Below are 72,089 nucleotides of genomic sequence, written 5' to 3'. Positions count from 1 at the left end.
CGTCTCAATCGGTTTAGGCAATGTTCAATCTAAGCTAAATTTTCTTCTTCGCGGGATGAAAAAATAAGCACGCACCAAACGTTACCCCGCGAAATGACAGCTTTTCGCGGCTGTGAATGTATAAATTTGACGCCCTCGCCACGGCGCTTTCCCCGTACGGGAAGGTCCAAGCAGTTTGCAGGGCCGCCTTTGAGCTAAGCAGCCACATCCGAAACGGGCCGCGGCTAGTAAAGTTAGTAAAGGGTAGTAAAGTCGCCCCCCTCCCCCCTTCAACATCCGTGATGGTGATCGAGAGTCGAGTAATGATCGAGTACTGGAGAATGAAATTCATGTGTTGCAGGTGCGGGGCCGAGGGCTACTTCGGCGCTGCTGTACAGCGGAGCGCTGCGGCCTTTTCAGCGCCTACGGCCACCATGCCGCGAGCTGCCGCTCTGCGTGCAAGCGCTGTGGCAGCGAGCACCTGACGGCGTATTGTATTTTGCTGCACTCGTATGCGGCGGCTGCTGCTTCCAAGGCTGTCAAGACGTCCTTTTAGCCCGGTGTGCAATCCGAGCTGGCCGAGACTCCGGAGCTCTCTGGCGGTCTCCAGGAACCCTGCATGGAGACGGAGAGGGACGTCGACGAGACCTCGACGACCACGATGGGGGCCCTCTGTGACGTGGCATCCTCGGAGCTGACCTCCAATGACGAGCCTGCGGCGGAGGTGTCCGCCTCCCAGACGAAACCTGGGTCTTTCTCAGACACACTCGACCCTGAGAACCGAGCCTTCGCTTCACAACCCGTTGCAGATCAGTTCCCGCACGGTGACAAGCAACAGGTGGCGCCCGCCCCAAACGTGAATTCTGCTACCCTCTAGGCCCTGCTGGGCTCCCCGAGCCTTCTCCACCCGGCTGCTGGTGCCACAACCGTCCTCTGGAGAAATGAGGGCGTCCTGTCTGGCGTCGCGGCTGGGAGGCGCCTCGGCGCCGCGAAATCTAGGGCGCCACGATGTCAGCGCCGTCGTTCACATCGAGGCACCCTAGCGAAATTGTAACGTCCGAACGCAAGCCCCGATACGAAAGGGCAGTTAGTGGACGACGCCAAGCGCCAGCTTTCCGCCATAGCAGGCAGCTCATCTTTAGCCCTTCAGCGCCTCACAAGCAGGTGCAGAAGGCGCCAGACGGCACCGAGATGGACTTGATGCCGAGTCGTAGCCGCCATGGCACCGCCTTTAAGGCTCAGCGGCCACAGCAGCTGCACCCTCCTCTTCCTCGTCTGTTTAGCGGTGGCTTCAGCACGGCCCAGCCGGCGTCGACCAGCACCCACCATTTATCTCTACCAGCTGATAGGCGCCTCGGCTTCGTCGGCGCGCCTTTCAAGCGGTGTACTGTGCTGGAGCTGCGGAGTACGTGCTTGCGCTTAGCTGTGTTGTTTGCACAGCCGCGTTCGCCACACGGAAGTGTTCGCGGCCCGCGGCAATCGGTGCTGCATAACCGGCCTGTCGTCGCTGCAGAGCCGTCATCCTGGGGTGTTTCAGCATGGAGCATCACCTTCCCAAGCGTGTCCACAAAGCTCGTGTGTGGTCATGATTGCAGACTTTGCCCGACCAACGTTTCCGTGAGCCCGTCGCACTTTCCATTGGTCATTGTCTAAATTATTTGTTTTGTTCTAGCCTTTTACTGCTTATGATGACATCGTTTCGGTTTGATTGATTTAACGTGACATGTTTTTGGCCACCCCGACAAAGAACTGGTGGTACCTCATCTCGCACGTCTGCATCGTGTAGCTTTTTGATTTCTGGAGGAGTGCAACTTCCGCACCTCTGTTAATGTTCTTTCCTTTCGTTCTCGTTTTAATATAGATGTCTTTTCTAACGAGTGCTACATTGGCCACAGTCTCGCCATTTCGCCGTGCCTGTCTGTGACAAGAAGAAAAAGAAGAAAAAGGAGAAGAGGAAGCAGACAGATAACTAGGTAGTTGGTAGAGGCGAACGACTACAGCGAGTTGCTAGGACAGAAGGTTCGTTGAACGTTGTGACGGTGGTGCGCCCCGGAGCTCGACGTAGAAACGATGTCATGCCACTAGAAGTCTTCTATCCCAGAATGAGAATAGTCAACGACGAGTGGCAAGGAGTGCTCATACGTGAAATTATTCCCCTATGTCATAAAGCTGAAACCATAGAGTAAACTGCTATATATACAAAAGCCATGTCTACTTTCAAGCCGAACCTAAGCGTAGCCGTGCAGATTGCTCTCCGTAACTCCAGGTTTAACCACAAGCTAAACCAAAGCTAAGTTTTAGTTTTCGTTCACGGAGTCACGATTTCGTGACTGTCACAGAATGGGGGGCATTACTAAATTTATCGTTGTTTGAGTGTGTATAAAACTGCACATTCTCGTTTTCGTAAGCATGCCCACGGAGCCTGTATATGTGTTGAACGGCCGGGCATGCCAAACCGCGTACGTGCACGTTGCCTCCGTACAGCAACTCGCCCTTCACCAGATCCGGTGTGAACGTGGTGCTTGTTTTGTCTATTTGTTACTTTTTCTCCCTCAAATTCACCCCTACTGTATCCAAAGTTAATTTTCTTCTCTGGCAAGGGGACCTCCAGCAGAACCGAAGTTGTGGCGTACGTGCGGGTTGTTTTGGTTATGTGTTATTTCAAACTCAACTTGGCGGCCATGCAGTTTCAAAGTGTGGTGCATCTATGTGACCCCTCCCATCTTTCGTGAGTGAAGTGCTTGGTGCGCGTCCTGTGTGGGTGTCGGTGAGCAATTACCGAAGGCTTAAAAAGAGTCGACCAGACCCCAATGTCAGTCCGCCCCTCGGAGGAAAAGCCGAGCTTTTGCGTACTCCTGGGTTCCCCAACCACTGCAGCACCGCATCCGGAAACGCCAGCAGCCTTGAAAGGTTCAACGCCTTTGAGGGCCGCCCCAACTGTGTCGTTCGGTGATGCACTGCCGCCTCACTCCCCGGTCAACTGTATGCGTACTCCTGCTCTGAACTTACTTTCTACTTTTGTAATTGGAATATGGCTTGCATCTTGAAACGCCTGTTTAATTTTTTGTGCAATTTGTGTAACGTAAATCAGAGTGTTTGACTGCGATGTTCTTCACTCGTAGTGTTGTTGTCTTTTAATAAGTAATGATTTCCGCTAAAAGCGGCGTATCCCTCTTTTTGAATAGAGAAATATTGTTGTTGTTACAAGACAACATACCTTCGTCTCATTCGCTACGTTTGCTTACCCGCTATGCCGGACATGGAACGACCCCCCCTCCCCCCTTCTGTCATGTATCGGTGGTGCCCTCTGGTAATTACCGATCGCGTGACAGTGGCATAGGCGTGATGTTGCTCTCGACACCTTATAGGGCTCGTGCTCATTGCACTTATTGCTTTGATGGTCACGTGATTCTTGTAGACACCTTTTAGACGGCCGCAGGACTAGTTTCGTGATGTATGTATGTATATAGTTCGTGACTTGTATAGTTTCAGGACGTATACGCGCCAGTCTCGCGTGGTTTGAGGGACGCGTTCTTCCCTTCTATCGCGCTTCATTCTTTTGACCACGTGCGCCATGTCCGACTTGGGTATTTTAATTGTGTTTTATACACCCAACTCGACATTACGGCCTGGACAGGCTGCTTCCAACTAGCACGCTGAAGAACTTGGGAAGCTCATTCAATCATTACGCTTACAAACGCATTGGTCGCCCTACACTCAGATCACTTCGAAAAAACGCGAGCACGGAGCCAGAGCGCGAGAAGCTAGGCCGGGTTTACATTCCCTCCGCTTTCGCATCTGGCTTGCTGCAGTGTACAGAACTGCCATTTCCATCCGCCCTTAAGCTAAGCGATCCCAGTAGCGGTTACCTTACAGGCAGCCCCTGGCCGCGCGAATAACCCCCTAGTGGCGCATGGATGCAGCCGTGCTACATGATGAGCAATGCGTAGCTAATATACGCGGAGAGTTGTGCTCGTCTGTGGTTGGGTTTAGTGACATAATTCCTGCTGCCTAGGACGCGCTCAAAACACTCTGGCGCGACATTCTTGTGCGTGCGAAGAAGGCAGGGCGTATCCGAGTTATGACTTCGCTGATTGATGTTCTGCGCCTCATGAACATCGTGCGGGATGGCAGTGGGCTCGCGATCGCGATGCGCGAGTAGATGCTTCGCGTGCATTGCCAGCGCATCCGCGAGGAAAACTCGCGCGTGTCACTTTGCACAGAAGCCGCCCGTTTGGCGCTTCAAGATGCCGAGGACCTTGTCACGCTTGGGCTATGAGCCAGCACTGTGATAGGCGAACTCGCCTGAAAACAGTCATGCTAGCGGACGGCACCGCGTCTTCCGATCCCGCTGACGTTCAGCGTTTTTTCAACGAGCACTCCGCCGCCCTTTGTTCGTTGCAGAGCCTCGATCAGGAGGAGTGCTCTCAGGAAGATATCGACTCTTATTGCGGATCCATTTCTAAGCTCCAGATGACGCACGCACGTAGCTTATGGAGCCAGCAACCTTAGAGGAGGTACAGGTTGCTTTGGGTGCCATAAACCTGTTGACCGCGCCAGGTCCAGACGGGCTAGTGGCTGACTTTTACACCAGCTTTTTCGTTTTCCTTGGTCCTCTGTGGCTCGAGCTAGTGAACTGCGTCCTCGAAAGCGGAGCCAAACCACCCTCGTTCAGTGTCGGCCGGATCGTTTTATTTCCAAAGGACACATACGCTGTCGAGCCCATCGTCATGGCGACCGATCACTTTCCTTAACACCGATATACACTCGTGGCTGCAGATTGCTGGTCCAGAGGTTACGAGTCTACCTGCAGGAATTGCTTAGCCGCTAGCAGTCCTCTGCTTTGCACGGACGGTCGGTGTTTGCCTCACCGACACTAAACAGAGATGTGTTTGAGTACGTCATGCGCCAGACTAGTCAGCGGAGCTTTCATTGCCTTAGACTATGCTAAAGCCTTCGACTTTGTCGAACATGGCTACCTGTTTGCCGCGCTCCGCTCTTTTGGCTTCCCAAACAACTTCGTTCATCTCCAGCGCACCCTTAACGCAGGCCTTAGCAACGACCTTGTACTGAATGGCTGCATCGCCGCCTCTTTTCCAGTTACGCGGGGAATGCCTCATTGGTTCCCGCTTTCGCCGGCTTTCGTACTGGCACTCGACCATCTACTCTGCAGGATTGCCATGGGAAGGTGCATTCGAGGATTTCTTCTGACTAGAGAAGAAACACTGGTCCTCTCCGCGTATGCAGAGTACATCTATACTCTTCGTGCGCGACAGCTACAGCTTCATTGCATTTCTGAACATCTTTGCTGAATATAAAGTTTTAGCTTGTGCGCAGCTCAACATAAGCAAAAGCAAAGCGCTTCGCTTCGGTTAGTTCAAGGGCCCCTTTGCTGCTGCCGCGCCATTTGTGGACGCTGTGCGCGTGCTCGGAGTGCTGTTCGAACCAAGCGGGGTTTTCCCTGCGTCTGGGACGAAGGTCTTGCGCGGCAGACGACCCCGCCTAGTTAAGCCTCACGCTCAACGCAAGGAATGATATAGTTAAGACGCGAGAGTGCGCGTTTGCGTTTTACGTGGCGCATGTCGGACAATTCCTCGCCATACGGTGAGCCGACTTGTTTCCCTTGGCACCTTTGGGACGGCGGGACACCGCTAGTTGTGTGCCACTGCCGTACCTTTCTACGAGCAGGGAGGCCTCGGTCTGCCCTGCATCCTGACGGTGGCCCAAGATCTTGCGTTGAGGCGGGTGGAGAGGCTGTTGACAGACGAGTCTTATCCTGGTCGTTTCGTTATTTATTAGTTGAGTGCGGCGCGGCACGTGTTTGCACCCCGGCGTGAACTCATTCCTTTCGAGGATAGGCATCTGTCTTTTTACAGCATTGTAGCCAAGATGAAATCTGCGCTCGATGCCGAACTTTGAAATGTCGACGTACCCCACCTACCAGCCACACGTATCAGCGAGCTAGACTCCTGATCCAGCCTTAGGGCTGACGAACAGCGGGAAACCGCCCTCTCGAAATGGTGAGTGCGGGTAGTACGTCGTGTGTCCAACGAAGTGACTGACTTCGATTGGCTCAGGCGCGGGGGCTTCCTCCCCACGCGACAGCGCCTTGGCAGATGGGGTGTCTTACCCAATGATCAGTGTGCAAAATGTGGCGCCCCCGATAGTCTCTCGCACGTGTTTTTCGAATGTGTCTTCGCGAGAACGATGTGGTAGCTTGTATATAGAATGTTACCGTCCGCGTGAGCTCTGAAACCCGGTTCCACCGCGGGTCCTTAGCACACCTATTGTTTATTGCTCTGTTTATGTGGTGGCGCCGCAGGTGTATCGCTGAGTCGCGCCGCACTTCCGTCTGTGCAATGTACCCAGCATTGCAGAATCTGCGTCTTGTCATATGGAAGTATCTCCCTGACCAGCTGGAAAGAGATGGCGAGGTGCGGTTTCAGCGACGCTGGCACACGCCCTTTTTCAATTGCGCATGGTGGCAGGCTGGAGACGCCAGTTGTGCCCGATTGACATGAACCTCCAAAAGAACATATTTCAATTGTTTCGTACATGGTACAGAGTAAGCGCCCTTTCATTTATGGCATGGTCTGCTGTGTGTGATGTGCAACGTGTTTTCATAATGAGGCACACTGCCCACCACCAGTTACTGTCTAACCATCGCAGAGCTGCTTGCTGCTTATCGAGCTGACCATGCGGCACACTTTTAGTGTGCATAGCCCCTCTTTGTGGATTATTTGCGTTGAAGTGTACGCTTGCAATATGTTGCCATTATGTTTGTTCAATAAATTCTCCTTTCAAAACTATGAATTTCAATGACAAAGTGTTAAAAATGACTGTGATTCAGACGTCATTTGTTTATTTGATGATGTAGGAAAAGGTCCCATCATTTTTCGGCACTACCACGCGCAGCGACGCTATTTCAAGAATGCGCAATGCGTGAAAGCCAACTAACTTGGCTATGAAACGCGTATTTTTGGCGCTCGACATTTGAGCCGCATCTCCAACTGAAATTATCTTAAAAGTGAGTTCAACTTATATTTCCGCTGCCTTCAGTTTCTTTACGTAATATTGCCTCTTGGAAATAAGCATAAAATTTTAAAGGTTGCTTTCTATTATGTGCGTAGTCATTAACCTCTATAACGTATGTAATTACCACCTTGCTGTCTAATCCAGATCAATACCACAACATATCTCATATTTTGTAAAATAAAAAACAATAGACATAAAAATTACTCTGTATAATATCATTACTGATCATTATTTGCGTTCTCTGGTTTATATCACGTAACATTACTACCATGCCATTTCTGGCACCACTGTGTTCGGACCAGACATGGCAGTACGAATTGCTGTAATGGAATTACTGTGATTACTTTGCTCAGTAGTTTGTAATGTCATAAATTATTTCTCTGCTCTGGTAGATGAGTATAAGAAATTACCATAGAGCAGTACTTTTGCAGCACAAGTAATTAATTGCTTTCATAATTCTTTTCCTCGAGATGGATCCCTGCTCCTTGCATTGCAGCGAACCATTCAAATCGCTATTGTTTTTTCTCAGCCGCCGGCATGCGGCCTTATAACAGAGATAGTACCGCACGGATCGATTGTGTACTCATTGTTCGTGCTCGTGTCGAGAGACGCAGCATTGTCAATCCTTTTGTTGCTGAAGATGACCATCTGGAGGAATTACAGCCACGTGTCTGTTTCTACAATTTTTCGGGTTATGCTAGCGGTTTCATATACATGTTTCTTCACTGCCTTTAAACTAAGCGCTGACGAGTGATACGGGCAGCATGCGAGCACGCTTGCTCATATTGCAGCCGCCGAGTTACTTTTCTTTTTGCGGGCGCAAGCCAGCCTAATATACTACACCTGGCTGTTCGTTTGTCGTGTACGGCATAGCAAACACCACGTGACATCTGGTGGAGGTGCTGAATTGCGTCGACGTGAATTCCCTCGTAAGATGCCTCTCGAACAGAAATCACCCCTGGTCTTCGTGCAATCCAGGGAACCCCTCATCTTCCAAGGACTACCCAGTGAAGATGCAGAAGACTGAATGGACCTCTTCGAACGGGTGGCAGGATTCAGTGTGTGGAACTACTCGACGAAGCTAAGGCAAGTTTACTTCATGCTTCAAATACCTTGGCGATTTTGGTTTGAATGCCATGAGGCTTCTTTCAAAGAATGGGACGCATGCATTCAAGCAGGAGCTTTTGAAGACATTCATCAGTGTCTTCAGGGGAGAAAAAGGGCACTCCGTGCTCCAATCAAGAATTAAACTTCCCGATGAACTGGCCTTTGCCTATGTTGAACAAAAAGAAGTGCCTCTTTAGCCGCGCCGACCCTAACAAGACCGAAGCGGAGAAAGGGAAATTTTTTATGCGAGGCGTTAAAGAAACACTTTTTGTCGCACTTGTCAGAATCGGCCAAAAACCTTAGCAGAATCCGAAAGCGAAGCGTTCACCATCGAGAACCCGCCACTACGATCGACCACTTCAACCGGCCTGCGGATGCCATTACAGCAGCGCATCAGAGAGTGGAGACAGCTTTCGGACCTTATCCGTTAGAATGTTCGAGAAGAACTGCTCCGGTTGCTTCCATTGTCGCAGCGGCCCCAAGTAGCGATGCCTACTGATATCGTCCACGAAGACGTTAAACTGGCTCTTGGTGCAACTCCGACACTGACGGCGGCTCACGAACGACCACCGACCATGAGCTAAATAGCTCGCCACCACGAGTTGAGACACCAAACACTCGCCGCTACCATCCTGTTCACGAACTTCTCCCCTTGCCCACTCACAAAGCCTACGCACGACCCTGTGAAGCCTGGAGGACTTGCGACGAATGGTGACGCCTGGAGGACTTCTAACAACCGACCACTCTACTTTCATTGTGGTGAGGCTGGACACATCCTCCGTCACTGCCCGTACAGATTGATTGGCTTCCGTGGTTGCGCCATCGACGTCCCACGGCCCGACCTGGCCACCGACCACAAGAAAGTGACAATATCCTGCGGAAGGGAGAGCATACGTCGCCAAGCCGTTTTGCACGCTCTTCATCTCCGCACACAGCCCGCTTTGCATCGCCGGGCCGCAGCTACGATGCCAGTGTGCGAATAAGGTCCCCCCGCAGGGAAACCTAAAAGCAGAAACCTTCGGAGGTGAGGTTGCTAAACGGCGAACTAATGAAGATCCTCCACCACCGACGAGTGACGACGCTGCAACACTTACAGCACCGCTACACTCGACGACAGCATCGACCATCGAGCGGCCACACGTTAAACACCACCGCCCAGCGAAGTGACCACAGTGCGCCTCGGCCGCAACCCCGGTACACGACGAAGCCAAGACCGGACACCAAAGCCAGCCTGCAATGCGAGGATTTGAGCAAGTGTCCTTAAAGTTGCTATCGACGGTCACACAGTTATTACTTTAGTGGACCCACGAGCCGACTACTCAGTCATTAGTGGACCGTTCGCCACTCAGCTCTTGAAAGTCAAGAGCACTTCGGATGGCCCGCTGATCCACACCGCTGGGACACCCTTATTATGTTATAGGGATGATGCACCGCAAGAGTAACAGTGAATGGACGCACTTATCCTACCAGCTTAGTGGTCCTCTGGCAGTTCGCGCAACATGACTTTAGGCATAAATTTTCTAAACTAACATAGGGTGGTTTCGACAACTTCACGCGTCACATTGCTCTGAAGATCCTCAAATAATTGAGCCGACCGCCCCGATCAAGCGTCGTAATCTCCGGGGGTACCTGAGATACCGAAATCAGCGAAGGCGTCGACGAGGAAAACACGTACCCAATTGTTGCTGGATCAAGGACTGGGTATCCCAAGAGGCATCGCCCATTTTAAAAAATTGAACAATCTCTGGTGTTCGTAATGAACTTTACAGGACAACACCGACATCGCATCAAAGACACGACGATTGGTTCTCTAGACGTGTTATAGCAGACATTCGAGATGCATTCACCCTCCCCGACCAAACGCCAGAAGATAAACCTAATCAAGGTCATCAGCCTATGTTTGGCAGTGTAGCGATCTACATGCGCGCGTCACGCCGATCGTCTCTCTTTCCACATCAGAGAAGGAAAGCCCGCACGAAGAAACAGGAGGGAGCAGCACGGATGTGCCTAGCGGCCAACAGAAAAAATAAAGGTCAGTCTTGGCTTGGGATTCACGACTCTCGGTCACTCAATCCAGACCTGCGCTAGCGTCGCAGCAGTGGTTACCCGGACATGAACACAAACAACGACACTGACGTGACTACTGTGTCGGCAGTCGACCTAAAGCTGCCCCCCCTTTGGCCCGCAGACTCTGATTTTGGGTTCGTCAAAGTGGACGCGCAGTTCTCCACCCGGCCCATCGCAGCTGACCTCATGCGCTACCACCACGTCATGAGCAGTTTGCCACCAACGACAGAGAGTGAGATCTGTGATCTGTTGCTCGCTCCACCTTCGGAGAATGCCTACAAACCTCTGAAGGACACGCTAATTCGGCGTCTGATTCCATCAGAACCCGAACGGCTGCGGCAACTCCTGACCTACACAGACCTTACCGCACACCGACACAACTGCTACTCTGCGTGAAACAACTCGTAGGAAGCGCCATAACAAGCCTGGACAGCACGCCTTTTCGTGAGATATTTCTGCAGCATCTCAAAAACAGAGTCGAAAGACTTCGTCAAGATGTGCGCCATCGCCGACACGATCATGGCGGCTGCATGGAGACCACCTCTACCTCCTCTTAAACCACTTGCTCGCACTCTGCAGAAAGATCATGCATCTCGCCGACCCAGTGGCAGCCTTGCAAACAACCACCTCATGCTCTTCGAAGCAGTGCTCCACAGCGCTGCAGCAACATCGGATTTGCTGGGACTAGTATGACAGGAAGCATGGCGACGCTGCACACAAATGTGAGGCGCCCTTCACTATTGAGGGCGACCAATGCTGCAACATTGACGAAAGTCACCCATCAGTGTTCGTCCTCGCCGATCCTGGTTGTGGCATCCGCTTCCTTCTCGACACAGGCACAAAGGTGAGCGTTAGTCCAGTGTCTTCAACTGACCGCAAGCGTTCGCGCACATCCCCATTGCAAACCGTCGACAATACAATTGCTACTTACGGAGACCGCTTTCTGTCGTTCAACCTAGGCCTCAAAATAACAATCCGTTTCATTTTGATTGTTGCATATGATAAGCTTGAAATTCTTGGGGCTGACTTCCTCCTTCATTTTGGCCTTTTGGTAGACGTGCGCTACCGACGGCGGCAAGATCATGTGTCACAGGAAGCAGTTCAAGAAAAACCCTCGAAACACCCTCCGTTAGGTACTACTTTAGTCCAACCTGCTGGAATATAACGTTTTGTGGCCATACTGAACGACTTTCCTGAACTTACGCATCACCCTCAGGCAATGCGGTCTAGCATCAGGTGCACCATCAAATCAATACAACCAGTCCTCCCGTTCATGCACGACCGCGTTGGTTGTCCCCGAAAAACTCCGTTTGAACACTCAAGCATTCGATCACATCCTTGAGCTTGGTATCGTTCACCCATTGTCAAGCCCTTTTGCATCTCCACTGCACATGATCCAGAAACCAACATCTGGTGACTGGCGCCCATGTGGAGATTACCGGGCGCTTAATAGAGCAACTGTGCCCGACCGCTAGCCTGTGGCGCACATTCACGACATAACGACGAACTTACACGGGGCTACAATATTTTTCAAAGTGGCCCTAGTGAGGGCATACCAACAGATACCAGTGGCACCAGAGGAAGCTGACCCCTACAAAAGATCGCTACAGCCCTTTAGCCGAGAACTACTTGCCATATATGCCGCCGTCCGCCACTTTCGTCATTACCTGGAAGGCATAGAATTCTTTATACTTACGGATTACAAACGTGTGCTGCGTTCCCCAGCATCAAAGAAATGCACATTGCCTGCGACATACGTCAAATGGATTACATATCCCAGTTTACGACAGACATCCGACATATGAGTGGAGGTACCAACGCGGTCGCAGAGACCCGCTCGCGCAGCCCTGTAAATGCCCTTAGCCTTTCAGAGGGAACAGATCTACCTTCGTTGATGGCAGCTCAGCGAGCGGGTCAAGAGCTGACTCACTTGCCGACAGTGCTAACCGCTCCTAAATTGCAATGGCTACCTGTATCCGACTCAGAGGATTGTGTGCTCTGCGATGCGTCAACGAACATTCCTCGTCCTTTGGTTCCCTCCCGCCTCCGTCGTAGCGTCTTCCAGTCGCTTCACAATCTGGCGCAATCAGATATTCGGGCTACTCAGAAGCTAGTGACGGCAAGGTACGCCTGGCCAGGTATCAATCGAGACATCCAGCAATGGACGCGACAATGAATTGCCTGTCAGCGCACCAAAGTCCAGCGCCACACTGTGACACCATTGGCAAGGTTCCCTGCACTGGACTCGCGATTCGAGCACGTGCACTTGGACATTGTAGGACCTCTGTCACCTTCCAATGGTCAGTCGTATTTACTTATGTGTGTCAACCGATTTACGCGTTGGGCTGAAGCCGTGGTTATTGCGTATATCGCAGCTGACACAGTTACCCGCGCTTTTCGGCACCACTGGGTAGCTCGCTTCATCGCGCCTCGCCCTCGCGACTGGCCGAGGCAGGCAATTTGAATCTGCATTTTCACCAGCATGACGCGGCTGATTAGCACCTCTCGCATAAGAATGAATGCCTATAACCCTCAGAGCAATCATATGTTGGAATGTTTTCACCGCCAGCTGAAAGCAGCCCTTACGGCGACCGGAGAACATTGCTGGAGAGAAGCGCCCCCACCCATCCTTCTTATACAGTAACGTTGAAATTTGAAATCGGATGAAACGCTGCTGAGCTAGCCTATGGAACAAGACTGTGACTGCCTGGTGAATTTTTCGCACGACCAACAGATGAAAGAGCCGTTCCTACTGCTGACTACGCTAGCCGGCTACGTGACATCATGGGAACGTCTTCCACGTGCCACGTCTTCTCGGCAGCCAGCTCCGCGACTCGTCAAAGAGCAATCGGAACTAGGGTCTTGCTCCCTTGTTTTTGTGCGACATGATGCCGTGTCACGACCTCTTACACCGCCGTACGACGGTCCATTCACGGAAAATTATTGACACTGAACATTCGAGGTCGACGCGAAGTTGTGTCTGCTCACCACGTGAAGAGGGCCCCATTCGACAACTCCCCAACATCGGCGCACTACACGCATAGTGGGCTGCCAGTTCGCATGGACCTTTTGTTAGACGTCGGCAACGCACTGTGCAGTGATGTAGCGACCTACATGCGCGCGCCGCGCCGATTTTTCTCTTTCCCCGTATGAGAAGGCGAGCGCGCGAGGAACCAGGAGGGCGCAGCACGGCTGCACCTGGCGGCCAACAGGAAAAATAAATATCATTCTTGGCTCGGAATTCACGGCTTTCCATCACTCATTCGTGATCTGCGCTAGCGTCCCAACAACATCAACCTAGCCCTACCCCGAAACAGAAAAGACCAGATAAGCCCGTTTTTGCAAACTACAACGAGTGCTTCCTTCAGCATCGAAGCTGCATCACACTTGGTTGGCCAAGCACACCATTATTACGGACGAACACGTCCGACCTCTTCCTCAAAGGCGCTACCGTTTATCTTCACGAGAACGCCAGGCCATCCGCGATCAAGTTGAGAAAATGCTTCGCGGTGACGTGATCCATTCATCTAACAGCCCCTGGACACTACCAGTCGTCTTGGTGAAGAAGAAAGACAACACACTTCGGTTCTGCATTCATTACAGCCACTTGAAGAACCTCACGAAGACGGGTATCCATATGTCTACTCGTTCACTTGCACTGACGGCACTCTAGGCCATCTCTGCAACGTTAAGTATTTCTAATCCATGGATTTGAAGAGCGGATACCGACAAATTGAGGTCGATGAAAGAGATCACGAGAAGACGGCGTTCATCACACCAGATTGCCTTTTCGAGTTCAAGGTAATGTCATTCGGCATCTGCTCCGCACAAGCCACGTTCCAGCTAGTAATGAATACTGTCCTGGCTGGCTTGAAGTGGCACATTTGTTTGGTATACTTGGATGATATTGATACGTTATTGTCTTCTCGTCAAACTTTGAAGACCACCCGAAATTGCGGCGGACAGTGCTGCATGGCATTAAGTCATTAGGACTGAATTTAAAATCAGAAAAGTGCCACTTCGCCTACGAGGAGCTGTTATTCCTGGGCCATATCGCGAGCAGGGGTGGCGGTCGCCCGAACCCACAAAAAACTGCAGCGATCGCCGCAACCTGTCGGCAAGAAAGTTGTACACAGATTGCTTAGAGAGTGCGCTTACTACCGGCGATTTGTAAGGAACGTTTCGCGCCTAACCGAACTGTTAACAAAACTTTAAAAGGCTGATCTGTCATTTAAATGGGAAGCACCGCCAGGGGAAGCTTCCAAGGAAGTTGACGCCACTTGCAGGCATCTCCTGTCCTCGGACACTTTGACGAAAGCACCGAAATAGAAATATATGTATATGAACGCAAGCAGCGCTGGCTTAGGCGCAGTTCTTGTTCAGAAAACTGAAGGACAAGGAAAAGTTATCGTGTATGCTAGCCATTTTCTGTCGAAAGCTGAAGTCAGTTACTCGATGACCGAGGTAGGGTGCCTTAAATTATCTGGACAACTTCGAAGTTCCCTCTGTATCTATATGACCGATCATTCAAAGTTGTGAACAATCACCACGCGATCTGCTAGCTGGCTGGCAAATTTGAAAGACCGCTCCGGCCGCCTTCCTTGATGGAGCTTACGCCTTCAAGAATTTGACGCTTCTGTGGTCTACAAGTTTAGGAGCAAGCATTCAAACTCAGACTGCTTATCCCGAGCCCCCATCTACGCTCGCCCGAAAGAAAACGACGTCGACGGCTTCTGGGAAATGGTAAGCAATAGCCTTTTCACACAAAAGCAGCGCTCGGACCCTGAATTGCGAAATATGGTTGATTACCTGGAACGAAAGACCGTGTCTCTTCCTTCTCTGTTCCGATGTCAGTTGTCGTCCTCCGTGTTACAAAATGACGTCCTCGTGAAGAACTTTTCATCTAACACAACAGCACACCTCCCTGTTATGCCTGCCAAAATAAGAGAGAAAATGCTACAGGCTTTCCATGATGAGCAAAATGCTGAATATCTCGGCATTTCATGCAGGTTGCGCCGAATCCGGGAGAAATATTGTTGGCCACGGTTAGCTGCCGACATCGCCCTTTACGTCAAAATGTGCCGTTACTGTCAGCGACGCAAGACACCCCCAATAAGACCGGTTGGGCTACGGAACCTGATATATCACCTCCAACTAAACCCTTTCAGCAAATAGGAATGGACCTCCTCGGGCTCTTTGCAACTTCATCAACGGGAAAAAAGTGGGTGATTGTGGCCACCGTTTACATAACCCGCTACGCCCAAGCAAAAGCCCTGTCTTGCAGTTCCGCAGTGGAAGTCGCGAGTTTTTTCGTAGAATTAATTTTCCAGAAGTGCTGCTAGCACCACAGAAGTGCTTATTACGGACAGAGGAACAGCATTTACGGCGACGATGACGCAATCCTTCTTGACTTATAGTCATACAAGCCATCGACGTACAACAACATGCCGTCCCCAGAAAATGGGTCTAAACAAAACGACTGCGGACAGAATTTCCATGTACTTAAATGCCAAACGCAAGATATGGGACTCCATCCTTCCTAAGGTGATTTTCACGTATGACCCCATTGTCCAGGAGACGACCAGGGCGACACCATTCCAGCTCGTGTATGAAAGAGGTCCCAGGAGCACGCTCGACGCAATGCTGCCGCATAACAGACGAGGCGAACTTAGGCGTCTCCGCCTACGTTCACAGTGCAGAGGCAGCTCGATGACTCGCCCGGCTGCTCATTAAAGACCAACAGCGAACCGACACCCGACGATACAACTTCCGACAACGCGACGAAGACTACGAGCCAAAAGACCAAGTCTGGGTACGGACACTGATTCGCCTTCGCGGTATACGCGAAAGTTGTTACGTCAATATTTTGGGTCATACAAAATCCTTCGCCGCGTCGCGCAACTGTACTATGAAGTCATTCCCGACGGTGCGACAGCAGCCCAACGGGGACGCTCGCGCCTACACTAAAAAAAAAGTGTAAAAGGAGGGTAACTTCGGGATTTATGCTATCTGAAACCGCATGGCTTAAATATACCCTGCGCAATCACCTGCACGGAAGACGTTAGTCTCTTTCGCATGACTTTACACCCTTTCGTCCCTGCAGGTCAAGCAAAAAAAAAGTTTGCCACTTGTTTCTTCTTTTTTTTTATGATGGTAACCGGTTTCAAGCTGGGTGCGGCTGTGTTTCTTCTTCCCGTCCGATGTCCTTTCAAGAGCTACCACAAAAGGACCCCCCGTTTTTCCCCGGAGGAGGTGGGGAATCGTCGAAAGTTGGGAGCATCTTATCTTCTTACAAAAAGCGGTGCCTCCCCCCTTCACCTCCCCCCCACACACACAGACACCCCTTCGTCGTCCCGTCTTTTGTCTCCTACGCGAGCTTGACCGTGGAGGGAGCAAGGCCGAACTCAGAACAAGAGCGGACGGACAAGTGTGCACGCTGCAAAACAGGGAGAAAGGGGAGGTGAGGGGGGAGTGGTGGTGAGGCGAGAAGCGAAGCAGTTGCTTTTATTCTCAACACAGCGTCACGTGTTCGTAGTTGCTTGAGCCTGCCTGCGTTCCCTGCGACTCAGCGAGTCCGAGAAGACGACGACGGCGATTGCCGCACGAGTCAGCGTGCAGGAAAGACATTTCTCGTGCTTTTTTTTTGCTGCAGGTTCAAGCCCTTCGTCTCGTCTGCGCAAGAACGTAGACTGTCGTTTCTTCAAAGAATTTGAAACTGGTCACTGCTATCCGTGCTGGTAAGTCCAAAGCATTGTTTCCGTTCAGAAAGGGGCGTTTAAATTGACACGCACACTTTTGTGGCACATATTGCTGATCACTGACATCTGCCTCAATGTATACTGCTTGGGATTCTCGCCGGAGAATATTTATGTCGCTTGCCATGTGTGTGTCTCCTTGCGTGTTGCCATTTTCGCTCATGCCGTGCAATACGGTGCACGCCCAGACAGTGACTTATCAATTGAGTTTCATTGTGTTTGAGGGCGTGTGCGAGTAAATAGTGTTATTTAACTTACTGATCACTTATGTTATGAACTGATAATAAATATTGGACTCGATCAAATCACTTAAAAAGTGCAAAGTCTGGGTTAGCTGGTGATCAAATGTCTTCAGCATTGAAGCAAACCACGTGTCACCCCTTCTCTGCTTTAAGACTGACTTTCTTTTTGTAATTGGTACATAAAAAGACCAGCGCAAAAAAAATAATTAAGGGGACAAAGGAACAAAAAATGACAGGACAGGCGCTGAAATACGTTTTGTGTTCCTTTGTGCCCGTTTTCTTTCTTTTTTTTTCGCTGGTATTTTAGGGTGCTAAGTATGAACCAACTGGCCCAAACAGCTATTTTGATTAAATGTGTTAATTTTTGTTAGCGAGCTAAGGAAAATTTTTATATCACTCATATTTTTCATTTGGGGATTTGCTATAGTTTCTACTCAGCTATTTCCATACTGAACTTCTCAGGCCTCCTGACCAATAACAACATATTCTTTTCCTTCTGTAGTTTCTGTTGTCAGACATTGTGTTATATTCATTACTACAATTCACTGGTACTGAGACATTCCCTCATTGAAGTTAATGTGTATTGTCATTGTGCTAGCAGTTTGTCATAAATCTGCTATTCTAGTTTATTTTAGCAGTAATTTTAACTGTAAAGAGGTGGCAGATATTGTTACAGATATATCTAGGAACAGGAGTTGTAGCTTTTAAGCTCATTGTCAAAATATTTGAGTCATTGTTTTGGCATGTGTGGTGCCATTATTTTTTGTACTGTAGTTATGTATTTACTAGTTACGAGTATCATGCTAATATTATGAATGATACCTTTGCTGCAGCGTGCCTGCCAGTAGGAGGAATACGGTGTAGAAGTGCTGTTACTCCTGCTTCTAAAGATCAACCTGCTTTCTTCAGAGCTGGACGACTACTTACGGCAAGATTTGTGTGGTATGTATTTTTCGACATAGCTGTGGCATTGCGGTCTGTTCATTGTTGCTTTATGTCTATCAAAGAGCATATTTTTTATGCTGAGGAGCAATAGCCCTGGCATTACATTGATTTTGGAACCATTCAGTGCTATTGAGCAAGTTAGCAAGGGAGGAATTTTTGCAGTTTGTAATCGATTTGAACATGGTGACTTCTTTTTATTGAGTTAGCTTTTAATGTATGCCTTTTTTCTTTTTTTCTTCAAAACCTAATATTTAAATTGTTGCGCTTGGTTCTCAGCAGTAAGGTTATGTTCTCTGATGTGTATAATTTTCAACAACTCACATGCTCTTATGTTGCTAGGTATGTCCACAACAGAATGAAACTAAAAATGAAGTACTGCAGGTGATATGTAATGGACGATATTTTAGTACTTTCAGCTTTATTGCTTCTTTTGTGTTGTTTATATTGTTTTGTGCCATTTGTACCCAGCGTATTTTCTTTGTGTTCCACCACTACCATTTAACTAATATATATATATATATATATATATATATATATATATATATATATATATATATATATAATTATATATATATATATATATATATATATATATATAATGTTTGCTTCTCCAAAGACGGAGAGTGAGAATTCCTTCTCCCTCTCCTAACAGTGGCGTAATGTGCAGACTTATTCTCCATACTCAATTCTACCTTGAAGAAGGACGGTCCACCGTCCGAAACTGTTGGAATAAAATAGATAATCGGTAAAGTTGTGTGACCCCCTGTTTGAATTTAACTCTGGCCCATTAGTAACAAGCAATCCTTATATATATATATATATATATATATATATATATATATATATATATATATGAACACTCGCAAGGTTCGTATACAGACAACATAAATGCCCAAGCAAGTAGCAGGAGGGACAGCGGCCGATGTAGCTCAGTTTGAAGAGCACTGGACGCGATATTCGGAGGTCGTGGGTTCGGTTCCCACCATCGGCACGTTGTTTTTTCTTCTACTTTGTGTTTAATTATCTTTCCCCTAAACAGATTACATTACTAATTTCTGTGATTATCCAAGTAAACATAAAAAAATACGCAAAGTACTATCCCCAACACTTTCCTTGGCCTCGCCGACTGTTGGCTTCTTTCCTTCATGTATTATAACGAGCACCCTCATTTCCCCTTAATTGATCTGCTTGTAGCTTACGGGGTTCTCGGTTCTAGCAGTCTTGAAGCCATAGGTAGCGTAAGAGGGTTCTAACACAGCTTTCGCCCTCGCTCTTGATCACGTTCTACGTGACGCTGGCGGTAACAAAGGACGTTCCACGTCCGCCGCTATGTTTGAGGGTGGCGCTGGTGAACACTCTCAAGGTTCGTATACAGACAACATAAATACCCAAGCAAGTAGCAGGAGGGACAGCGGCCGACGTAGCTCAGTTTGAAGAGCACTGGACGCGATATTCGGAGGTCGTGGGTTCGGTTCCCACCATCGGCACGTTGTTTCTTCTTCTACTTTGTGTTTAATTATCTTTCCCCTAAACAGATTACATTACTAATTTCTGTGATTATCCAAGTAAACATAAAAAAATACACAAAGTACTATCCCCAACACTTTCCTTGGCCTCGCCGACTGTTGGCTTCTTTCCTTCATGTATTATAACGAGCACCCTCATTTCCCCTTAATTGATCTGCTTGTAGCTTACGGGGTTCTCGGTTCTAGCAGTCTTGAAGCCATAGGTAGCGTAAGAGGGTTCTAGCACAGCTTTCGCCCTCGCTCTTGATCACGTTCTACGTGACGCTGGCGGTAACAAAGGACGTTCCACGTCCGCCGCTATGTTTGAGGGTGGCGCTGGTGAACACTCTCAAGGTTCGTATACAGACAACATAAATACCCAAGCAAGTAGCAGGAGGGACAGCGGCCGACGTAGCTCAGTTGGAAGAGCACCGGACGCGATATTCGGAGGTCGTGGGTTCGGTTCCCACCATCGGCACGTTGTTTTTTCTTCTACTTTGTGTTTAATTATCTTTCCCCTAAACTAATTACATTACTAATTTCTGTGATTATCCAAGTAAACATAAAAAAATACGCAAAGCACTATCCCCAACACTTTCCTTGGCCTCGCCGACTGTTGGCTTCTTTCCTTCATGTATTATAACGAGCACCCTCATTTCCCCTTAATTGATCTGCTTGTAGCTTAAGGGGGTCTCGGTTCTGGCAGTCTTGAAGCCATAGGTAGCGTAAGAGGGTTCTAGCACAGCTTTCGCCCTCGCTCTTGATCACGTTCTACGTGACGCTGGCGGTAACAAAGGACGTTCCACGTCCGCCGCTATGTTTGAGGGTGGCGCTGGTGAACACTCTCAAGGTTCGTATACAGACAACATAAATACCCAAGCAAGTAGCAGGAAGGACAGCGGCCGATGTAGCTCAGTTGGAAGAGCACCAGACGCGATATTCGGAGGTCGTGGGTTCGGTTCCCACCATCGGCACGTTGTTTTTTCTTCTACTTTGTGTTTAATTATCTTTCCCCTAAACAGATTTCATTACTAATTTCTGTGATTATCCAAGTAAACATAAAAAAATACACAAAGTACTATCCCCAACACTTTCCTTGGCCTCGCCGACTGTTGGCTTCTTTCCTTCATGTATTATAACGAGCACCCTCATTTCCCCTTAATTGATCTGCTTGTAGCTTACGGGGTTCTCGGTTCTAGCAGTCTTGAAGCCATAGGTAGCGTAAGAGGGTTCTAGCACAGCTTTCGCCCTCGCTCTTGATCACGTTCTACGTGACGCTGGCGGTAACAAAGGACGTTCCACGTCCGCCGCTATGTTTGAGGGTGGCGCTGGTGAACACTCTCAAGGTTCGTATACAGACAACATAAATACCCAAGCAAGTAGCAGGAGGGACAGCGGCCGACGTAGCTCAGTTGGAAGAGCACCGGACGCGATATTCGGAGGTCGTGGGTTCGGTTCCCACCATCGGCACGTTGTTTTTTCTTCTACTTTGTGTTTAATTATCTTTCCCCTAAACTAATTACATTACTAATTTCTGTGATTATCCAAGTAAACATAAAAAATTACGCAAAGCACTATCCCCAACACTTTCCTTGGCCTCGCCGACTGTTGGCTTCTTTCCTTCATGTATTATAACGAGCACCCTCATTTCCCCTTAATTGATCTGCTTGTAGCTTAAGGGGGTCTCGGTTCTGGCAGTCTTGAAGCCATAGGTAGCGTAAGAGGGTTCTAGCACAGCTTTCGCCCTCGCTCTTGATCACGTTCTACGTGACGCTGGCGGTAACAAAGGACGTTCCACGTCCGCCGCTATGTTTGAGGGTGGCGCTGGTGAACACTCTCAAGGTTCGTATACAGACAACATAAATACCCAAGCAAGTAGCAGGAAGGATAGCGGCCGATGTAGCTCAGTTGGAAGAGCACCAGACGCGATATTCGGAGGTCGTGGGTTCGGTTCCCACCATCGGCACGTTGTTTTTTCTTCTACTTTGTGTTTAATTATCTTTCCCCTAAACAGATTTCATTACTAATTTCTGTGATTATCCAAGTAAACATAAAAAAAATACACAAAGTACTATCCCTAACACTTTCCTTGGCCTCGCCGGCTTCTTTCCTTCATGTATTATAACGAGCACCCTCATTTCCCCTTAATTGATCTGTATATGTATATATATATATATATATATATATATATATATATATACAGTGTAGTTTTTCCACCGTGTGTCACCTACTTCAAGTTTATGACCTACCGGACCCATTCGAGCTTCAACCCCCTCCCTATATATATATATATATATATATATATTGAGACGGAGAGCAAGCAGAAACACGGCCGCTCCTTGGAACGCCCTGCTTTATTCTATCTTCATCGTCGTCTCCTTTGCTCCTGCACTGTTCACTTCGTCGTCGCCTGCTACATTACACTCGGCCACGACTGCGCTCGTCCCTAAATGGAGCACCACGGCATCGCAGACGTCTAATCTCCTGCACATGGCGTTTTTCTTGGGCGCTGTCCTCCTGTGTAGCCATGATGATATTCGCACCAATAATCTTTGCTTATTGTCTGTTTCACCGATTGGCGCGTTGCTCTCTATGCGGGACTCTTTGGGCAGTTGCCGCTTGGGCCTTCTGCCGAGGCCTTGATGATAGTCATGTTCCTGAACGTTTCTCCAATGCCAGTTATTTGCTGTTGACTTGCCCTCCTTGCGCGGTATTCGATGCTTTTCCCTGATCTGGTACTGCCATCGTGAGGCATCTGCAGTGGTGACAAAAATTGAAGAAGCTTCACTACAATACTTCTTGCTGCTGCCATCGTTTCCACCGGAAGCACCCTGCCAAGCACAGCTTCCCTGAGTACGCCGGTAGGTGTGGTTCCTACCTTCCCGACGAACTTGCGCGGTATTCCCATTTCGCACACTGACATTGGCCGCAGTGAGGCCTTTTTTCCCTGGAATTACTTCACATTCAACTTCCTGCCCTTTCCGGATGCGGCGGAGTTTACGGGAGTGTTGTAACGCGGTGCGGTGGACAAAAATGTCCTCGCCAGTGTCAGTTCGGTTGATGAAGCCATAGCCGCCTACCACGTTAAACCATTTCACAGTCCCACACATGCGCTCTCGGGAAACAGAGGCTTTCTTTGGGTGTTGCACCGCTTCTTGTTGGTGTTGCATGCGGTTAACCTCACTTTTAGGATGCTCGTCCACGGGCAGGCTAGAGGCGGTACGGCACGAGCGGAGCTGCACATTACCGTTTTCAATGGACAGAGCCACGTCCCCGGACATGAGGTAGTCAGCGCCCAAGATGAGGTCAGCAGGCAAGTCCGCAAAAACCGGGACGCCCGCCAGGACCTTGCTGCCAGCCTGAGTCCGGATGCAGATATCGACTGCACCGACGGGAACAGCGCTTCCCCCCAAGCCTTGAAGAGGAGGCGTGATCCATTGACTCATCGGGTCCGGTGCATAACGTCGAAGCAATGCCGTTCGCTGAGCACCGGTGTCAACCAGTGCGGTCAACTCGCCGACGCCGTCAACATGAACCGGCAGGAAGGGAAGAGGGTGGTTCTGGAATTGTATGCGTGGGCGGGCAGCATGAGGACAATCCTTGTACATGTGGCCATGTTGTCCGCACGAAAAGCAACCGCGACGTTGCTGCGGTGCTGCGGCAGATGTCCCGGCGGCAGCAAGGGTCCCGCGACGACTGGCGGTGTCGTGCAAGCAGGCCGCTCGGTAGATAAAGATGGAAAGGCTGTCAGTGTCCAGTGTGGACATAATCGGTGCGTGGGTGGCATCGTGAAGCCCGTCGACGATGTATTGTTTGGCTGCGGACGTGGGCCACTCGATGTTGCAGGCCTGAAGAAGACGGACCTTATCGTAAATGTAAAAGGCAACGTCTTCACCTGGAGCCTGGCGCCGCGCTTTCATCGCCGTGAGTTTGGCGTCGTGCGCACTGGCCAGGGGTGTAAACGCGGCAAGAAGGGCGGAGGTCCAGGCCGTCCAAGTGGTGTAGCGGCGCCCTTCGTACTGGTGCCAGGCGCGGGCGGCACCACGGAGATGGTCCTCCGCGACGGCGAGCGTGGTGGCTGGAGACCAGGCGGAACGTCGGGCAGTAGCGTCGACAAGTTCAACACATGCTTCGGCGTCATCAGAGAAGCCACAAAACTCCGGAAGCGGTAGCGGTGGTACTGGGCACCCGGAGGACATCGAGACGCGGCCAAGTGCTGCGGCGAAAGTGGCGGATACATCCCGGAGGGTGGAGAGCACTTCGGGAAGGAGGGCCGCCAGAGCCGAATCCGCCGAGGAGGCATGGACGCCGTTCTCGAGTGGAATTGGGGTCCCAGGCGCCGAGTGAGCCGGCCGTGTGACTGCCCGGCCGCTTCGAAGGAGGAGCGGCGGGTCGTGGAGGTCCGGGTCGGGCCCGACGTTCGTCGACTGCGCCATTGAGACGGAGAGCAAGCAGAAACACGGCCGCTCCTTGGAACGCCCTGCTTTATTCTATCTTTAACGTCGTCTCCTTTGCTCCTGCACTGTTCACTTCGTCGTCGCCTAGAACATTACAATATATATATATGTATGTATGTATATATGCCCCCACCCCTTATGTCATGTCTATGGGCCTATAAAGGGAGAATAAATGTAATGAAATTTGCAGTACAATTAGAACTGGATTGTGCAGCACAGTGGACATGTCTGTGGTAGAGGATAATGGTTGAATGGTTGAATGGCTAATCAACCAAAATTAACTTAACTTTTGCATTTTAATTTCAGAGGACAGTATTATATATCAGAACTCAGGGTCCCCAATATTATAGGTGAGCCCAGTTCTTAAATTTTTTTAAAGAGCAATGTAGTTCAGAATATTGAACAAGGAATGGCATATTTGAAAACTATTGTAGTCTTGCCTTCCCACATTGCATGTAAAAAATGTTGCTGCACTTGGTATTGTTGCCAGAATCATGTTAGCTTCTTCTACATTATCAAAAACGCAAAATATGTCTATATTCTCTGAATAAGAAATGTCAACAACACCCTTTTTTAGTTATGTAATGTGGAAAAACCAACTTACAAAGCTTTGAAAGGAATATTTTTGATGCTCATTATGTTAGACCACATAGATGATTAGGAGGGTTGTAGACCTAGGCTCACTCATTAATAGCCTGCAATTTTGCAGTTTTCATATTGCCTCTTATAAACAAAAAAAGAAAACAGATACTTAAGTCTAATCCTGAAGCTGTACCAGGTACCCAAAGTCCACATTGCTGCACAACCCACCGGCAGAGACTGCACGGGTGTCTCTTCATAGTTTATGATTTGCAATCTGTAAAGGTAAAGAACATAATCTTAGAGAAATTTGTTGTAAATACTTTTTAATAATCATCCTTGTGTAATATTGGCCAGCTTTTACAATTTCATTAGTTAGGCATCTAAAAAGATAAGCAGTGGACAGTTCTGGCAAATTGCGGTTTATGAGAAATTTTATTCCTGCTGCATGTGCTGCGAGCATTACATGAAGCTGCAATACATAGAATCTCAAGCTTTGTGGTTTGTTCAAGGAATTATAGGGGTATTCAAGTGTATTGTTTTTTGCCTCTTGAACAAGATAATGTAGTTTTGATGTGAAACGGCAGTCTTGAGAAGTTTTTGGTATCGGCATAAGCTGATGTGTGGTGTAAAACTAGCAATGAACTTATGTAAAAGTTGCATTTTATTGCCATGCTTTACATAATTCTGCATCTGTCACATCACTGCAGTAATGCACATGTGCAGAAGGTGCTTTGGATGTGCCTTGCTATCATTGCGTTTTTAGCATGCAACGTTCCATCTTTCAGAAGTGGGATCCCGCATTTTATAAGGCATAGCCTCTGTGGTATATTCATGCCTTTTTCCAGGAATGTAAACTGCACTAAAGGCAGAAATAATAGAATGGCCTTAGACATACCCCTGCATGAAAAAGCTTCATGCTTTATATTCATGGGAAATGACAACAAATGCAAGAACAAGAGAACCTCCCCCCCCCTCCCCCCCCAAAAAAAGAAGAGATTTGCCGTTGTCACTTGTGATGGATAATCAGATGACTAAAGACAGTGTAGTCTCAGGAAGACATTAACACTATAGGCAATATAAGATAATGTCATGAGGGACCAGAGACAGTGTTTTCTAGGAGGGTGAGACCATACTGACTAAAAACAAGACCACTGGTATGGTCAGGTGTGAAAGCAAACTATAATGTTTGGGTGTTGGAGTGGAAACCAGCAAACAACAAAGGTGAAAGTGAAGGTGATAAAACAAAGTTTAACATAAAAAGCTAATGATAAAAAAAAGGAGAACTGCACATATGAACGAGTAGAGGGAGGGGTTTTTTAAATCACATCTTTTGCCTTTATTAGGCTAGCTTCTATTTTATCAATATGTTTTCATTCATATTTCTTTAAATGACCCTCTGGGTAGTCCAACATCAGTGATGCCTATGGCTTGATCCTGCTGCTAACAAGAATACGTCTCATTGTATATTGTGTCTTATTGAACATATTTTCAATTTTTTTCTGAGATTGCAATGTGCTAGTTGTCTATGTGTGTGTTAGTGGCACAGGTATAGCTCAGATTTGGAGAATTTTCATTCATCTATATAGTGTGTGAGTTCACAATTCTCATTATATAAACACTTGGAAGCCTGTACTGGTGCACTATTTCCATCTGTCTTCCTTTTTACTTGCCCTTTGTGCAGTGTTATTTTTATATGTGAATTAATTACTCCATAAGCATGTTTTGTGAGACTTTCTTTGTGAGTAACCAATTACAAGTTCTCTTTTCTGTGCAGGTCAAATACGTGGTACATCTCTGCCCTGACTGTGCGGAGAAGATTATCCAGTCCGTTGCTGCAACTTTGGTGTATAATGGGTGAAATAAACACAATGGTATGTTATTTTAACTGATTGTTCTGTAAATTCTTTTTCTTCACTCTGCAACATAACTTACGGCTTGAACACAACATGACACAGCCTACCTCACCTGAAACATTGCTCACTGTCACACTCGAGATGACACAAATATATTGCAATGTTTCCACATTATCTTTCCTTCCAGAAAATTTTGAAATGTATTGGTTAGCTTTATTCCTGCTTCCAGTGACCAAGTTTACAATGCAGAGTGGTAATAGTACTCTTGTGTGGATAGCGTATATATACCACAAGATGATGCTTAGATACCCTATGTAATATGGCATTACTTTAAACTGCTTGAAGGGCAACGTTATCCTTCTCCTGGTGGTATAAGCTTGCGCCATAAGGGTGCAAAACTTTGCGCTCTTTGTCGTAATATAAATTTATACTTTAAAATGGTAACTTTGCACTTGTACATACAGGATAAGTTTACGTTGTCAAGGTGCAAACTTGCACCTTTGATGGAAGGGTATGTTTATGCCATCGACAGACTAAAACATGGGCTTTTATGAAAGGTGCAACGTTATGCCTAGGTAGAATACAGTTACACTGCTTGTGAAGGTGTAAGTTTATGCTACCAGAAGCGTAATGTTACACTACATGCAATGGTATAAATACTTAGTCTTCAAGAAACAGCGTAACCTTACCCCCAAAAAGGTGTCAGCTCAGCGACAAGCAGGTTACCCCCCAAAAAGACTAAGATCACACCTTTTTTTTAGAGTGTAGAAATCGTACGTATTGTACGTCTGAAGCCTTATTCGCGCGTTATATACGTGTTGTTTAAACTTTCTAATGTTTATGTTTAACTTTCTGTGTTTATTGTAGAACATCGAGGCGATCTTTGTTTAAGAGGAACCATTCAAATTTCCATTTATAGTTTTTATCAGCCGCCTGCAAGGGACATTATCACTATGATTGTATCTCATGGATCGATTATGTGTTCTTGGTTTGTTCATGCTCGTTGTCGCGAGACGTGGTTTTATCATTTTCTTTGTTGCGGCAGATGTTGCACGATGTACCTTAAAGGATTCCGGCCATACGCTTGTGGTTCTAGGGTTCCAGGTTATGCTTGTTACCATTTGCCGTTTTATTTAGATGCTTCTTTGTTGCCTCTAAATAAAGCGCTGACGAGTGAAACAGGCATTCTCTGTTCGACGACCAGATAGCACGCTTGATGCTATTGCCGCCACCGAGTAGCTTTGGGCTTTTGCCGGCGCAAGTCAGCCTAATAACGAATTTCTTCAGTGCACTCCCATATTTTTCATTCGTTGTCATCGGCCTTGTCACCACCACGTGACTTCAGGTGGAGGTGCGGAATTCTGTCAACGTGAGTTACCCTCGAATGTGTCACAAACAAAAACCACATTTGGTCTTCCAAGGACTGCCCAGTTGAGATCCAAAAGCACAGCAAAAGCTGCGCAATGTAAAGCGGCTGCTGCAGCAGCAATTTCCTTGCACAATCGAACTGCACACTTCTCATGGGTAAACCACGGGTCATGAGCGAGTAGAACGCAGGCCAGGAATGCATGAACCACAGGGCAGCGATTAAAGCCGACGTAGCCAGGCTGTGGCCGTGGTTGGGTCAATCGTGGGTAAACCATGGCCATGCATGGCAATACCGCGGCAGTACGCTAGTAAATTCGGCCATACTCGTTGACCCGAGGTCGATTGCCGATGATCAGCAGTTCTAAGGCCATTGTCAATCCCCGACCTTGAGTTGACCTGGGCGGCCGAGCTCGGCCTGATGAGCTTTAGTTGGCCAAAATAGCAAAGGCCATGCACGGGCTTGCTGCTTGGGAAAGACATGGTGTAAATTTGCTGCGGAAGGGAAAGGACACAATCTTGGGGAAAGGACAGGTGCAGTAGTTCTCTATCTTTTGGCGCGCACCAGAACTGCACTTTGATGGAAGGGATCAGTGGACTAAAAATGGCTCAATTCTGGAAATTGCTAGAACTAAAGGCACATACCACGCAGTCTATGTACTTTGAATCAAGGCGTTTACACTAGCGAAACATGTCGTGTATGTCGGCTAGCCAGACATAAATTTGAGGATATCACCTCGAGCTGAATGTTTCCAGGCTTCTCGAGAAGCCAAAACAGCGTATACTTGTGGCGTACTTCATGTCGTTTCAAGGGGACTGCATGGCTAAAGGCCCACACAAGCCAGTTCATAGATGAAAGGAAAAACCGCGTATTTATTTCCAACTTTCTTATACTTTTGAATGTAGTGGCAAGTTTTCAAGGCGCGCCGAATTATCACAGTTGCTCACGACCGCGTGCACACAAATCAGGATGAAACCAAACATACTAGGCCAACCATTAAAACATTGATAAAACAGATGAGAGAAAAATCCGATAGCGCTGCAGAATCTGCACTGGAGAAATGCCAAAGTCTGAGCGTTGCTACTACACACGGTACAACATGCGCCACTTGTAAAGCTTTTGCTAGCAAAGCGAGGGCTGGTGCCGCATAGAGGAAATTTTCTTTCCTTGTGCCGTCCACCGGCAGCTTCGTTTCGATGGAGGTGAAACAAAGAAACGTCCATGTGCAGTGAGATGTTAGAGCACGTTAAAGATCCATAGGTGGTCGAAATATGTCCGCAGCCGTTCATTACGGCACCCCTTCCTCTTTTTCCGCTTTTGACTTCCACCTTCCTCCCTTCCCTTACGGCGCGGCCCCCCGGTGTCCACAGAAAGTGTGACAGATACTACACCTGCCCTTTCCTCACCATCAATTGTTAAGCGAGAAAAACACATAAACTTCCGGCTGGCCAGTCGTTGCATCCATTGGACGTCGACATTAGTAGTATGCTTGATTTTACTTGCATTTTTGGGTCTAATTATTTACTAACTAATCAATCATAATATTGACATAATTTTTACTGCGACACCCTCATATCTTCCTCAGTCGATCACAACCATTCGTTTGATCCTATCTTTTCTGCGAATGACAAAACGGCTGCGGACACGACCTTGCCGACACAGCCTAGTAATGCTTTCGCATTAAAAACAAACATACGTTTAAATAGAAGCATGATTACACTACCCATAACGTGGTTAGTTGCAAGCACCGCAGACTCGGAACTTTCCACCACAGTAGTTCCTGTATATATATATATATATATATATATATATATATATATATATATATATATATATATATATATATATATATATATATATATATATATATACTACGCCAACATATTCATGGGCTGATTAGAAGACCGGTTTCTAGAAGACTACCCGCTAAAGCCTTTTTACTACAAGAGATTTATAGACGACATTTTTTTTTTCTTTGGCAACATAGTGAGGCAGAACGAACTTCTATCATTCATCTCTAGTTTTAATAATGTGCATGAGGCCATAAACTTTTCTCATTCTTATTCTCGAACCACTACTACTTTTCTAGACGTGACAGTGTCAATAAAGAATGGCAGACTAATCACTGATCTATACCGGAAACCCAGTGACAGACCTCAGTACCTGCACTTCGACAGCAGCCATCTTAAATACTGGAAGACTAGCATCCCATATGGAGAAGCCGTCCGCTTTAAACGGATATGTTCAGACGATCCCGACTTTGAATTTCACTGTGCCAACCTTCGTAACACCCTAATGGAACGCAAATATCCAGAGCGCCTAATAAATGATGCAGTGGAACGAGCAAGCCTTCTTGATCGCAAAGCTCTCCTCAAAGCGGAAAAGGAACCATCCGGCCAATCACGAATCAATCTCGTGCTAACGCATTCAGCTTCGATCCCCAACGTTGCAGGCATTTTAAAGAAACATCATAGTATTCTCATGCAAAGTGATCGTCTAAAAGAAATTTATGAGCAAGCCCCCCGTGTTGTCTATCGCCGTAACAAGAACCTCAGTGATAATTTAACATCGTCTAAAACTAGCCCCACTCCACCAATCGGCTGCCATCCTTGCAACAAGTCACGGTGCAAAGTTTGTGCACAAATGACTACATCACTGAAAGCTTTCAGCACTGCATCGAACTTTAATGTAAAGATTCGAGGCAACTTCTAATGCGATACGGACAACGTGATTTATATGCTTGAATGTTTTATCTGCAAAATTCAGTACATTGGCCAAACCGAAACACCCTTCAGATACCGATTTAATAACCATAAAGCTCATTGTAATACACTGCCTAACCTTCCTATCTCTAAGCATGTAAACATTACCAAGCACCCCTTTGAAAAAATGCAAGTAACTTTATTGGAATCAAGCTTCAGAACCCAACATGAACGCGAAGTTCGCGAATCATTTTTAATACACAAGTTTAACACGGTTTCTTGTGGTCTGAATGAAAACATTGGCAAGCTAACATGTCTCTCGTCGTAGCATTTTAACTAAATGGTAGCACCTTTGGCAGCGTCTCAAAAGATATTATGTTTAATCGCAATTGCCTCCATTTTGCACTGTTTGCCTCTTCGCTTGCGCTGTTACGGTCACAGCCCAAAGCCCCTCACAGGATGTCATGCTTTACTTGCACTGATCTTTTTCATGTTTGCCAGTTTCTTACGATCATATTGCTTCCTGCCGTAACATGCACTGATCATTACAACTTATCCAATAACCTCGCACATGATTCCTTGTGTAATCAAGACTGTTATGAACAATTAACTTCTTTAACCTCTTCTCTTTGTCCCCATAGCATTGAGCACCAAATCGAGTTTTATCACCATGCCGCGATTTGAGTGACTGTTTACTTGTGTGTGTGTGTACCGCGCTAAATCACAGTTATATTTCACTGTTAAATTCTACTGACGTGTTATCTGCTACTGTCGCCTACCAATGAGAATGATATTTCAGTAGATAAATCCCCCCCCCCCCTCCTGAATATTGCAGGATTAATAAGTGTGACATGTATTCCACCCACTCTAACCTCGTGATATTTTGTTTTGTGCGCTGATAGTGACGACAATCCTTTAAGCGATATACCTTCCTTTCTTTGTGCAACATATTAAGATGCATGACCTAAGCGCAACACGTGTCATTCGGTCTATATACCTTGCACCGCCATTACATCAAGCGTGTGAAATCTTGTTTTTGATATTTTGATGTTTATTTGTTGATATTAGCTGGTCACGTGTTCTTCGATTGTGCATGTATATAAGAAATGGGAACCGACAGCTTCTTTCTACATTCCTTGACAAAGGCCGGACCCCGGCCGTAACGTCGGAATAAAGTGTTGTTTTTCCACCGTGAGTCACCTACTTTAAGTTTATATATATATATGTATATATATATATATATATATATATATATATATATATATATATATATATATATATATATATATACATATATATATATATATATAATAGTTTCTTAAATAGATGGCAAACAGAAATGTTCAATAAAGCCACAACTTTAGCCTTAAGAAAGAAGTGTCTTGGAAATATGTCTGGACCAGTGGCGGTAAAGTTCTTGCGCGAAAGAGCGAGCTTTCTGACGTCATCAGGCTAAAAGATAAGTCCGACTTGCAGGAGGTGACAGAGTAGATGGCTTTCATAGTTCACTCGCCTGTTTTCAAGTGCGCTAGATATCGCTATGGATTATCATCCCGTTCGCGCCTACTACAATAACGCATGTTTCAATGCCAATTTCACTGCAATGGAGAAAAGATTCTCTACTATTCACCTAAATGTACGTAGCGTGAACAATAAGGGCGACCAACTTGAGCATTATTTCTCTTCTTTAAATGTAAATTTTGATGCTGTTATTTTGACTGAAACTTGGGCTACATCGCATGAAGATCATTTTCGTTTGGTTGATCATAAGTATAACGGCCTTTTTAGGCCAAGTCGAAGAGGAAGTGGACTCGCTGTGTATGTAAGGGATGTTTATCCCCATTCTGTTGTTGATGAATTTATCACTCTGACACCGAGTGTTGAATGCTTGACCGTTGCCCTACCACATGTTATCATTGCTGGTATATATAGGCCTCCTGCGGGCAATAGGATGCATTTCTTACATTTTCTTTTATATGTCAGTTCCACAAAACTGCCACTTGCCCTGATGGGCGACATCAACATAGTGTCTGACGATCTACACTCTCGTGAGTATTTTAGTCTAATCTCCTCACATGCTTGTTTCAATAACATAACTATCCCCACTAGGATAACACCTACTACGTCTACACTACTGGATATCTGTGTTATAAATGAGAAATCTCTTGACACTGCATCTGACGTACTCTCTGCCGATATAAGTGACCATTTACCCGTTTTTGTTTCATTTCTATTGGACGAAAGAAAAAAGCCTATGACAAACCTAAATATGAGTTCCGAGATATTTATGATGAAACCCTATGGACATTCAGGTTCTTGACTGAAAATACTAATTGGGATAGCATTTATGAGACAGACGACGCTAATGTGGCATACTCCGCATTTGTAACCAAGTTCTTGCAGTGTTATAACGAGGCTTTCCCCATTCGAGTTTCGACTTGCAACCCAAAAAAGTATAGGAAACCCTGGATGAACAAGACGCTTTATAAAGACACCCAACGCAAAAATAAGATGTACCATAATTTTTTGCGAACACGCCATGTTCTCCTCTTCAAAGAATCTAAGAAGTTTAGAAATAGCCTGAATGCTAAGATGAGGCATGCGAAAAGTGAGTATTATATAAACAAATTTTCCCAAATATATAGTGATGGAATAAAGTTAGGGCGATAGATCAACTAGCTAATGCATAAAAGGAATTCGGTTGAAATAAAAGAAATCTCAACCGCCAGTGATACGCTATCTGGTTTTGAAATGGTAAATGCGATGAATAATTTCTTTATTAATGTCGGAAACCCAGCAAACAGTGCGTTGGGGAGTAGTCATGTCTACAGTGATCCAGTCTGCCTTTTACCTAACTCTATTTTACCGCACATTTTCTATTTTACCTGTCACCGCCCATGAAGTCGACAGCATGATTAAAAGCATAAAAAATAACGTAGCTGCTGGGTATGATAAAATAAAACCCATTCCAATAAAACATGTGTCGACCGCAGTGTGTGATATTTTGGTGTATATCATTATTCTAATGTTACAGAATGGTGTATTCCCAAATGACCTTAAGGTAGCCCGCGTATGCCCGGTGTATAAAGGTGGAAAGAAAAGTAAAATTTCCAACTATCGACCAATCTCTGTTCTTCCGGTAATATCTAAATATTTGAAAGAGCAATTAACAGTAGGCTAGAAGCATTTTTTTCTACGCACAACGTTATACACCTCTCAATATGGATTATAAAAGGTAAATATGCAGAACAAGCATTATTAACCGTAGAAGACCGAATCATTGAAAACATTGAGCACCGTAGATAAACTTTTCGGCTGTTCTTAGACTTTCGCAAAGCATTTCATTGCGTTCAGCATGATATTCTCTTGCGAAAGCTGTCTGACTATGGCGTAAGAGGCATAGTTTCTAGTTTGCTGAGGAGGTATTTAAGTAATAGATCGCAGTACGAGGTAGTGAATGGTATCTGTTCTGACAAACAAGTTATTAAACAGGGTGTCCCTCAGGGATCTATATTAGGACCACTTATGTTCATGATCTACATTAATGACATCTCTCGGATACTTGACTCACCTGACATAGTCATGTATGCAGACGACACTAATGCATTCTTTACAGCCAGTTCCTTGCCTGCTCTAGAAGATATGGTAAATTCTTACCTTGAAAATCTGCATATCTGGCTACAGGCTAATAGACTTAGCCTAAATCTTTCTAAAACGAATTATATTATGTTCCGACCAATAAATATTGTCGATCACTATCTCTTAAATGTAAGATATAAACAAACACAACTTAACCAAGTCAATAACCATAAATTCCTTGGTGTTTGATTTAATGAAAATCTTTCATGGAACACTTCTGTTTCCAAACTGGTTGATGACATTAGCAAAGTTGCCGGTTGCCTGTACAAGATCGCTAGTTTAGTACCTGTTTGTGCCAAGCGTTCAATATACCATGTGTTGTTCTATTCGCGGCTCACATATTCCATTCTCATTTGAGGTACGACAACCTACAGAAACCTTGAGAGATTAATGGTCGTTCAAAAGAGGGTTCTAAGAGCGATTGAAGGGTATTATGGTAGACCACAACATTTGCCTACTGCACCGTTATTCATCAAGCACGATATGCTAAAAGCCAATCAGATTTATTATTTACACTTGTTAAAACACATCCATCGGCACAGGCTACATGCATCAATACCAGATCATAGCCTAACGAGGTATGAACTTCGAACCAAGAAGAAACTTACCCCTAAAGTTCGAACAAACTACGGCGAACAAACACTAACCTACCAAGTTCCCACTGTTCTTAACAGGCCTAATCTTAATGTTGACTTCTCTGTTAGAAGTAACACATTCAAACATATAATTAAAGCATACCTAATTGCAAACAATATTGAATTTTCCCCAATCTAACATTTCAAGATTTCTGTATGTTGATCCTAACACTTTGGTTGAATTTTCTTGGTTGGTGAAAATGAATCAATCGCCTATGTTAGCAGCTAATGACTCGATGGCAAATTATGATTCTATTGTATATGTCTGTAATGCGGTTTATTGGTTTTTGTTGTGTACTTCTTTTGCTGCTGTGGTTTCACGTGTGTAACAATCTTTTTGCGACATATATGCGTTTATTATTTGTGTTAGGTTGTATATGCCTAGATTGATAATGTATTATTTCACTGGTCTGTCAAACTTTGCGTGGGTGTCGATGCCTCGTCAAGTTTTTCAACCTTTTGCCTCGGCTGCCCCTTTCTGTAGAAAGAAAAGAAATAAAGAAAAAAAGTCAATAAAAGCTCACGCCAGGCACTGTACTGTCCGATGCGGCGTCGCGCTAACTGCTTTTAAAAAAGAAATCACTCAAAAATCCGTCAAAAGCCTATTTCCGTGGGTGCATCATTTCAATGATGAGGCATGCCGCCTAATACAGTCAACAACAGAACATCAGTATTGCAGGGATAGGCAACGCGTCACTGGGCTAGTCAGTTATAGCCGCTTTTCTATTTTAACTGACCGGAAGGCGCAAGGTGCCTGTGGTACCGAAGCGTTGAGTATAGACCCATGTGTCGACCGCTCCAAGTTTTCCCGAAAAAGCGAGCAGCGGTTGATAAAAAACTACTATAGTTTGATTTGTTCCATTTGATTTGGAAAGAATGAAAGCTGATGCGACTGAAGACACAACTGTTTTCGAAAGCGCAGAATCACGTCCCTGTAAAAAACACTCAGTGGGTTATCTCTTCTAAACAAAGTAACACAGATCGAAAGCTCCGCTCCATTCGGATACACATTGCTAAACGTAACGAAGTGTAGTCATGTGTACGGAGCTCTCGCTCCGTCGCTAATGGTTCTCAAGAACTAAACCACAGTCTTGCTTTTTTTCTAGCGAAGTTGCTCGCCGAGCCAGATCTTGTGGTCTGAAGCAGCCAACCCTTACGAAAATGGGTTTTGAGTTTCTGGTTTGGCCTTAATGTTTTCCTAATGAGTGCAAAGGAACTCAACAGACACTCAGTACCTTCTGTGTTTTAGCAACAGCATTAAACCATATTTTCAATTGACATTTCACATTATTTTTTCTTGTTTTAAAAATCAAAGGCTTTTTTTGTGAACTGCTAATGTGTAAGCACAGAATGTGAAAAGTCAACGGAAAGTATGATGTGTATTTTCTCGGTCAAATTGCGACCACCCATTGAGAGAACACGGTGTGTTTCAACTTGAAACACAGTGCAAATTGAAACGCAGTGCAACTTGAAACGCAGTGCAACAATCACTACATCTGCATTACTATTACTCCTTGATGATTTTGGAGGACGTAAACATAATTAATGAGGAACAACATAATTTTAAAATCGTTTAATGAATGCTACATGCCCTTGCATTACTACTGGACAGGAAGGTGGCCTGAAATGATTGAATTCAAAACTAAGCTTTAAATTGATCATTTGACAGGAATGTGCGTTTACGTTTCCTTTCACACATGCTATGTTTACAAAGTAATCATTCAAAAGGAGACAAGGAAGAGAGTAGTTTACCAAGTGATGGGCCCATGAGTGAAAACAAAACAAAACAAAAAACACTACAGCGCTTGTAATGCATGATATTTTGCGTGTTTCTCAAGCTTTTGAGCTCCTTCTTGCTCTGCGTATAGATTAGCCGAGCCCTCGGTCATCGCATCGTTCCGCAAAATTTTTGCATACGAATAAGATTTAGTTACAAGGAAATTAGTGTCGTCGCTGCTGCGCTTGCCGGTATTGAAGCTTGGTCGCTCTTTTTTCCTTGAAGGATTGTGCCACAGCTCCGTGTTCAGCGAAAATTACGCCCACGGTAGCTGAACACCACCGAACGTCCGGCACTGGTAAATTTGCGATGCCAAACTCGACATGTTAAAATGATTCCAGTGCCCAAAATAGTGCGCATAGTATCCAGAACATTTTTTGCAAGTCGTGGGAGCAGGCAGCAAGTTTCAATGGCGAAGAAGTTGTAATTGTTAGAGCGGCAGCAATGGGGCCTGTACACTTCGAAACATGCTTCGAAACATGGTCCAAATCTTATAAATGCAATCATGGGATAACAAGCAAAAAAAGTTTTCAGCAGACTCAGTTTCCGGCGTTAACGAAGAAAAAAAAAAATCCGGCGTGGCCGAGTGGTTAGCGTAGACTGCTACGGAGGAAGAGGTACCGAGTTCGAAGCACGCTAGTGCTGCAGGTTTTTCTTTTTTTTTTTTTGCCTAGTTTTAATTATTTCTTTTTTTTAACTTTTTAAATGTAGTTGAGGTGCTTTGTTACTTTTTAGCGTGTACTTTTTATCTGAGGCGTTTTTTTTTCTGTTTGAGCGACCAGTGCCGCGCGTGACAGTATGCCGCGTCCCAGTACGAACAACGTTGGTACGAACTGTCTCCAGCGTCATACTGGGCCCATAATCAGGTATGCCACGTTTGGTGGGACCCAGCGGCACTGGTTTTTATTACCTCAGCCCGCCAGATTCGTGCTTAACTATGGCCCTAGACGAGACTGTACGTTGCCTTTAAAAAAAAAAAAGATTATCGCCAAACCAGCCAAACTGCCTTTCGAAACCGAAAGTCCCTCTAGGAAGCGGCCGGCAGTAAAAAGAAGCCAGAAAAGCCACCGGTAAGTCAATCCGATCCGATCCGAAGCCGCCAGCGGCAAAAAGTTGCGAGTCGCGACGGCGCCATGCTGCCTTTGTTGTCATGCGGTGTGATTGTGAACGCTATTTCCTCACGCTGTGCTGCTTTTTTGTTCCGTGATTCTTGGAATGGGCCGCAGAATTGATATTTGATATGTGCACTTTGATAGACGTCCTGAAGTACGTGATGTAGTGATAAATAGGTTCTGTGCCGCACACCGCTTGCACCGCGCCGTGGCAACGCCGGCATCAACACGGAAGAAGGAAATGGACTGGCGTGATTGTTTGCAAATGTGAGTACACTGCTTGAAATTATTTTTATTTAATATTGCTATTGAATGAAGTACGCGTTGTTAATACTGTTGTGTGTGGTCTCAAAATTCCTTCGTAATACAAGCTACGAACTCGACCCAGCCTGCTTTATTGTGAGGGCGAGCCAGTCACTCTTCGGAACAAGAAGCGTGAACGTTTGGGCGAGTTGGTCAGACATACTTGACATGAACGGCGCGGCAGAAAGATTTGGCGCTTGTCCGTGTGTGTTCTCTGTCTTCGTCTCTTCCTGCCGCGCCGTTCAAGTCAACTCTTCAAAAGCCGCCACTTTTATATGTATGCTCGTCCCTAACGTGAAGCCGTTGTACGATATAAGTAGTGTTCTGAAACTTTATCGGAACCGTCATGGAAAATTTGGCCGCCTCGACCGGTTCCGATAAAGTTGCACAATACTTTATAATGTTATGGTGTATACTTCTGGATATAGTTGTAGCTGCAGTGTATTAGATGCACGACCGGCTTCGCGATTGTGATCAGCACCCCGAACGAGTTTTCAATCTTTTTAAAAGCGCCTATTTTTTCTAACTGTGTGAGTGCATTAATACGATGAGTACAACCAGCGCGCGAGAAACAGGTTGTTGCTGTGGCGCATATCTCACAGTGGTCGCTGCATTTATTTTTGGTGCTTGTATGCTTCAACAAAAATAATCTAAATCATGGCTGACGCCAAGGTAGAAGCTCATGTAGTACTACTGTAGTAGAATGACGATTATAAATAATTATTTGAGTGACCACATGTAGTAAAATGTGCATGCCAAGAATAATTGCTTTCATTACTACATAGTCTTGTATTTTTGACAAATTATATGTATCTTAGTGTTCACAACAGAGGCAGAAATGAGCTTTCAGTGGGCAGTTGCGTTCTTTGGTACTTTGTGTCGTGGCTTTTCATGGAAGCGTTGAAATGATGCAGTAGTAAACAGTTTCAAACCAGAAATGAAAAACATTTTACCTTCCTTAATGTTATGTCTGCTATGGTTCGAGGTAATTTGACTTTAAAGGCCTTTATTTGTGTAGAGTTCGTTGGTTGCCTTGCACATTGTACACACATTTCTCAATACACCAGCAGTGAAATTAGTTTTGTGCTATTGCTAGTATTTCGGAAGAAAAAAGTTTGGCCGACATCACGGGCAGCTCTTCTCTGCATGCACATTTTTTGCAACTTTTATATCACCTAGGATTAAGATATGCAGGCACTGATAAACATATTTTATGTGCTCAGAGTAAAAAGAAGAAAAAGTGTAGAATGTTAATCATATTTCTGATTGTGTGTGAAAGTAACGACTTAGAAAAAAAAATTAAGAGGTGCTACAGATCTGAAAGGAGGCTGTTTTAATTATTTTTTCTCTGCGGCTGTAAGGCAAACCTACATAAGAATTGAAGAATATACAACCACTTAGATGGTAAAATCTTTACAATTTTTTTTTTCATATATGGAATGCAACACATTAAACACGGTCTCAAATTTGGCGCAATCAAGCATAGTAGTCTTATTCAGTAATTAAAGGAAGAAACACCATTCCTAATTTTTCTTATAATTTAACAATCAAGTTTCTAGGAGTAGATGAAAATGAATATGAGACAATATGTTGCATTGTACTGTTTCCAGCAATGTTATCAAAGCTGAAACTTCTTGTTTTTTCTCTCATTGGGAGAACGGCCTAAACTGACGGCACAAAAGCAGCAAATAGGCTCCCTGCTCCTCAAAACGTTGCCCATAAGCTAACCCTGTGACCTTGGCCATAAAGGAAAAGCATGCCTGATCACGTTATTGCGAGCCAATGCTGATCTGTGACGTACGCAGGGTGTGGCGGCATCACTATTCGTGAGTGTGCATAGACGCTCGTAGCACCGCCTTAGGAATTCAGTTGGAAAGGACAGTTTTCAGTATTTTTTTTTTCGCAGTGCATCAACGATGGCCTTCGCATCCCCAGTTCTTTGCTGTGTCTTTTTGCTGTTGACATACTTGCTTTATTTTTCTTTTGTAATAGGTGCTTATTCATAAAATACATGTTGGGATCTTTTTGCCCCTATTAGGTAAATTTATTTGTTTCTTCGTAGCTTTGCTAGAGCAGTCATTTCCACATTATTTATAAGTTTACTGTTCAGTTTTGCAAGTCAGAAGTCATACTAGATAAGGAAATCAGGTTCTGTTGCTTGAAAAATTTGAACAGAGCTTAAACAGAATGGGGACGTGTGGAACATCCGACAAGGTCATGTTGGAGTGATTTAAAAATATTCGCTTTGAAATGACATCATACACGCCTTTTTTTTTTGCTCTAGAATGCACTTAGCTATGCTAAATGAAGAAACTTGCCATAGTTGCAGTCTGAAGGTTGGAAATTTCAAAACAGTTGTGTTTATGCATTCATATGGGTGTCACTTTAAGCTGCTGCTTGCTCCCACAAATGGCTTGTACCACTGCATACTGCTTATGTAACAATCCGACAATTGCTCATACTGGTGTAGTTTCATATGCAATCTCCTCACAGTACAGGTCTCAGTCTTGACATAAGGGTAAAATTTTAGCAAAGGGCATTGTGTTCGCTACTTATGCACCTCCATTCAAACACTTGCAATGATGCTTGAGAAGCTGCATGTTTCACCTTTGATAACATTGTTGGAAATAGAATAACGCAATGTGTTCTCTTGAACTATTTTTTTTTCATTACCTCCAAGAGTAATTTATGGGCTGATGAGGTGGTTTTTCTTTGAGTTTTGAAGGAATATGCTCTGTTCAAACATGCCATAATTGGGAAAATGTTTCACATGTTTTCATTTTATACATAACAGAAACATTCGTACTCTTTTTAAGCACCAATTTTTTTATCTATTCTGTACCTTTAAAGTAGGTGCACCTCATACTCGTGGAGAAAAAATAGGCTGTTTTCAAAATGACCTTATTATCTTTAGGGAAACTGGAAAGGCTCTCCTATACAAACGAGAAGCACACCATGCAGGCTGGTTACTTTTGTCAAACAGTACATTGCATTGAGGTTGAAGTCCAGTACTTACTTAATTATGCTTTGAGCACTTGTCTTAAAGCTGTTTGCCCAGAATCCTTATGATTGTAGCTACTGAATATATAGCTGTGTCTCTTTTCATTACCAGGAAAGGAGTTGTGTGCTCGGTCTCACTTGTCGGTTTTTCTCTCTTTATATACCCAGTTACCTGAGCACTTCAGACTGGCCGATGCCTGGAGCCTACCTGCTGCTCACCTACACTCCACAGCACAAACGAGGAACACACTAAATAATCTGCCAGCAAGCACACTGCAGTGCCCTTCTGCAAGCCATCACCACATTCTATGACATGTTCAGGGATGCATGTTTAAGTATACATCCTAAGCATAGCTAAAAATGGTGGTATGAATTGATAGCTGCCTTGGTTTGGTTGCTTTATTTCTTCTTTGAAATCTTTGTTTTACTAATGGTGTAGTCAGTGAAAAAACTCATTCTGAAGAAAACTTGTTTGCATTGTTGTGAATAGCAAAACCAAACCTTGTACCATGTATGATGTATCTGAAAGTTATGGTTTTGTGTTTTCTCTGTAAATGGTGCAGCATGTTTCTTCCACCAACTGCTAACTATGAGGGTTTGAAATGTACAGGTGCCAGAAAAACACAGTGGGTCATGCCTCTTGTGTTTGAAATTATCTCATGAGTCTTGTTCCACAAAACTTGGTTCCACATATGAATGCTTCAACGGCATGTGCTGAAGTATGTGTAAGCTTATCCATGAGTTGGAAATGAAGCTTGAATTATTTTAAGTATTGCGAACAGTAATACAAAGCGATTTCATTTTGTATTTTTTAGGGTACATGTGCGACTACTTCATGACAGTGCCGCTTCACCTCAAAAATGGCCCGTCTTCTATGTTGTGCAGGAAAATAAAGTAAGTTTATTTCCTTGCATTAGCATAGAAAACAGGGATGCGAATGGCATCCAAGCTGTGCTGCACATTATGAATAAAAAAAGACCATTTTCACAAAATGCAATATCTGTTTTTGGTTTCTGTAACTAAATATACCGGCACTAACTGATTTGCATGTAGTGTCGGCAACCAAGATCACATCAAAAACTACAGTGAAAGCCACCAGACGCTCAATGGTCAATACTCATGAAGAACTCACAAGAAATGCACACATTAAGTGCCAACCAGAAACACGGTGGCCAATTTGTTTTAGACACACAGTAAGAACTCAAGAGAAAATTCACTTGAAACTCAGAAGATACTCTGGTGTCTCCATTGTGAAAGAGCAACATACTCTCATCAGACACACACATAAAATTTTTATAAGGGAACCGCCTATGCGACAAAATGACCGCTGTCGGGACCGCCGAAGACGATCCTGCAAGGTTTTCCTCCATGGCCAAACGGACACCCAACGACAAGTCCTAAAGGGGTTAAATATTGGGCTAGTTGGTGTGCAGACTTCATAAGCATATTTTTCAGCGCAAAAAGACAGGACGTCTTTTCTGACTTCGTTTTGTCTTTCTGTCATCCTGTCTTTTTGCGCTAAAACTAGCCTTATGAAGACGACAAGCTCCCTTACATTTTAAGCGATTGGTGAGACACGTGGTTGGTCACACGGCCTTAGCTGGTGAGGCAGCGTTCTAGCAGCTGTGGCGCATCACGTAGTTGACGTGATGACACACCCCCGGCTAAAGCTCAAACCATCAATCCCGGTGACCATAGCGAAATATAGCGATGTGGAACTTTCGCTCCAGAAATCATCTTCTGTCTGCTACAAAATGGCCCTCATTCGGTTTTTCTCGCAGGAGGGAAGAAATCGGGCAAGGCGGCCGGAGGGTCTTTCAAATTTGCCAGCCAGCACAACGCATGGTGATCGCTTACCACCTTGAATTGTCGGCCGTATAGGTACGAGCGGAACTTTGAAGTGGCCCAGATAATCGCGAGGCAATCCTTCTCGGTCGTCGAGTAATCGGCTTCGGCTTTCGAGAGGGGCCTGCTAGCCTAGGTGATTACGTTCTCCTATCCGCCATTCTTCTGAACGAGAACGGCGCCTAGTCCCAGACTTCTCGCGTCGGTATGTATCTCAGCCTCGACGTTCTCATCAAAGTGGCCTAGCACATGAGGGGACTGTCGACGACGCTCAAGTTCCTCAAAGACTTCCGCTTGCGGTGCTTCTCATTGAAATGGCACGTATGCCTTTGTAAGCTGCGTCAAAGGTTCGGCAAGGCCCCAAAAGTTCTTGAAGAATCGTAGGTAATATGCGCACAGTCCGAGGAATCAGCGAACAGCTTTCTTGTCACCGGGCTATGAAAACTGTGCGATTGCAGCTGTTTTCTGTGCGTCGGGCCGAACTCCCACCTTGCTTACGATATGACCAAGAAACAACATCACTTCGTAGGCGAAGTGACACTTCTCTGCTTTTAACTTTAAACCTGAGGACTTGATTGCGTCACATACTGTTCTAAGCCTTCTCAGATGATCTTCAAAGTTAGTAGAGAACACAACGACGTCGTCCAAATATACCAAACAAATCTGCCACTTTAAGCCCGCCAGGACAGTTTCCATTACCCGTTGAAATATGGCTGCTGCGGAGCACAAGCCAAATTGCATTACACTGAATTCGAAGAGGCTGTCCGGTGTTATAAACGCTGTCCTTTCGCGGTTTCTTTCGTCGACCTCAATTTGCCAGTACCTGCTGTTCAGGTTCATCGACGAGAAGTACTTAGCGCCACAGAGCCGTTCCAGTGTGTCGTCGATGCAGGTAAGAGGGCAGACATCCTTCTTTAACTAAGAAGGATGTCATGTCATGCCATTCAAGCGGCGGTAATCAATGCAGAAGCGAAGTGGGACGTCTTTCTTCTTCACCAAAATGACAGGTGGCGCCCAGGCGCTGTTGGATAGCTGGATCACATCATCAGCACATTTCCTCAACTTGATCGCGTATGGCCTGGCGTTCTCGCGGCGTTCTCGCGGCGATAAGCGGTAGGGACTTTGACGTAGCGGTCTAGCGTTTTCGTCCTTGATGATGCGATGCTTTGCCAACGGAGTTTGCCGCACCTTTGACGCTGAAGAAAAGCACTCGCTGTAGTTTTCAAGAAGAGTGCGGGTCTTATCTGTCCACGGGGAGCGCTGAGTTATGTCGAAATTGGGCTGCTTGGTTCGGTTGAGTGCATCGTCAAGTTGGCTGGTGAGGGCGAAGACTTCTCGGGTGTCCGCTAGCTCGTCAAGGCAAGCAATTGTCATGCCCTTGTTCAGGTGTCGGTATTCGTCGGTGAAATTCGTGACAAGCACATTAGCTTTTCCATGACAGAAACGGACGAGGCCTCTTGCGATGCCAAGTCCTCTATCCAATAATAACTGAGTGTTTCCATCGACAACCCCTTCCGTGATTTTGGACTTCTTTTGTAACCACAGGGGCGATGACGCTTGAGCGGAGCGGTATGGTCAATTTTCCGCCGAGGACGTGAAGAGCGACGTGATGCGTCGAAGTTCTCGTAGCAGGTATGAATTTGTCGGTCGAGAGCTTGATGAGTTTAAATCGGAGGTCGATGATCGCTCGATGTTCGTTCAGAAAATCCATGCCCAGAATCACGTCGCGGCAACAGTGCTGTAGGACGACGAAGCTGGTAGGGTGGGTATTTCTATTTACTGTAACCCTTGCGGTGCATCATACCGATGACGTAATACGATTACCACCAGCGGTGTGGATTAGCGGACCATCCCACGTGGCCGTCATCTTCTTGAACTGGGCAGCGAAAGCTCCACTGATGACGGAGTAGTAAGCTCTGGTGTCCACTAGAGCGGTAACAGTGCGTCTGTCGAGAGCAACCTCAAGGTCGCTTGTTCTCGTCCTAGTATCGCCCGCTGGCTTCGGTGTTCGACCTCTGCTTCGTCTCGTGCTGAGGTCGCGGTCGGGGCACACCGTCGTCACGTCGTTGGGCGGCGATGTCAACTTGAAGTCTGGCCGTGATCTCGCCGACGTTGTCGTCTTGCGGATCGGCGTTTTAATGGCTGCGTCGTCGTGATAGAGAATCGTGTTTTCGCCATGAAACAGCCTCACCTCCAAAGGTTGCTCTATTTAGTTCCCCTCCGCGGGCTTAGGGAACTTCCGCGCACACTGTCATCATAGGTACGGCCTGGCGACGCAAAGCGGGCCATGTACCACGAGGGTGAGCGTGACAGACTAATTGGCGACGCGTGCTCTCGCCTCCGCAGGAAGTCGTCGATTTCTTGTAGTCGCTCGCTAGGACGGGGCCGTGGGGCGTCGATGGCGAAGCCGCGCAGGTCGATGCGTCTGTAAGAGCAGTGGCATAGGATGTGGCCGGCCTCACCGCAGTGGAAGCATAATGGCCGGTTGTTCGCAGTCCTCCAGGCGTCGCACTTCCTGGGGCTTGGGGGTCGTTGGTAGGCTTGACGGGTGGGGGCTAGGTGGCGGCTTTCGGGAACAGGACGGTAGCAAGGAGGGCCAGGAAAGTCACGTTGGAGTGCAGGACGATGTAATCCAGCAGCATTGTTCATGGCTGCTGCTTCTTGCACTGGAGTCGTCGGAGCCGTCACTTGACGAACACCCAGTGCCTGCTTGACTTCTTTACGGACGACGTCCTCGAGGGTCACCACCTGGGGTTGTTGTGATTGCGGCAGCAACCGGCGGAGTTCTCGCACGATCTCCCGGATGAGGTCCCGAAGGCTCTTTCCGCTAGCAGATGCACTGCCGTAAGGGCTTGCGTAGACCGGCTGGAGTGGTCGTTCGTAGTGGCGAATCCGGTGTCCATCGTCCTCTCGATGGTCGACGCTTCACTCTCAAATCCCGCCACGGCTTTTGGCGAATTTCTGACCAGCCCTTCAAAAAGAGACTCTGTAACGCCTCGCATTAAAAATTCACTTTCTCCCCTTCGGTCATGTTAGCGTCGGCGCGGCGAAAGAGACTCTTCATTTCCTCTACATAGACCCAGACTGGCTCGTTTGGGAGTTGAAGTCTTGATTGGATGAGGGCCTGAGCTCTTTTTTTTTTCGGACAGAACTTGCAAAGGCCATCAAAAACTCTGCTTTGAATGTCTCCCAATCCTTTAAAGAAGTCTCGTGATTTTCGAACCAAACTCGGGCATTTCCTTGAAGAACAAAATAGACTTGCCTGAGTTTCGCAGCGTCTTTCAAGAGGTTGAATTCTGCCACACGGTAGAAAAGGTCCATCCAGTCTTCTGCATCTTCACTGGGCAGCCCTTGGAAGATGGGGGCTCCCTTGGCTGCACGAAGACGACTGGTGCTGTTGACTGGGCCTTCCGGAGTCGAACGGGGTCAGGCAGCAGACCGTGTTCGGGTTGTAGGCCTTGGAGTCGGTGTTTGGCTCGGTAACCTGTAGGCTGGTCCCCCAGGGTGACAGGAACAAGGCTGAGGTCTTCGCTTGAACGATCAAGGGCAGCACCTCTACCAGATGTCCCGTGGTGGTGACAAGGTCGATGACACAAATGAAGAGTCGATGATTGCACTGAAGAAACTCTTTATTGGGCTGACTTGCGCCTGCAAAAGAGCTAAGCGACTTGGAGGCGGCGATAGCAACAAACGTGCTCGTCGATCGTCGAACTAAGAATGCCTGTCGCGAACATCAACGCTTAGTTTAACGGCGGCTCAGAATTATCTAGATAACGTCGCAAACTCTCACTAGTACTACCTGGAACATTGTAGAAAGATACGCGAGTGACCGGAATCTTCGAGGCAGATCTCGGTGCATCTTGCGCGACAAAGAAACTGATAAAAGTGCGTCTCGCGACCATCGAGCATTAACAAACAAAGAATACAGAATTGATACGCGTGCCAGAATCAGAGTGATAACTCCGTATGCCGACGGCTGCGAACAACAACAAATACAGTTTTAAAGTTTTCACGACAATAATGTGAATGATTGTTCAAGCACTGAGGCGCTGGGCTGGACCGAAACAGTGAATTCCTAAGGTCGGTAGAAACTGCGTGCGCGACGGGAGAGGAGGAACGAGAAGGAAAACACCGCACGGAGGTCACTGCTTTGAGATCCTCCATGCGTGACGCGCTCACTATTGAGCGTGTCACGAGTAGTACAGATCGCAACTGAGCGCAGGTTTTGCACTACTTTCGTATATCGCACGTTTTGTGGCACATTTTTCCAGATACATTTCTCCAGATACTGCAAGCGCTAACTACAGTAAGGCAGTTAGGTTCGCGGAATGCGACATATTCAACTTGTGGCATTCTTCATACTCCTCCTGCAGAACTTGTCTAGAGCCTGTATCATGGCAAAATACTCCTGCCGAGCGGCTAGCGTTCTTAACAATGTAAAGCTGCTAAAAAAAGTGTTTAGTAGCGTTCCTTCATGTGCACATGGTGGCTACTCTAATCAAAATATCTACCTTTATATGTCAAAATTAATCACATTCGACATATCTGAACTACTCGAAGCATTGGCTGCCATAACATCTCAGTAAACTCAATATTGCCAGGTGCATGTTCACGCGTCTGAAGAGCGAGATCACGAAAAAAGCAGACTTTCTACGAAGCGGAAAGAGAACCTGGGGAAGGGGCCGCTGTAGCAGCTCCCTTTATTTGGGCGCACACCAGTACCGCGCTTTGAGGGAAAGGACGATTGTACCTAAAATTGTTAAAATTTCGGAGATTCCAAGAACTAAAGGTAAATACCATTCTTACACATAAAAGACTAAAATGCAGAAATAACGAGGGTTAAGGGAGAAAATAAGACAACGACGACAAGGTTGACGTGTAGAAATGGAAGAAAGAAGATGAGAAAGAATAACTTGGAGGCATCTCAAGAGGGGATTGATGGAGAAGAGAAGATGACAATGACAAGGATGAATTATATCAAGGCGGAGGCAACAAAGGCACTGGATGACGTGACAGGGGTGTAACGAGAGAAGCGGATGTTCCTGGAAGTAAGGGACGCCTTAGTGGGACGGAGCAAAGCCAGCTGCCGCTCCAGTGGTCTCGTCTTCTAAGGCTGGGCACCGAAGACTCCCTGTTGTTCTTGAGCCTGTCCTGCTATTCAGGCTACCAACGCGGTAGCCACCTGCATCGCCCAGGTGATACACTTTAACGCAACCATCAACTCAACCGCAAGGTTGTCCGACGCTACCAGTGAGGCCAGCCTTTCGACCATCGAACGGCACCGCCGGGACTCACGCACCGACCAAGTCAACGGCAGCAGACTGCCAGCGTGAACTCCGAGCACCTGTAGCCTATTATTGATGCAGTGTTGCGTGTAAAATTAGAATTTGTGTTTTGGAGTTCGAGTTTGTAACTTTGTCTTTTTTTTTAGTTAGTGTCTGTGTGGTTTAAGGTGTAATAAATGATCATCCGTGTGGGTATAAAAGTGGCATCTGGTCCATTTTTTCGGCCCGAGCTTTCTCCTGAGATTCGTGATAACCACGCATTCAACTTAATTAAGTTTTAATAGCGAGATATACCTTATATGTTGGCGAGCAGGCGGCAAATCTGAGGCAGTCACCTCGCGCACTCAGTGTTTCCGCTCCTCTACAAGAAAGTGAGACATAGAGTACAAAGTGCGGTTGCCTCAGTATACAAGTTTCCTCCTCAAACCACTTTTTAAATTATATTGAATGAGATTGCGGCCACAATCTTAAATCTTGGTACCGCATGCACAAAAACTACGGAAGCCATTAAAAACTGTTTCAAATGATGGTGATTGAGGCGCCGTTTGTTTATTTGTTGATGCATAAGGTGTTTACATAGTTTTATGTGCAATAAAATGCGCAGCGATGCTATTTCATGAATGTGCATTGCGTAAAAGCCAGCTCAACTGGCTATGACACGCGCATTTTCGACAATTAACATTTCGAGCCAAAATTCCAACAGCAGGCATTGAAAAAGTGCATCCACATTGTACGTTGACTGTTGTCAGTATCATACTGCAGTATTTCCTCCTGAAGATAAGGATAAAATTTTATCAGTTCATTTCATTTCAATTATCTAATTGTTAAGCTCTATAACGTATGAACATCCGGCTTGCTATCCAATCCACATGTAAAAACCTTTTGGTCATGGGATCTCTCAAGTTTTTTTTTTAATAAAAGTCAGCAAACATTTTAAAAATCACCGGGCAGAATAATAACTACTAATCATTATTTGTCTCCTTAGGTTTATTGAACGTGACTTTACTGTAATGCCGCTCTTGACGTCACTGCTTTCGGGCCACTCTGCTTGGTGTGCTACAACTCCGCTGAACAGGGAAATCTGCCCCTAGCAGCAGCCGCACCATAAACTCTAGGTCATACGAACCCTCTCCGGATGGAGTCTATTGTATCCATCTGAACCACCTCGAGCTCACTTTTAACAGCAGCAGTAACTTTACGACACTTTTTACGACAGTACAAACCCCGATTCTTCACGCGACCCCCTGCTCACCTTTGAGAGCGGAGCAATCAAGTGTTCCTCTGCTGATCAGTGGGCGCAAAAGCTGTTATCACAGCGGGAAATGCAAGCGCGTGGACAGTTGGAGCAACTAACTGAGTGCAAGAAGGCACGCTGAACCTAAGACGCATTGGTCGCTTCCCCAACAGGCGAAAATAAATCCAAAAATAGCGGAAGATGATAATAGGCAATATTAGGCCGCACTAGAGTCCTTCAATTCTTTTGCCGCATACGCAGAGTAAAACATCTCATAGGGTATCCAAAGCATCTCTGAACCAAAGCACTCGACGATAAGCTCATTTCACATTAGTATGACCGTTGATATGGCTTTAAATACCATCCTACTAATATAATCACTATCAGTTTCAGCATTCTCAGTGCTGTCATTATCATTTATCCACGCTCCGCGGCGGCGCAATGTTCAGCGCACTCGACCGCTGCACCCAAGAATGCGGGATCAAATAATGGCCGCGGCAGCCGTTTTCCTATGTAGGCGAACGGCAAGGCACTCTCGTGTGCTGTGGGACGTTAAAGTACCACAGGTGGTATAAATTTCTGCAGCCCTCCTCTCCTGCTTTTTGCATAGCCTGAGTCGCTTCATGACGACAAACTACAAAAACCAAACCGTAACCACTTAACAAAATGTTTCAACCACTGAGGCGCTGGGCTGGTACAACAAGCGCTTCCATCTATTCCTGTGGCCTGTCTGCGGGTGATTTGTAGGAAATTCGTGCGATGAGCAGCGCGGGCAGGCGGTGGGAGAGGAAGACAGACACCGCACCGAGGCGATTGTAGCTACTTTAGGTCAAAGGTTTTCGCCGCTTTCGCCAAGTCTAAAAGGGGCTTTAGCCAAGTCATGCGTGACGCGCTCTCTATTGAGCGTGTCGCGAGTAGCATTTTTCACGACTTTCGCCTTTACCAATAGAGGGACCCGCTGTCAGTGGATCGTTCTCGGAGAGTTCGAGTAAGGTCGTAAGACAAAGGCAACATGGTGAGCAGTACGTATTTGGGATGCAGTGCACAAGAGCATATGTTTGCGCGCATACTGCTTCCGTAAGGGCACTGAATCCCCTTCGATGCTGCTGTTTCTTGCATGTTTGCCGCCAGCAGTCTCTGTCAGTTCAACGTCGTAATAGTTGATCTGCACCCACGGCTTTTTTTACGCGAAGCGTAAACTGGTCATTCGACCGAAAAGCCGTCGCCTTGACTCAAATTGAGAAAAATGATGCCGGAGAAATAAAGCATGCGACTTTGCACTGACATTGTGACGCAACCGTGCTTTATGCAACATTCGGTGTCTTGGCATTTCGCTTCTCATTTAGCATGTGTCTACTGTTCTAGTTAGAGGCTATCTGGGATTCGAAAGGAAACATATGAGCCTCTCACAAGTGTGGGTTTCCACTGAGGAGTGAGATACTTCCCCTTCCTTTAAACGATAAAGAGCTGAAACAAAAAATAAGTAATTCGTGTAAAGAGAAGACTGTATTAAAAGCGCTTGAAGAGATACTGCGCCATTCTTTTACCAAAATACAACGTAATCAAAAAGATATACAAGCGTACGAAGAATGAAATTGAAGCAATAAAGGCGCTACGCGTCTACTCTTAAGACGAAGTTAGAGCCTCCCCCTCATTTTTTCATCGCCTTTTGTATTCGTCCGCCTTTTTACTCAAACTGCAGTTTTGAAATATTGAGGAAAGCACTTGAAGGGAATCGTCTAATATACATATGAAAGTTTTCTCTGTTTTATAAACTTTAAAGAAACAAGGTGAAAAGCGGTAGATAGTTAGGGTTGGTATTGATGCTAATAAAGCGGGAACACCCCTAACCTTTTCTGACACCTATTGTTTTCCACTAAAGAAAAGAATCTGAAATTTGTGCGCGCTTTTGGCAAAATCTAGTTGAAAAAGAAATATCATCAACTGCTCAGAAATTCCGAGAGCACTGCAGAATCTGCAGAGAAAAAATGCGAAAGCCTGAGTGGTATATATCGCGCGCCCCTTGTAGAGCTTTTGCTCGCGAGGCCGGCGCACGTGCCCTATATAGGGGAGAAAACCTGGGCTAGGGGGCGCTGCGCCGCTCTGAGCGTCAGCGCCCTCCATAGAGACGCCGTCAAAACCTCCGCGCAGCGCGGCCACGTTGCCTGTTTCCCGCTGCATTGAAAAGCCTGTGGTCGTCTGCTCTACGCTGCATTCCAGCGCGTGTTTACACGAGCACGGTTGTTTCTCTCCTCCTCCGGCCGCGTTCTGGCCGCCTTCGCGCTCCGACAAAGGAGGGATCAAAAAAAAAGAAAAAGAACTAGAATGAAAAATTGACGGCGCGCTTTTTCGCAAAACTTGTGTTGAAACGGTAACGGCATGGTTGTCAGCCTTTTCTTTTTAGGTATATATCTCGTTCCGCTCGTATCTCGCATCTCTGTTTGTAACTGGCGGTGCCGCAGCAGCAATCGCGGAACCAAGTCAGCCTCAAAAACAGATATACGTCAATCGTTCTATCCTCATACGCTATCCTGCTTCGGGGGCTCAAATCTGCGCCCTCGCTAGAGGAGATAACTGAACTAGAAATTGCACAGAGTAGTGATGGAATTAAGAAAACAAAGGTTTCCGTGGAGAGATGTCCTCATCTCCATAGAAAGTCAACAGGCATTCCTCGCTGTTCGTCTCGTGGAGAGATGAAACTGGCGCAAAAATGGCATGCCTCGGCTTCTCGTCAGTGACCCAGGTAGTTCGAAACCCCTCATCGTCAAAGGTAGATAGGTCAATGGCAGCGCCACGGCAACGAACTACCCCTGGCCGCTATCGGCATCAACCAGAGGGTAAGATGTTGTTTTTTGTGTCATTGTAAGGAAAACGTCAACAAACGCGCCGAAGACAGGCAACGCAGCACTGATAGCCTGTCAGTAGCTGTAGTCATCCCCCTGCTGAAGCGAATGTGTCACTGTAGATGGCAACGCTTAGTTTTGTTGACTTTGTCGAGGGAAAGTGGGTTGAGTGGGCCTTCTCCAAGTAAATGGCCACTCATCGCTGTGTACACGCGCGTCAATAAGTCTCCACGAAAAGAATGCACTGTTCCTTTCACTGAACAGCGGGGACAGAGATTTCGGTGCTTTCGAACTGACAAGAAAAAAAGTTTTTGAACTAACTTTTGTAAGCAAAGGAACAAAAACAAATGAGCCCCCTCCCTACCACCCCTTCTTTGGCCATTAAAAAGCGCCGGGTTTGCATGCTTCCTGCGTCGTGGGCTCCGTGCAGCATCTGAGTGCTTTTCTGCTGCGCGCGGTTGTTTTTCTCCTTGCCCAGTTCTCCTCGCAGCCGATTTCCAAGAAGAAAGGTGCAAAATATTTAATTTTGACGCGCTTTGAAAAAAAAAAATCTATAATTTTGACAGCTATTTTTGTGGTGCGAGCTTCTTTACACTCCCACAGCTTAACAACAGAAGAGGCGCCGCCTCAAGTCCTTAAAAATACCTGTCGCTTGCCTGTCGCCTACGAGCAGCGAATTCGCGTTCGTTTTTTTTTTTTTATGTCTGAGCCTGTCAACAAGCGCTTTTTGAAAACAATGTTCGCGGCGATCAAATAATCCCAATTTCTCGCTTTCGAAAACACCGATAAATACATGTTTCCAGCCAGCCTCTTTGTAAAGTAAAAATAAGATACTCCACTGGCAAAGAGCGCCGGCTTTGCGCTCGTCTGCACGCGCCCGTTCCCCCTCCTCCTCATTCTACTTCTGCTCCGCGTGCACGTGCGGCTGCTCGCGGCACGCGCTCCCGCGTAAGCGGTCTGTGCAAACTCCACAGACAGCCGTGCACTGCGCGGCCGCGGCTGCGCGTAAGTTTCGTAGTTCCTCTCTGCTCCGACAGAAACCGAGCGCTCGCATCGCGGAGCAAACTTGTGGCGATACAAAAAAAGGGCACTGTGGGGATATAACAGGTATGAGGCTTTGAGGGGTATATGGAAAGGAATTATGGTGCCCGGACTTACTTTCGGAAATGCGGTTTTGTGCCTAAACTGAGAGGTACAGTCGACATTAGAAATAAATCAGAGAGCCATCGGACGATTAGCACTAGGTGCCCACGGCAAAACCACAAATGAGGCGGTACAGGGAGATATGGGCTGGGCATCTTTCGAAGTACGGGAAGCTCAGAGTAAAATATTATATGAGGAACGCCTGAGGAAATTGGACAGTAACAGATGGGCAGTTAAAGTATTTAAATACCTATGCCTTAAAAGCGTAGACTCACAATGGAGGAAAAGAACTAGGAAACTAACCAGTAAGTATGCTAGTCACAAGGACGGAGAAATAAAGAGCGTTAAGCACCAGGTGACAAACGCAGAAGGTAAAAATTGGATAAATTCGATGGAAAAGAAACAGAGTGTGGAATTATACCGAAAATGGAAAATGCAGATCAGGAAGGAAGCTTTCTTTGATAACTCAAGAGGCAGTGCCCTACTTTTTGAAGCTAGATCAGGGTGTCTTAGAACACGCAGCTACAAAAAGAAATTCAACAATGAAGATGACTCATGTGCTGTATGTGGTAACTCCAGTGAAACAATTGACCATGGTATACTCGAATGTAATGGTATCCAGTTGATGCACGCGCAGTCACTATTCCTGAAGCTCTGGTGTTTAGAGATCCCAGTGGCCGGGTGAATAAACCGGCGGTGGAAGCTAGCAAAAAACGACTGGAAGATTGGTGGCTTAAAAGCAGAGAAGTGAATTAATGTTAGCAATATAGAAACAAAAATTCAATAAATAGAATGATGGTATATTTAACCAATCTAAAACAATAATTAGGATATAGGGAGAAAAATGAGCATGATAGCTACTGCTACCCCCCAGTTTCAAAGGGGACGATCCTATATTCCATCCATCCATCCAAACTCCAGCTTGAGTTCCCTATTGTGGAAATTTCCATTCCTTTGCGCGCGTTCTTAGCAGTACTATATATAGTTATTATTGGTTTACGGGAAAGCAAAGGCGCAGAATCTCCCACACTTTCTCCTGCAAATGTGAGATTGGGCGGTACACCGTCGCTCCTGTCACGTGGCATTCCTTGGCACGCGTTCATTGAATATGGTGCACATTCAAGTGTAGAATTGGCGGTACAGCGTCGTCCTATCTCGCACCCACGTCACATTCTGACACAAGCCGGAAGCACCTGCAGCGGAGGCGACGCGCCCAAAATACCTCTACCGTCCAAGGAAAATCTGGTGTCGTTGTCGTAAGAAAAAAACGCCAGGCCTTGTGGGGCGGGGGGGGGGGGGGGACCATTTGCTTCAAAACTGTAGTCTAATTGCTGTTCACCCGAGGTTCAGATTGGTGTTAAACTGGTGTTGGGTTAATGCACACAAAATTGATTCTCGAATCAAGCTTTATCATGTCTGAAGGAGTCGTACCGACAGCCTCTGGTCAATGCAGCCGCAACGCTGCGCAGGGGTGTGCAACTTTCGGGGGCCATGGCGATGATATGTTAAATTGGTTTAGAGGAACGGAGAGGCGCACGTATTTGTCACTCTTCTCGGTGGACACCTGAACCGCAGAGTAAAGAAGGCAGGGAGGTGGGAGCCAAAGAAAGAAGTGCTGCACTGGATGGCTGCGCGTAATTTACGTCGAAATAGAGAGGACGTCTATATAGCCACGGGGACGTGGGAACAGCGCAGGCACCAGAATAGCAAACAAAAAAAGTGAAAATGTGGTCAGAACCGCCAGGTTTGTGTCGAATTAGATTAGGAACGTCAGTAATGCTTAACGTCGCTGACAAAGATGCAATAGAGGGTTTACAAAAGTACGTCTGGCAACCGTGAGCGGCTCGCTGATCCCGCGCTGGCCGCCGTATTTTGTTCGCTCCATCCGTTCGCTTCGTGTCCGTCCGTCAGCGCTCGCCGTTCTGTTCGCGCTTTTCACGTTTTAACCTATTGTGTTGTGCTTGGACCTCTCTTCGGTCCCTGGCGGTTTCTGTTAGCGACGCCTAGAAGCGTATTTTGACAGCTGACACGTGGCGGGGCCCAACGGCCGCGCTGCCGAGCGCAGTTACAAATTGCTCTACGAGTCGTGCATGGGCCCCTCGGCAATTAGCAGCGTCATCCTTATCCAGGTACAGTATCTAGAGTTCTGTAATGTGGATTTTTTTGTCTGTGCGCCTTTGCTGTTTACCTAAACGCCTATGAGAAATCATCGCGAGTTTGCTTGGTTTGCGCAATCACCGTCGCTCATCCCACTGGAAGATACTTGGTTGGTGAAATGAGCGAGGATGCATTTTATTTTATGATAAAAGGATCGTGCGTAATTTGACGTAAGTTGGACTGGCGCTTAGCACTTTCCTTCCCATACCGTCGACGCTGTTTATTTTTTTTCCATGTGACCTGTATTTATTGCGTGCTTCAGCAATAAACCCTGCAGTTGCGAGTTAGCGCTTGTCCGTGTCTTCCTTCCTTCCGTCCTTCGTGTACTTTCGCGCTATTTTCCATCATGGACGCAGTAGTTGGCATTAGTCTTGGAAATAATCGGGGGCTGCGTAAAAAAAAAGTGCCATGGTAATTTGTGCTTCCAGTGATTGAATATTGATTGGTGTGCGATAGGCGATGAGGAGTTAATAAAGTCTTCGTAAATTATTGATCAATTGATGAAATAAAGAAACGAAAAAAAGCAAAAATTGGAAAGTAAGCGTTTAAAGGTGTCAGAATGAAAAACCAGTGCTTGGTGATGCTAACGAAGAAAATTTAGGATGTGTAATTGATTGATTGAAATAATTGAAGAATGTGTTCAAAAGTGTCAAATTGCTCAGAATGGAAAGCCGATTGTTGCTGATATATGCGTATTGGTGTATAAAAATATGAAACACCAAATAAAATAAAAATAAATAAAGGAATGATAGAAATATAACATAACATACATAACAACATATAACATACTACACTTGTGTGTAGTATGTTACTTTTGATTAATTTATATTAAACTGCATTGTATTATTTCGCCCCTCTTGCTAGGGCCCAGTTAGGGCCTGAAGTATTTGGTAAATAAAATAAATGAATAAATAAAAGAGCTAAAATATAACACGTGAAGAAAAAAAACGTGCGTGTGTGTGTATGAGAGAGAGACACTATCGCGTTATACCTTTAACGGTGGAGCTTAAGTGACCCCCTAATTTTTCTATAACGATATGATATAATACAAATCTGATTTTATGAACACAGCCAGTTACACAAAGCACGAACACTTCGCATTAATGTGAGTTGACTTTTCAAATTTCTTTTCGTTTCAGCCGACTTCCTCTTCCTGCGAGTTCCTCGAAGCTTCCATGTCAGCGCTTTCATATGAGATTACGGCTTCAAATGTTTACTTTCTGACAGAGGGAATAAACAAGAAATCGACATATTTAAAAATTCCAGTGAATTTCAGGCAGCTGTCAATTAGCGAACCATCGGGTGACTCGAAAAAATACACAAAAGGGAAGCGCACGCTTCGTTATTTTATCGGCCGCGCTGGCAGGTATAAAACCTAAGCTGCGCGCTCTGGACGTGGACCGGTCGAAACGGGCTGGGCGTGAGCATGTTACAACACACTAGTGGGATGTCATGTTTTCCTGCTTTTCTAGAAGCCACGGGTTTGACAGCCGCTTACTTTTGCAGCGTGAAACACGCACCTCGGGCGCACTAGACAACCGTATTGCTCTCTGCACCAAGCACTACCATTTCGCACGAATGTGAAAAGTAGTTTCGGTAATCATTCCCGTGTCTTAAATCCGATACACAATGGTAAATTCAACCTACGTACAAAATGTTTCAAAGAACGTATTTGCACAATAGCGTTCGTTATACATGCATTGCTCCTTCTCCCGTGTCCTCCATCGCAGCATAAGCTTATCCTTCAAGTTCACGCGGCACCATAGCGCGCAAAACAACCTTGCTGTTTTAGGTGATAGCACATTCTGTGAGCCAGCTCCCAGTCAGAGGGACGTGCAGTAATGCTTTACATGATGCAAGTGACCCTTGTAAAGCCGATTAGGACTGCAAACAAACGGTCGCATACACGCGTATAACTTGATTCCGTGCGCGTCTATGACGGTGCGCTGGCTGCAGAAGGGCACGCAACAACATGCTGGCATCATTCCGAATAGAGCTTGGAGCTAACAGCGACTGCTGTGATGTTAAAAAATGAAACAATCGCTTGTGAGCATTCCAATGCACCTTTCGGTGCATGCACGGGTTCTACGAAGGCACACGTTGACAGCGTACTCGATGGGAGGCGCGGGCGGACTGAACAAAACATGGCCGCCGCGCACAGTTTGTTTCTTTCACTAGATGGCGCTCACTTTTGTAAAGCCTCTATTGGACTGTATTCCTCTACCGCCCAAAGAAATTGTCGTGTCGTTGTTGTAAGCAAAAATCGTCTGGCCTTGGAAAGCGATTGACCTCATTTGAAGCCGTTGTGTGAAGTACAAACCGCACACACTAAACACGAAATACCCGAAAGGGAGCACTAACGGCATACCATCCGCTTTTTAGGTCCGGGCCATGGGAAAGAATTCCGGTTAGACGGAGCACTGAATCTTGTCATCCTCCGAAGAGCTCTGAATCCACGATTCTAACAGTGTATAAAAAAATAACGTATGGCAGTTGAGATCGATAAAGGCCAAAGTGACGCTGTGTTGCGTAAGCATACGCCAGCGGAAAATACGATTCTTTCCGTATTTGTTTTATCAGTTTTGCTTTCGAAGCGGCAAGTTTTGTTTTCAGCGAGAGATGCCCTCAACAGCGCAAACATCGTGTTGCGCAGCGAGAGAAGTATTGACGGTGCAAGCAAGCGGCAAGCCTAGGCCTAACATGTCGAGTTGCACCGCTGAATGGAGCCCAGCCGGCTACGCGGTTTCATTGCGGCCTGTGTTGAAACAGTTATCGTGAGTTATCGTGTTTTTATCCGAGTTCGACGCAAGACTGGGAGTGTTAAGACGCCTGCGCGAGTGACGCTATGGATCATGTTTCACCGAATGAAGCGGACGCTGCGTAGGGGCAGCCTTAACGTCCTCAAATTGCTCCTTCATGGCGAGCTCAGCTAACATTCCGAATTCCCTGCGGCCACTGTCGCGTCAGCCTTCAACGATTTCCAAGTGCGACTGAGAAAATGACAAGGCGCCTGCGCGAGTTGTTTACTTCAGTGGACGTTGTGAACGGTCTGTTAGCGTTTGATTCGTTCTGATTCGACGTCGTTGTGTGCGTGCCGGTACAAGTTCTTGTGCGAGCTTTGTCGCTCCCTTGACCTTGGGAATATTAACGCGATAGCGTTAAGGGCCCCGTGCCGCAGAAAAGTCGGTATCGTCGTCGGCGGCCGCCGTCCCGCGTCGCCCGGCGTTGGCCGTGAGCGAAAAATCCCAGAAGCATTAATAAATAAAAACGAGCAGGAAAAATCGCCGACCTGAGGAATCGAACGTGGGCTTCCGGGGTGCGAGACGAGCACGATAACCACTCCGCCACGTCAGCTAGCTGGTTCGAAATGGACAAAGGCGCATCTATTGATTGCGGTGTTGTCTCGGAAAATTTCCCTTAGAGAAGTGTGTTGTGGCGTATAATAATAATTATGAGCTTGTAAATTACAGAATTACAAAACACGCAGTTCAGCGAGTGGCAAATTACTTTTCCGCTGAACTTCCTCTTCGCTTGGCGTGCATGTAGCGGCATCATGCGTGTGGCGCACGGAATAAGATAGACAGGGCATGGCCTCCGAGACCTTCATCGCGCCGGCTCGGTTTGGCAACGATGTTGTCTACGAACTACGACTGCAACTTGAGGCCCGCGCGTTTCGGCAAGGTGGCTGGCAGCACTTCTACGTCCCGGAGGGATTAATAAATAAAAATGAGCATAGCAAAAAGCGCAACAAGCAAATGAGTAGACGGTGCGAACGGGGCGCAATAGGCTTCCAAAGCACCGTCGAGCGGCGCTGCTGCTCCTGACAGGGAGTGCCATCTCTGACAGAAAAATAGAAACTGGGGATAAACGCGGCGGCACCACGTAGGCATCCCGTGCAAGTTTTCTCCTTTCGCTCGCTCGCTTCTGCGCACGTACAGACGTCTCGCGCTGCTTTGTCGCGCGGGCACTCACTGGACGCCGCCGGCTCCCTCGCTGCCTTCACGGCGTGCGCCGCGCGCTTTCTCTCGCACGAGCACGCGCATTGACGCGCCCCCGCAGGCGCACCGCGACATGCAACCCGCATTCCGTCTTGATTGGGCAACCTGACGCGTACTTCCATGAAGGATACTTTAATATAAGCGGGAAACTTTTTATTCACGTCTGCACTGTAGAGCAGACGACAGACGGGGATGGGTAAATATTGATTGTGAATACGTCCCACGTTAGCAAAAAGGTAGGAATGCATCTCGAGGTAAGTCCGCTATGTATTAATATTGTCGTACAAAATATCTTTAAAAACTGCTAAAGTATCATCAGTACTGTGGAATAAAGTGGCCCGCTCGTTGAACATCGTTTTGGCCTGTAGCATGCGATCTATATACGGATTTGTTTTTTTATTATTACGACGTTAGCAAAGGAAATTTCGCACTAGAAGAATAACTATATAGTCCGAAGGAGGTGTTTCATCAAAGACAAGAACGCTAGCAATCTCATAAGCACATGCATGCTCCGTGCGCTACACGCGATATAACCGGCTCGCTGGCTCGGAAGGCAGGTGAAATCCAAGCTTGTACTACACAGTGTTCATTTATGATAATATTTGGTTTGCACTCACGAACCTTGTGACGCGAATGGGATGCTCCGTGCTAGTAGTGTTAGTCGAGCCGTAGCTAGGATCACTTTTGTACTGCACTTCCGACATATCTTCGTTAATAATAATAATAATAATAATAATAATAATAATAATAATAATAATAATAATAATAATAATAATAATAATAATAATAATAATAATAATAATAATAATAATAATTGGCTCACTTATTGGCCAATTTGCAAAAATCTGTAAAAGCGTCTCAGCAAGGCATGTTTTCCAACGCCGCCCCCACCCCCGAAAAAAAAAAGGCCTCGTTCCTAGATATTTTCTTGGTCAATCTAAAAATGAAAAGGCAGCTGTGGACACTTAGGGCACATTCACACATCAGTCTCGATTGCGGACGTCACATCTGTTGATTTGGTTGCTCTCAGAGCACTCACAAAGCAGGGAGAGAGCACAAAAAATTGGCAAAACTAGACACGCGGGGAGCGACGAGCAGGATAATCTTCCATCCTCTTCACTTTTTATGCATGGTGTTTAACCACTGTACTTTTTGGATGGCTCTCCAAGCCGTCTTTGTCAACTATCAACATTTCTGAGTTTACGAAGAAAGGGGAAATTGGCTCTTTTCGTTTCCACAAAGAACGCGAGACTTCTCAGAACGCTGTCATGATGTTGGAAAACAGGTCTTGGGGACACGCTTCCACAGGAATCTGCAAAGTTTCATACGTGAGCCCCGAATTTTGGTGCTTCGCCTACTATTGTGGCTTCCCATGACACAATGCTACTTAGTACATCCGTTCCGCATCAGCGGAAGCGTTTTTGAATCGCCAAATAACCGCCAGACGCAACGCGATCGCCGCGCGTGCACAGGAATCTAGCCGAGCGTCTGCTCCGGCGAAGCCCCATCGTTTCACATTTCGCCACCACGCCAGGAATGCGGCGCTGCCATCGCGCGGCGAAACTTGAGCTTGGGCTCCCTATAACGCTATCGCGTTCCATTCTTAAAGGCGAAGCTTAAGCGTCCTCCAATTTTTCTGCCTTGATATGGCAGCCCTGAACCATATGCTTGAAGCCCAGTCCAGTCTTTCTGGGCGGAAAATATCTCGTAAGTGTTTTTGAATTTGTCTGTTTGGACGGAAAATCTCAATTGATTTTTTTTTTCGTTTTGTGTCTTAATTGCGTCGAGCAGGCAGTCAAGAGCGCTTAAGGATGCTACATAACAAAGGGGCGTATTAGAGCAGATATACTGTTTAAGGGCTCGTTGATTTTGTCCTTCGCATGATTATACGCCTGCGTTCAAACGACGCATCGTTAGTGCATTGTCAGTGAAGTACCTGCGTTAAATTTTGCCGAGCACAACTCGCACACTCTGTGCTAGTCTTCTCATATATCTGTATTTATGTGTGCTGCTGCCAGTGGAGATAGCAATTCGGCATTTTTATTCAATTAAGCAATCTCAGGCTTGAGTATTTCTGCATACAAGTAACATCTGCAGCCATTCGCAACCTTCTTTCCTGATCGCCTAACTGGGTGCACGCAACTGCTTTGAACTGATCGCTTTTTTTTATTTTTGAAGCTGTAGTCTTCGGGCTAAAATTTTTCTTCTGTGTGCGTACCAGAACTACTTTTCTGTCTCGCCAGGTGTTCCTGAAGCGTGGTTTTGTGGCTTTCAAGCCCTCGGGTAGTCAAATTCAATTAGCTTTTTATTCATCATAGTGACTGTTCCCCGTGGAAAATTGCTTTTGCGATTTACACATCACTGTCATGAATGAAAATTATTAATGTCTTGGCTTTCTGTCAAACAAAATACCATTTTTATGGCCCTGCCTCTTTTGCACGCTCGTCCTTCTTCCGTGTTAACTCACTGTGTTTGGGGGGTAAGGCGTTGATTTTTTTTTTCTGAAATGCAAGTCCACAGTCCCGAGCATAACATTGGGCAACACATTTGAGCTTTTGTTACGCCTTTCCGAACGATAATTATGAAGCACTTAATAGATTTGTTACCTCATGCGGCTAAAGAGCCGTCGTATTTTCTGGGCGGAATGCATGAGAAGGCTTCAAATGCCGAAGCGTGGTGCCTAAAATTTTCACCACAACTTTCATGTTTGCGTGTGCTTTCAGTATCTTTTTTTTTTCCACTTTCTGTATTCTCATTATTGTATTCTTGTGTTCTGTATGCTGTTTGGAATAGACGGCAAATGTGTCTTTCTGAGTCCAGAAACTTCATGCTGAGTCCGGCCTGGTACTTATTCTGTGTGGTAGCTTTTGATTTACATTTCTTGTGAACGCATCTTTAAATAAAAGCGCTTTTTACATGGTTTCTAATGTTGTTTCCTTTGTTCCTTGTATGGTTTCTTTTTTTTTTGCAGCAGGGCAGTAAGCACGGTAGAATGGGATCAAAGGTTAATGTGGGATGTTTAGACGACAGCCATTGCCACTACTGTTAGGTTCGACTGAATTTTGCAATTACAAAGCGTAAACTGCCATCACTGACCTCGTTTTGTTTCCGCTGAACACGGTGATGCGCGGCGCGTGGCTACGACGTCGTGGGTATGTACGGCATCATAATGTAGCAAAGCCTGCATTCAGAAGGATGTGAAGGCAACAATCCAATGCGCTTTTCTTTTGACGTCTGCGCTCTGTTCCTTGCACCACTGCCCCTTAAAGGTGTTAGGAAAATATATCAATTATATAGCCCACCTTCTAGGTCCGTTTGCGCATTCAAAGTCTTACCAAATGGCGCAGTTTCGCCTATAATTTACGAACAAAATGAGAACGCCAAAGGTCCAGCGCATCAGATCGCCGCCTTTACCTTTTTGAGGACGTCGGTGGGGCGAGATCGTGGCGCCGTGCATTACACAAAACCGTCATGCAGAGCGTATCCCTTACTCGACAGAAACAAACCCTTACACGTGTCGGCGATGTGCGCTCTGTAACTGCGAAATTGAATCGAACCCAATAGGATAGGTAAAGGCCGCGGTAAAAACGTCTCATATTAGCCGTAAATGAACGTATTTTTCTCAGTGAGCATCTGCGCCCTATACGAACCGTAAATGATCCGCATATTTGGGAGTAAAAATCTACCCCACATCATCTCCCGCTGCATGCCGTAAGTGCTCTGTTTTTGCAGAGTGAAAATCTACCCCAAATGAACTCCCACGACCACCCGCAAGTGCTCCGTTTTTATTGGAATAAATTTTACTCTAATCCAGCGTTCTAGACCACACCTCGTTTAGGGAGCACGTTAGAGGACAAGCCATTTACACCGGTTTGGGTGGATTCGTGCTTAGTGTGCGAAATGCATGAAAGGACGCCTGCAAACAATTCGAAGCATGTCCCTTCTCCCCGGGTGTGTTTCCTGGTAAAAATTACGGTTGCGTAAGCTGCTCCGAGTGGAAAGGTACCCAACAGCATAAGAATCACGTTGTGACGTCCCTAAACTTTCATATATAACAGAGAGACCGATCTAGGAACTCATTCACTTCATTCCAGGATATCACGGAAAATAAAGGCGGCAGAATGTGAAGAGCCGCGTAAGTGAATTTCCAAGTGACGTCGCATTGGGTGCTGTTTTACAGCTGCGCTGTTCAAATTCATAGCGTGGGTTGGAGCCACATTGTTTTTTCATCGCGCCACCGCTGTCTCCTCACGTCATCGCGCCGCCGCCCTCTCCCATTACGTCACACTGTTTCTAGGATACACAGTGACGTCAGCGGTGGCGGTGACCATGGCAGCCATGTTGGCGTGACGTCACCATTGGTGCAGCCTTTTTTTTGCTTCTTTGGGGAATTTTGTTTTAATTATAGTTTATTGAATATATCAAAGTTAATTTTTCACTTTTCTAATCTATTCCAACCTTTTAACCATCTTTTTGCTGTTTTTTCCACAATTTTGACGACTTCTACACTATTCCGACGTCCCTACTGGTTGGTACGTCCCTACACTATCCGTACGCCCAAGGCTATTTCGACCTCTAATTGACTTTTAACCTCTAACAAATTAACTGATTACTCAACTTCTGCCAAATATTGCACGCTACGACATTTTGTCATCCTCTACCTATTGCAGTCATTCTTTTACTCCTAACTCTTTATTGCTGGAGGGCATATGTTGCGTCTATGCTTTCGTCCATTTTCAAGAGAAATGTCAGCTTAGTAAAGTAGGGCTTTTGCCTTAATAACTTCAGGACATTTTGCACATAGCACATCAAACACTATCTCCATCGCCGATGGAATTTTAAGATCGATTCACCATAAACAAGGTTATTCTCAGTTAATTATTTTCTTAATTATGCCAAGCGGTTTTGCGATCACAGACTCCGCTGCAGGGTCCTGTAATGCAACATTTCTGTGCATAAGGTAGGATATGTAAAGTTCAGTGGGTTCAACTCCTAAAGAGACGTTGGCTGTGAGGAATGCCGAAATACCAGAGGCCTCCTCTGGTATTTCGGCCACTCTGAGTCCCTGGAACAAGAACTTGCAGCACCTTTCTATAAAGTGGTGGTCTGGCAGAGATCTACTCCACAAACATTTTCCAGCAAGAATTTGCCGACTGGAGCTCGTAGAATCTGAGTTATCTGAATCAAAATTTGCATTTCAATGTCTTCGCCTTTTCTTTCTCGGCTCGTAATTTTTTACGCTCAAAGGACAGCATTCCTTTGCCGGTCCCATGTACAGCCAAGCTACCAAAGCGCCCAGGACGCGCGCATGTGAAGGGCTTCTTGATGCCTTATGTTATGAAGTTCACGCAAATATTTATTTATTTATTTTCAGTACACCCTGCAGTGCCGAAGCATTATAGCAGGGGAGTGAGTACAACATTAAAGTGACGAGCAGATAAACAAAAAAAATTACACGAGAGAAGGAACAAAAAAGGGGGAGGGTAGACAAAGTAGTAATGAATAAAAAAAATGCAAGAGGAGCAACAGTGCATTCGGTCGACAAGAATAGTTTGAAGGAAAAGTAAAATCACAAATCATTGATTAGCCCTAAACAACATATCTCGATGTACACTCACAACATCAGCTGGCAACTTGTTCCATTCAGAAATAGTACGTGGGAAAATGAGTAATTTTTGCAGTTCGTTTTACACGCCAATTCCCGTATTTTGAAACTGTGGTCTGTCCTGTTAGAAATATAGTGGGATGTTTTTTGGTACTTTTCTTTATCAATGCCTGTTGTGTCGGTGTGTGCACAAGTTTGAGCCTTTGCTTCTGGCGCCTTATCTGTAGCCGTTCGAGTTCCATGTGTTTATCTGTGTTACGCTTGCATGTCTGGAATACTGCCTTGATATAAATCTGGCTGCGCGGTTTTGTACAAATTCTAATTTATCAATCAGGTACCGCTGATGCGGATCCCATACTGCAGACGCATATTCCAGTTGAGGCCTTACCAGTGGCTTGTAGGCAGTACTTTTAAGAATCTGAGGAGCAGTTCAGACAGGAGACGAAGAATGTAGGCATATATGACAGTTTACTAACGCCACTACCCAGTGTTCTATTCAAATGTGAAGCAGCGGATATATAAAGAAAAATATGAGCGTGCGCAGAAAGCAGAGCATTACAGGCACATATATCGCACAACCGTGGTTTAATCGTAGTCATTTAAAAAATGCACATTTAAAAAAGGCCACTGGTATGGGGCAGAGGAATGGGCATGAGAGTTAACAATGGTCTTGATAGCGTTCTTAAAATGGATGGCGTTGATATGATGCACGGCGTCCTGTGGTGGATCATTCCAGTTCCGGGATGACGTGACGAAGAAAGATTGAGAATGAGCGAGAGTTCTTGTGGAGGGGGCGTAGACGGTCTTATGGTTATTAATGCGGCTTGAGATGCGATAAGCAGGTGAAATGACTGATTCTCCTAAAGATGAATGATGAAAGACATGAAAGAGGCACAATCGAGAAATTAAAGGAGCGATGCAGGGTCATTCGATGTATTGACGTTTTATACTTCTGTGAATAATACTTAAGTCTATGCTTCTACTCGCAAAGTTTGACTGCCTATAGGGCAGGGCGCATATCACACACACAAAAAAAACGCGATAGAAATCGGAGTTTTAAACTCCTCCCACCGAGATCGATCCACCATTTTGAAATGCTCGTGTGACGTCACAGAAGAATAGACGACGGAGCGTCGTCTACAATGCAGGCTGCAATAACAAAGAACATGTCTTTTTTTTGTGTGCAGTTGACACAGGGGGTCGTCTCTCATGCAGAAGTATTTGATGAACATGCGCAGCTCAAAAACGACATACTGTAATGTGTTTTCTTCGGCATAGTTAAGGGGTTAAAGGCCCTCTGTACACCCTCCGGTCGAAAATATTTTCTTCCTCGGTGACTGTGAGACTTCGCCCCCAGAACGCAAGGCTGAAATGTTTTTGAATAGAGTAATTAATAAGGCAGTTACAGTCGCCGCAATCACCCGATTCTGTCGTGTTTCTCTCCTCCCGTTCCCTCGCAAAGATTTTTCACTCTCCTGCCCGGTCGTCTAGCCTCCGCAAGCCAAATTCCTCTTCCTTCTCCGCGTTTGGCGGGAGTTGGGGCGTGGTACTCTACGTTCGCGGAAACAAAAAAAAAAAAGAAAAAAAAAAAAAAAAACCGGGCGCGGGAGCGCGCGCCGCTGCATTCAGTTCGACCGTGGCGAGGGAAAAGCGCCCATCCTTCACCCGTCAGTCAACGAGAGGGACCAATGGATGTCGTTTTCTACTCCGACGTCAGCCTTGCAGCTCGTCGAAAACGGGCGACGACGCCAGCAAGATCAACAGTCGCCTATTGCCGTAGTGTGAGGTTTTCGGCTCCGCGACGCCGACAAAACTGATCAGCGGACGGTCTCCCGGTCTGCTGTGGTCAGATCGGAGGCCGAGTGAGAACTTGACGTCCGATGAGCTAACGGCCTGAATAGCGGCGCTTGTCGTATCTTAACCATGTTAGGCCCTGTGCAAAGCCTTCTATCACAAGGAAAATAAGCAGCTACACTGGGTATGTTCCCACTTCTCATCAGAAATGACCTTGGCCAGAAATGTTACTCGGAGCCGAACTGCCCAAGGAGGATATAAAAAATATATCCTCCTTGGAACTGCTGACTCTTTCCGCTACGAGTAGGCCTAGAGCGAGTACGCGGTGTTCGGGTCTGGAATTTCGTCGATTGCGGAGCGCGCTTTCACTAGCTTTAGCGGTTGAGTGTGGCCGTCGAGTGTAGTTCTGGCAGTACTGACTCCAAATTGACGATTACTTACATCGCAACGCACGTGCACATTGAGCGGGAAGCGTCCATGTGACCCTGTCTGGAGAGCAATACTGAGGGCAGCCGGCAACTCTAGGCGCCGCTTGTGGGCACCCGACTCACGCAAGGAACGTAGCATCCTCGGAGCTCCCAGCAGGGCTCTTGTAGTTCGTAAACAAATAAATATGCAACTGAGAGGAAAAGAAGAGAGTATTTTTTGTATTTGTATTGCTAACCTAGCTTCCATTTTATGCCGTTCGAACGAGCAGCATAGATCCAGTTATATATGCATAAGCTATGTAAACAAACACGCTGGGGCGCAGTCGTAATCCGCGAATCGGCGACTACATGCGGGAGTTTAGGGCTCACACACTAAAATACTAGATGGCTTATGCTGGAGCACTCAGGAGTCATTTGCTGGACAAGCACCAGAAAAGCGCAAGGTGATGCTCGGAAGTCGGTCGCTGTAGCGCGCGCGGCTGCGGGGGAGGCGAAACGCCGGCTGGGAAACTCTTGTTCGGTGCAGGCAGTGAAGCGCATTCGAATCGCGTTGGGTTTTGCAAAACCGAGACTAAAGCGTCGCGCGGGCCGTGGTTAGACAGAACATAGTCTTGCAAAAAGATTTTACCAGTCGAAAGTATGTTTAACTAATACGCGCATATAAGAGCATATTAAAAGGTACAGCTTCGTTCAAATGTTTTGTCTGCTCCTCTAATGTCGCAAGGTGCGCTCTCGCGTGAAAGTGTGTTTATTTGTGTTTTCCGCTTAGTTTTTGGACCGAAAGAGCGACGGGCAATAGCTCAGCAATCAGCAACACAAAGATAACCCCTCCCCCCTTTCGCGGCGCACACGGTGGAGGGAAACATTGGACATGTCGTTTTTTTGTATGCGGGAGCGCTTGTTTCTAAAACACGCTAACGCTCATAACATACGAATAATATTTTTCTGATTGTATAATACAGCATGAGCCCATCAATTTCGGCCTTCTCGACAATCTCTAGATGGAAGTTCAAAACAAGTCAAGTTCTTCGAGTATAACTAAGGTCGCAAATTGTAGTGAAAGCTTCTAAGAGAAAAATGATAACATGCAAATAATACCTTTTGGCTTAAGAAACAAAAAAAGCTCTCAGCGACCACCGTCCACGTCATGCATACACGTGCCGCCGATACTAGCAGAGGAAAGAGGGATGCCGTAGTTACGTGAGCAGCCAATGGTTGCTAGACCGGGAAGCTGCTTTCGAAATAATAAAAAAAAAATTAATTTAGAAAATATCTACTGCAGCGAATGAGCTCACAATTTGAGGATATATAATTTCGCATGCGTGGAGTGAAATGCGGTAATCAGTTTATGCTCAAGTATTATCTGTCATAACCCCTTTGATGGCCCACTGTGGACCCTCCGGTCGAAAATATTTTCTTCCCCGGTGACTTTGAGGCTTTGCCCCCCCCCCCCCCAACGCAAGGCCGCAAAAAGTTTTTGGAAAGAGTAATTATTAACGCAGTTAGAGCCAACGCAATCAACCGATTTTGCGTCTCCCTCTCCTTCCGTTAGCTCTAAAGCTTTCACTCTGCTGTCCGGTCGTATAGCTTCCGCAAAACAAATTCCCCTTCTTTCTCCTCGCTTGGCGGGAGGTGGGGCATCTTGTGGAGAACGAGAGGTCTCGTCGAAGTGAAAGTGAGGGTACGAAACGGGCGAGGGAAATGCACGCAGCGAGCGGCGGACACAATTAGTCCTGTATGCGCCCATCCCTGACCCGTCAGTCAGTGAGACGGAATAATTGAGGTTGTTGCGATCGTGACGTCAGCCTCGTGGCTCGACTGCCCAGCTTAGAGGAGGGAGAAGCTGGTTTCCGAAGGAGAGGATGAAACAGCTTTGATTTGTATTTTTGCTGCATGCGGCGCGCACATACTATCTTCGGTAACTGATCGAAGCTTTTGGTTCCTTTGCTTAAAAGGTCATACCCTAGACAGTGGCCCTTTAAGAATATCGTAAATATGCCAAGAAGTGTCACGCAATGACCAGAAAGCTTTTTAATGTGATACGTCTGTAGGAGAAGTCTGGCCTTTACATTGACGTCACTTTCGAGAAAATTGTGAAATCGTCTTACACGTGCTCCGCATTTTTGTCGCATTTTTTATATTTGTGGGTGATCCCGGAGCAGCGAGTAAGTAATTTAAGAGGCCAATTTGGCCTCTGTGTGAAGTACCTTATAAAAGGGGCTTGCTGTATAACATTCCTGTGCCGCAGTTCGCAAAGGGGCTGCCACACCTGTTTTTACAGCTCCCGTCGCATGCTCTCTACTGCAGGGAATGTACGGACATAGCTCTGATAGCTTTCAGGGAGCTGAAAAAATATTGCGGATGTTTATTCCTCTTAAACAGTTATCATAGTATAAGCTCTCTTAACCATGGCTACGCATGAGCCTTACGCCTGCACCGGAGCGCTGACGCACTTGATCTTTCATGGCATTCACGCTGAAGGCGACGTCCACGTTCTCCTCGTCTGCTATACGTGCGGCAGCATTGCGTCGAGCGTAGTCGTGGCACCTCTGTTATACACAAACTGTAACGGCGTAGCAATGGTCGTCTCCTGTATGATAGTGTTACACGCTAAAATCACGTAAGGCAGGATGGAGTCACATGACCTGTGCTCTACATCGACGTACACGGCAGTCATGTCAGCACTCGTTTTGTTTAGACGCTCCATAAGTCTGTTTGCATGGAGATGGTACGCCGTTGTACGTCGCTAGTTTGTATGGCTATATGTTAAGGTGGATTGCGTCAGCTGTGCCGAAATGCGGTTCCCCTGTCCTTGATGGGCACTTCTGGGACGTGGCGTCGGAGACAATTTGTCTGAATTTGGCAACTTCCACTGCGCAACCGTTAGGCAGGGTTTTTGCTTTGACCTAACTGGTCATGTTGTGGGTGGCCACAATAATCCACTTGGTTCCCATCCAAGAAGCTGGGAAGGGTCTGAGGAGGTCCATATCTATTTGTTTAATTGGCTTAGTTGGGGGTGGTATCAGATTCAGTAGACAAGCAGACCTCATCGAGGATGTCTTGCATCGCTGGCACTCGCGACACGTTTTAACGTAACGCGAGGACGTCATTGTGTAACGCAAAGGACGGCAACTGACGCCTAAACACAGCAAGAAGAGACGAGGTCTTTTCTTTCAGGTAATCAACCAAATTTCGCAATTCAGGGTCTCGGGAACATGACCTCAAGAACCGACAAGTTGTTCTGTAATAAAATGACGTTGCGATAAATGGCCCTCCATGAAGAACCTCTTACAAAATTCTTTTCAAATTATGGACGGACACTGAGCGCAGAAATCCCGAGCAGCACAAAAGTACTACTAGTGACCCTAATTCGCGTGACATTCTACCATAAACCAGGTCATAGAAAAATACTCGGAATATAAGCAGCCCTTATACATAGCATTCATTGATTACGAAAAAGCATTTGACTCAGTTGAAACCTCGGTGGTGATGCAGGCATTGCGAAATCAGGGTCTAGACGAGCCGTATATGAAAGTACTGAAAGATATATATAGGGGTTGCACAGCAGCCATAGTTCTGCATGAAAGCGATATCAAAATTCCTATAAAGAAAGGCGTTAGGCAAGGAGACACGATCTCCCCAGTACTATTCACAGCTTGCTTAGAAGAAGTATTCAGAGACTTGGAATGGGAGCAATTAGGGATAAGGGTAGATGGAGAATACCTCAGTAATCTGCGATTTGCTGATGACATTGCCTTGCTAAGCAACTCGGGGGATGAACTGCAAATAATGCTTGATGATCTAGACAGGAAAAGTAGAAAGTTAGGCTTAAAACTTCATGTGGAATAAGACTAAGATAATGTTCAACAGCCTCGGGAAGGAACAGCAGTTTACATTAGGTAGCAAAACACTGGAAGTATTAGAAGAATATGTCTACTTAGGACAGGTAGTAACCGTAGATCCGGACCATGAAAAGGAAATAACAAGAGTAATAAGATTGGATGGAGCGCATGTGGCAAGCACTCGCCGAATATGACTAGCAGCTTACCGGTAAAGCTCAAGAGGAAAGTATACAACAGTTGCATCTTACCTGCTCTCACCTATGGTGCTGAAGCGTGGAGGCTAACCAAGAGGGTTCTACTTAAGTTGAGAACAACGCAGAGGGCTATGGAACGAAATATGGTAGGGGTCACATCAAGAGATAGGAAGCGTGCAGAGTGGGACAGAGAAATAACTCGTCAGTGACATTCTAGTGAAACTAAAGAAGAAATGGGCATGGGCAGGACATGTAGTGCGATGAGAGGATAACCGATGGTCGCTTAGGGTAACAAACTGGATTCCAAGGGAAGAAAAGCGTAGCAGGGGGCGGCAGAAAGGTGGCCGGATGAGGTTAAGAAGTTCGCAAAGGTCACGTGGATGCAGCTAGCACTGTACAGGGTTCATTGGAGGAATATGGGAGAGGCCTTAGCCCTGCAGTTGGTATAGACAGGCTAACGATGATGATGTTGACACTAATGCCAATCGACGTCATCCATGCAGACGTTCGTAACACATCGAGAAGAAATCTACGAGAAATTAGATGCCCTTTTTGCACGAGGTTTCGAGATCTTTATACCTCATCTCATGCTACTTCGGACATCATGGCATAAAAAGGTGAAGGAGGCACACATATATGTTGTTATTACCGGCTTAACTA

The 72,089-nt window shown here is 46.2% G+C and overlaps 1 protein-coding gene across 1 annotated transcript; it reads right to left on the bottom strand.

Annotated features, from left to right (window-relative positions):
• Window positions 1-15,856: 15,856 nt before the first annotated feature.
• On the bottom strand, window positions 15,857-24,071 carry LOC146182592 (uncharacterized). Its single transcript, XM_084609564.1, has 3 exons — window positions 22,820-24,071; window positions 22,334-22,390; window positions 15,857-15,975 (listed from the first exon to the last, which is right to left on the bottom strand). Exons 1-3 carry the CDS (start codon window positions 24,069-24,071, stop codon window positions 15,857-15,859), a joined length of 1,428 nt encoding a protein of 475 aa, XP_084465690.1.
• Window positions 24,072-72,089: the final 48,018 nt, after the last annotated feature.

Source organism: Amblyomma maculatum, chromosome 7 (genome assembly GCF_055883805.1).
Source record: "Amblyomma maculatum isolate TAMU_Amacu chromosome 7, ASM5588380v1, whole genome shotgun sequence".
Classification (NCBI taxonomy): domain Eukaryota; kingdom Metazoa; phylum Arthropoda; class Arachnida; order Ixodida; family Ixodidae; genus Amblyomma; species Amblyomma maculatum.
Note: the sequence above shows the minus strand (reverse complement) of the source record. Positions and strands in the feature narration are given on the sequence as shown.

Bases quoted from the DNA above. Each gene is read 5' to 3' on its own strand.
- LOC146182592 (XM_084609564.1), bottom strand. From the start codon at position 24,071: ATGGCGCAGTCGACGAACGTCGGGCCCGACCCGGACCTCCACGACCCG. The intron at 22,391-22,819 runs GTGAGGTTAACC...TCACCACTGCAG, and splicing joins CGTGGACGAGCATCCTAAAA to ATGCCTCACGATGGCAGTAC. The intron at 15,976-22,333 runs GCAAGTCAACAG...TTTGGCTCGTAG, and splicing joins TCGAATACCGCGCAAGGAGG to TCTTCGTCGCGTTGTCGGAA.